The sequence below is a fragment of the Artemia sp. Qi Xiang Cuo genome, chromosome 5 (assembly GCF_049724085.1).
Source record: "Artemia sp. Qi Xiang Cuo chromosome 5, ASM4972408v1, whole genome shotgun sequence".
Lineage (NCBI taxonomy): Eukaryota > Metazoa > Arthropoda > Branchiopoda > Anostraca > Artemiidae > Artemia > Artemia sp. Qi Xiang Cuo.
In genome coordinates this window covers 65,921,614-65,993,702 of record NC_142798.1, presented here as the reverse complement: position 1 = coordinate 65,993,702, position 72,089 = coordinate 65,921,614, and the positions used below count along the sequence as shown (strand labels likewise).

Sequence of the window (72,089 nt, the reverse complement as noted above, 5' to 3'; positions counted from 1 at the left end):
CAAACACACACAAAAACATACACACACACAAAACATACACACACACACACAAAAAAACTTACACACACACACAAAAACATACATACACAAAAACAATTACACACACACACACACACAATAACACACACACACACAAACACAAACACACACAAAAACTTGCCCAAACAAAACAAATTGCACACACACAAAAACTTACACACACACAAAAACTTACACACAGAGTACCAGTGAGAAAGCCATGTCTTGTCTATGAACAAGCACAGAGTACGATTGGTAGAGCCATAAGCATATTTCATGTCATTTTAAGATACGTAAAAAAGTTAAAAAAAATGCCTTGTTAAAAAAATTCAAAAATTATTTTAAAAAAATGGTGGAAAGGGGGAGGGGGGCCGGATGGGAGCCCGGGGAACCTTGGGGGACCGGGGGGTTCCTTCGGGATTGGAGTATGGGGATCGGAACCCTTTGGATCGGGGTAGGGCAATCGGGGCCCTTTGGGGTTGGGGTAGAGGACCTCACGACACTGTTCAAATAGAACTTGTTTACTATAACCACTACACTCAAAACCTCTTCTAAAACCTTTTCTAAAATCATCTTTTAAAATGTCTCTAACTGTTTCGCCGAAATAATTCCCTAAAATGTCTAAGACTGTTTCACTCAAATAATCCCCGAAAATTAATCTCAGCGTGTTCCGTTTGTTTTTGGCATCTCTGTGCTTTCACATTTCAAATATCTAGGAAACCCTTTCCTACGTTAATCTCTTCATCTCATAAATGTTCCTAGCTACACTATTAAGGTTTCGTTAGAATATCAATTTATCTCTCCGACTTAAAGCTCAGTGAAGCCGTATTTAAAAATAGAATTTCTATCTCCTTAGCCTCCCGCATAATTCCAAAGATAACAAGTGATGTCATTTCTAATTCCTGACAGTAAAGATCAATGAAGCCCTATTTAAAAATAGAATATTAATTTTTCTCTCTGACCTAAAGAATGTTTATCCCTCAGACCTAAGATTAAAGAAAGCCATAATGTTTCTTCATATCCCCTTCGTGAATCAATATATTCCCCTAGCGATTATGTAAATCAATTTCTCAGGTTAGGTTAGCCTAAAGATCAAAGAAGCCATGTTTGTTTCTTAATTCCCCTTTCGTGAATCAATACATTCCCCTAGCGATTATGTAAATCAATTTCTCAGGTTAGGTTCACCTAAAGATCAAAGAAGCCATGTTTGTTTCTTAATTCCCCCTTCGTGAATCAATACATTCCCCCGCCGATTATGTAAATCAATTTCTCAGGTTAGGCTAGCCAAACAACAAAGAAGCCATGTTTGTTTCTTAATTCTGCTTCGTGAATCAATACATTCCCCTAGCGATTATGTAAATCACCCCTCATGTCATTACACGTGGCCAAACAACAACAGATCGATTGACCATCGACCTTGGAAAAAAGAGGTCATTGACCGATTACTCAATCTTTCTCCCTAGGGACTCTATGCCCATATATGGTGCCCCGTTCGGACCTTCTGAGGCCTTTCTACTAATTATGTCGCAATAATATATTTCTAGTTCATTTGTTGTTTAAAAATTGTTAATCCAGTTACTTTTGTGGTTTGATGAAGGTAGCTGCAAATTGTAAATTTAAGTAATTGTATATTATATATTTTATAATAGTTTATCTTAATTTTATATATATTTTTCAATTATATTTTCTAGTTTTAGTTACTAGTTTCTTTTTTTCCTTTGCTTACGCTGAAGACGCGAACTATTAATTGGATTTTTGTTGCTGCTCTTTGTTTTCATTTACTGGCCATAGACCCGTTTGTCGTCTTTATATTCATTTCTTTGTTTTTGTCATGGCAGGCCAGTTTGACTTTAGATCTTTTAGATGTAAGTAAAGAGCGACCAGGCTCAATAGTAACCGAAACTCTATAAAAATGGAATTTTGATACCAATACGTATATAAAAAGAATTGTCGTTTTATAATAATTGCAAATATATAAGTTTCAATAAGTTTAATCTTACCCATCGAAAGGTTAGAGCCTGAGAAAATTTATTGATTTTTGAAAAAAGAGAAAATATCCCCTAACTGTCATAGAATCTTAATAAAAATCACACCATCAGGTTCAGTGTATCAGAAAACCCTACTGTAGAGGTTTCAAGCGCCTGTTTGAAAAAATGTGGAATTTTGTATTTTTAACCAGAATAACGATCACTGATGCGTTTTTTTTATGGGGGGGGGGGTGTATCGACCAATTGGTCCTAGAATATCGTGAAAGGGCTCATTCAAACGCAAATTAAAAGTTCTAGTGACCTTTTTAAATGGCCCAAATAATCGGAGGTCAACTAGGCCCCCTCCCATGCTCTTCTTTTTATCATAATCGTCCGATCAAAATTTTGAGATTGTCATTTTGTTCAGCACAGATGAAAGGCTGAATAACTGTGCCTTTGGAGTTATCATGACCCTCTCAAAGCCCCTGGGGAAAGGTCTTTAAGTTACAAAGTTTGCCCATTGTTTGCGTATAGTATTTGTTATTGGGAAGTATGTATACATTTTTGGGGGAGGGGGATTTTCAGCTGGTGGGATTCTCCACCAGGATAATTTTCCATGGGGAGAAAAGAAAAGAAAGGCCCAATTACTATGCCTTTGGGTATAACATGACCCCCTCAAAGTCCCAGGAAAAAGGTCTTTAAGTTATAAAACTTGCCGTGGGGAGGGAGATTTCTCCGTGGAGGTGGGGCAATATTTCTTGGCATTATTTTAAAAACGTTCAGAAATTAATTTAAAAAAAGTTTTTTCAACCGAAAGTAAGGAGCAACATTAAAACTTAAAACATACAGACATTATTACGTATATGAAGAAGGTTTTTCCCTCCTCAACACCTCGCTCTTTACGCTAAAGTTTAAATTTTCTCCCAATTCTTTAAGAACAACACCTGAAACACAACGATCGTTTAATTAGAGCAACAAGACGGTTTTTTAAAAGTACTAAGAAACTTAAGCGTAAAGAGCGAGGTGCTGAGGAGGCGGCAACCTCCTTCATATACGTAACAATTTCTGTTGGTTTTGAGTTTTAATTTTGCTCCTTACTTTTAGTTGAAAAAACTTGTTTTTTTAAATTTATTTTTGTAAACAAGTTCAAAGTGAACCAATCTTGATTTCAATAGCGCTGCCTAAGTAAAGAGCTATGTTGGCATAATGTATTGTTATTTTTTTTTTACATTCTTAGACCACACTGGCTATACATGACAAACGAAACTCAGAGAGGAGAGAAAGTAACAAAATGAAAAATAAAATAAAAAAAGGGGGTCTGTTCTGTCTTTGTACAGTAAACTTCGAAAGGTTAGATTTTCGTTTTTTTTTGTCTTTTTTTTGTTTAGCACTGAGGACGACTTGGCGGAGGTCCTTGTCGAAATATTTGCTTATATTTTGTCATCTTCATGGTTTGCTGGCTGACAAAATCCTCGTTTTTTCACCCTTTTTTGATTTTATTTTTCATTTTGTTACTTTCTCTCCTCTCTGAGTTTCGTTTTTTTTTTTTTTTATATAACAGGGCACTTCGTATCGAAGGAATTGTCGAATAAACTTCGAAAAGGCCTCATTCGATTGGAAATTGGAATGGCTTGTGCCCTTTTTAATAGTCGAAAGTGATTGGGAGGCAACTAACACCCCTTCCATGCCCACTGTTTCCCCAAACACATCCAATCAAAATTTTGAGATAGCCATTTTGTTCAACGTAGCTGATTTCCTAATAGAAATTTTGTTTTTGAGGAGGAAACTCCCCCCACAGCCCTCAGGGCAAGGGTTGTAAGTTATGCCTTGGGGGCAATTAAGGTTTTTATAGAAAACTTTTTCGTAGAAATTTCAAAAAGGGCCCATTCGATTGGAAATTGAAATGGCTACTGCCCTTTTTAATAGTTTAAAGTCATTAGAGGGCAACTAATCCCCCTCTGTCACTCACCATTCCCCCAAACACATGCAATCAAAATTTTGAGATAGCTATTTTGTTCAAAGTATTTGAACGTTCTGGAAATTATGTCTTTGAGGATGACAAACACCCAAACCGCTCAGGGCAAGGGTTTTAAGTTATGCCCTGTGGCATATAAGATTTTTATAGAAAGCGCTTTCGTAGAAACTTCAAAAGGGCTCGTTTGATTGGAAATTGAAAGGGCTAGTGCCCTTTTTAATAGTCGAAAGTGATTGGAGGGCGACTAACCCTCTCTCATGCCCATTATTTCCTCCATAACATCCAACCAAATTTTGAGAAAGCCATTTTGTTCAACGTAGTTGCAACTTCTGGAAATTAGATCTTTAAGGAAGATACCCCCCGCCCCACAGCCTTCAAGGCAATGGTTTTAAGTTATGCCCTGGGGGCATATAAGTTTTTTTTTTTTATAGAAAATGTTGTCATAGGAACATCAAACAGAGCTCATTCAATTGGAAATTGAAAGGGCTAGTGCCCTTTTTAATAGGCTAGTCAAAACTGATTGGAGGGCAATTAACCCCCTTCTCATGCCCACCATTTCCCAAAACATCCTGTTGCTGTTGAACAGACGAGTTTCAAGTTCAGTGAATACTTGCTGGTCCTTTAAGCTCTATTTGATGGAGAGAATGCTGCACTTGAATGTTTCACATTCAGTTCCCAACATAGTTTGTTTTAGACTGTTTACAGTGTCCAATCACCAGTTTATTACATGGTAGAAATTTAACACAATAAAATAACAACAAGTTTTATCACCACTAGGTGTGGCTTCTTAATGCTCTTTCAGAGGCAACGGTATAGCGTTGCCCATAGTAAAGGCCATACGGCACCATTGTCTTATTTTTATTTTTCCAGGGGCACTTCATATGTAAGGGGTCGTCGCATAAACTTCGGAAGGGGCTCATTCGATTAAAAGTCGAGAGTTCTTGTGCCTTTTTTAAGAGTCAAAAGTGATCAGAGGGCAAATAGCCTCCCCACGCCCTTTTTTTTGTCAAATATATCAAATAAAAATTTTGAAATAGCCAGTCAAAGATCATATAACAAAAACTTCGGTGTCGACACAACCCGCCAGGGCCTGGGGGCAGGCGTTGTAAGTTATGCCCTGGGGGCCTATATGGTTTTTATGGAAGGAATGCTCGTGTAAACTTCAGAGAGGGCTCATTTTATTGGAAATTGAAAGTTCTAGGTACTATTTAATACTCAAAAGAGATTGGAGGGTAACCAGGCCCCCACACCCTTTTTTCCCAAATACATCCGATAAAAATTTTGAGATAGCCATTTTGCAAAAAAACGGTTCAAAGATCATACAACAAAAACTCTGGTGTCAACATAACCTCCCTAGGCCCGGGGGCAGGCATTGTAAGTGGTGCCCTGGGGGGCATATGTGTTTTTTATGGAAGGAATGCTCGCATAAACTTCCAAGTGGACTTAATTGATTGGAAATTGAAAGCTCTAGTTCATTTTTTAAGAGTCAAAACATATCGGAGGGCAACTACCCCCACCCCCTCCACACCCTTTTTTCCACAAACACATCCGATAAGAACTTTGAGATAGCCATTTTTTCAAAATAGTTCAAAGTTCATATAACAAAAACTCTGGGGTCAACACAACCCCCAAGGGCCCGAGGGCAGGCGTTGTAAGTTATGCCATGGGGAATATATGGTTCCTACGGAAGTGATGCTCGTAAAAACTTCAGAGAGGGCTCATTTGACTGGAAATTGAAAGTTCTAGTACAGTTTTTTTCTAGTAGAGTCTAGTTCTAGTAGAGTCGAAAGGGATTGTAGGGAAACTAGCTCCCCCCACGCCCCTTCTTCCCCAAATGCATCCGATGAAAGTTTTGAGACAGCCATTTTTTTAAAAATAGCTCAAAAATCAGATAACAAAACTCAAGTGTCGGCATAACCCCCCAGGCCCGGGGGTAGGCATTGTAAGTTATGGCCTGGGGGCATATATGGTTCTTATGAAACGAATACTCGCATAAACTTCAGAGAGGACTCATTTAATTGGAAATTGAAAGCTCGAGTTCGCTTTTTAAGAGTCAAAAGAGATCCGAGGGCAACCCCCCCCCCCGACTTTTTTCAAACCCAACCGATGAAAATTTGGAGATAGGCATTCTGTTAAAAATAATTCAAAGGTCGGATAAGAAAAACTCCAGTGTCAATGCAACCCCCATGGCCCGGGGTTAGGCGTTCTATATATGTGTGAACAGTCTTGGAAAGTATAAACAAAATCAAATTGAATATTTGATATATAATGATATTAATTGTTGAAATATCCATCAGTTCAAGACTATATTTCACTGTAATTTTATTTTCATTTTTAATGCTGTAAGAAGTGGAAAAAAAAATTTTGGCAATATAATTCGTTTTAGTGAAGCGCAAATGACGCAGTTGGCTTTAGGTTTTTACAATTAAGGAAGGGGGCAGTATCCAAACTTTTGTTTGTAGTGAAACTATATTCGTCTTGAACAATTTTCGAAAGAACTAATAAATTAAGCTGAATATTTGATGTATAATAACATTAATTAATGGAAGCTCACTAATTCTAAATTTTACTGTAATTTTAATGTTTATTTTCAATATTAAGTACAAAAGAAAATATTTGTAATCATAGGCAGCGCAATAGCGCTGATTAAGTAAAGAACAATGTGGGCACAATGTATTTTTTTTTTTTTGGTCTTAGACCAGGGCACTTTGTATTGAAGGAGTTGTCGTAGAAACTTCGAAAAGGGCTCACTGGATTGGAAATTGGAGTGCCTAGAGCCCCTTTTAATAGTCGAAAGTGATTGAAAGGCAACTAACACCCCTTCCACACCCACCATTTTCCCAAACACATCCAACCAAAATTTTGAGATAGCCATTTTGTTCAGCGTAGTTGATTTCTAGATAGAAATTATATTTTTGAGGAGGACACTCCCCCATAGCCCTCAGGGCAAAGGTTGTAAGTTATGCCCTGGGGGCATATTAGGTTTTTATAAAAAATGTTGTCGTAGACACTTCAAAAAAGGCTCGTTCAATTGGAAATTCAAAGGGCTAGTGCCCTTTTTAATAGTCGAAAGGAATTGGAGGGCAACTCACCCCCCTCTCACGCCCACCTTTTCCCCAAACACATACAATCGAAATTTTGAGATAGCCATTTTGTTTAACCTAGTTGATAGTTCTGGAAATTAGGTCTTTGAGGATGACAACCCCCCACTGCCCTCCGGGCAAGGGTTATAAGTTATGCCCTGGAGGCATATAAGTTTTTTTTTATAGAAAGCGTTGTCGTAGAAACTTCAAAAAGGGCTCATTTGACCGGAAATTGAAATGGCTAGTGCCCTTCTTAACAGTCGAAAGTGATTGGAAGGCAACTAACACCCTTTCACGCCCACCATTTATCCAAACACATCCAATCAAAGTTTTGAGATAGCCATTTCGTTCAAAGTAATTAAAAGGTTCGGAAATTATATCTAAGAGGATAACACTCCCCCCCACAGCCCTCAGGGTAAGCGTTGTAAGTTATGCCCTGGGGGCATATAAGGTTTTTATTGAAAGCTTTGACGTAGAAACTTGAAAAAGGGCTCATTTGATTGGAAATTCAAAGGAAATGAAGCTTCTTTTGATTGTTTTATACATTGCTGGGTAACACGGCACAGTCAATGGCAATAGTGATTTTCATTCCTATCAAATAAAAATAAAAAGAGTTTTTTCAACTGAAAGTAAGGAGCAACATTAAAACTTAAAGCTGACAGAAATTATTGCGCATATGAGGGGGGTTGTCCCCCCGTCGAAAACTCGCTCTTTACGCAAAATTTTGAACTTTTTCCTAATTCTTTAAGAATGACTCCTGGATCACAAAGGCCATTTAATTAGAACAAAAAGCAAAAAGCTCTTTTAAAAGTACAAACAAAAATTTTAGCGTAGCCTAATAAGCGAAGTATTGACGAGGAGACGACCCCCCTTATATCTGTGATAATTTCTGTTCATTTTAAGTTTTAATGTTGCTCCTTACTTTCAGTTGAAAAAGCTTTTTTGCTTCTTTTAATTTCTGATTAAATAATGCTTGAAAATCCGGCTCCCCCTCCATTGAAAATTCCCTTCCGTCATGAAAAATTCCTCTTTGGAAAGATCTCCCCACATAATTCACCCCTCCACAAGAAAAATCCCCCTGAAAACGTCTGTATACTTCCCAATAGCCAATACTATATGTAAACAATGGGTAAAGTTAATAACTTGCAGCCTTTCCCCTGGGGACTGTGGGGGTTGAGCCGTCCTCATAGACATAGTTATTATATTTTTCGTCTATGCTTGAAAAATGGCTAAAAAATGAGCATGGGAGGAGGACTAGCTGCCCTCCAATAGTTTTGGTCACTTAAAAAGGAGACTAAAAATTACAATTTCTGATCAAATGATCCCTCTCTCGATCTTCTACGATCACTGGTTTGATATGATCCCCCCCCAAAAAAAATAATAAACACACATCCGTTATCTTTCTTTGGCTAAAAATGCAAAATTCCACATTTTTGTACATAAGACTTTGAAACCTCAACAGTAGGGGTTCTCTGGTATGATGAATCTGATGGAGTGATTTTATTAAGGTCTCTTGATGTTTTGAGGGTGTTTCCCTCCTTTTTCAAAAATCGGGCAAATTGCTTCAGGGTCGTAACTTTTGATGGGTACCATTAAATTTGAAGAACCTTGCATATTTTGAATAGGTCATCAAAGTTCAATTCTTTTGATATATCTTTTGTTATCAAGGCTCTATTTCTTGGAGTTCGGTTGCTATTAAGCCGCATCACTCCTTACCTATTAAACAGTTCGTGACCACAAACTGTTTGATCCACGTAAAAGCGCTGAAGAGTCCTCTCTTATTATTTTTTTTTGTATTCTTTGGTTATAATCATTAAGCTTGGACAGCTAGAAGGGGGAGAGAGAGAAGCTCGTTTGAGGTTGGGAACCTCCTGTCTTACACTCCCTTCTATAGAAGATAGCTCTTCTATATTCCTCGTTTTTCCAAGGAGTTCATTTCTCAGTACCATATTGTGTAATAATTAACGAAAATACTTCCAATTATTATTGCATTTCTTTTATATAAATAGTTGCAAGCAGGGGGGGGGGTGATTTCCTGTAAAAACAATATCTAACATGCAAGCAAATCAATCAGAGAAGCTACGTAGGATTAGGAGGGAGCAACCATGAGTGATTTGTTTTTCAGTATTAGTACAAACAGATCGATAGAGATCGACCATACGTTAGGAAAACATTGACATCAGGAAAGTCAGACAACAAGTTCTAATGGAACTATTAGAACAAGTTCTAATAGTTCTAATAGACAACAAGCTAAACATGATTAATGAAATCAGTTTTCTTTCGGAGAGACCACCAGATTCAAAACCTGTAAATGGGTAAAATGGGTTCTGACTATAGCTGAAGTTTAAACTTCAGCTATTTTGAAATAGTTACAAATAAACTTATGTATACGAATATTTAGGCTATCAAACAGTTCGTGGTAACGAACTGTAAGTAAGCAGCGACCCGGCTCAATAGTAACCGAAACTCTAAAAACCGGAATTTTGATACCCATATATAAATCTATAGAATCATATTTTTATGCTGATTGCAAATATATAAGTTTCGTCAAGTTTAGTTTTCCCCATCAAAATTTACGCGCCTGAGAAAAGTTGCCTTATTTTCGAAAAAAGCGGGAAACACCCCCAAAAAGTCATAGAACATTAATGAAAATCACATTATCGGTTTCAGTGTATCAGAAAACCCTACTGCGGAAGTTTGAAGCTCGTATCTACAAAAAAGTTGAATTTTGTATTTTTTGTATAAGAAATATTACGGATGCGTGTTTATTTTTTTTTTTTTTTTTTCAACGGTTATCATATAAATCCATTTGTCTTATAATATCGTGAGAGGACTACTTCTAAGTGAAATTAAAACTTCTAGTGCCCTTTTTAAGTGACCAAAAAAATTCGAGGGCAACTTGGCCCCCTCCCACGCTCATTTTTTCCCAAAGTCATCCAATCAAAATTTTGAGATATCCATTTTGCTCAGCATAGTCAAAAATCCAATAAATATGTTTTTGAGGATGACTTAATCCCCCACATTTCCTGGGGGAAGGGCTGGAAGTTATGAAGTTTGCCCATTGTTTACATATAGTATTGGTTAATGGGAAGTATAAAGACGTTTCAGGAGGGATTTTTTTCCGGTGGGGGGGGGGGGGGGTTCAATACCTCGCTCTTTAGGCTAAAGTTTGAATCAATCATTTTTTTTTATTTAATATAACTAATAGTCGTCCTTAAAGTAATCGAAGAGAGCGGACCAAAACCATAGAAAAAATTACAATCAAAAACTCAAAAATAAGAATCAAATTAAAAGAGACTTTACGTCATGACTTCAATGGTAATTCAGTGAATCAATTTCTTATGACAACATTTTTCAGCTGCTGGCCTAGTACTTTTTCTAGATACAAGAAAGTTTTTATCTTTTATTGATGATTAATTAAAAAAAAAATTTCCACAAAATAAGTTTTTAAAAGAAAATTAAAGAACTCCATTAAACAAAAAAAAAGCAAAAATAAAATCAAATAATCTACCAAGCGTGGAACTACCACAAATCAGCATTGATAAAGAAATGAAACCCAAAACGAACAGAAATTACAATAAATAACCGGGTCAAACTCAAAACGAGCAGAAATTAACCTAAGTTGGGCGCAAAACCCCTATGCCTTCCCAAGGCCAGAAGAACATTTGCACTTTACTGAAAAAATATAAATGTTTTTACTTTTATAACTTTAATAAATCAAATAATATTAACATTTTGATTAATAGATATCAGTATATCAAACAGTTCGTGGTAACGAACTGTAAGTAAGGAGCGACCCGGCTCAATAGTGACCGAAACTCTAAAAAACGGAATTTTGATACCAATAGATACATCAGAAGAATCAGATTTTTATGCTGATTTCAAATATATAAGTTTTATCAGGTTTAGTCTTACCCATCAAAAGTTAATGGCCTGAGAAAATATGCCTTCTTTTTCGAAAAAAGGGGGAAACAACCCCTAAAAGTCATAGAACTTTAATGAAAATCACACCATCAGATTCAATGTATCAGAGAACCCTACTAGAGAGGTTTCAGGCTCCTATCTGCAATAATGTGGAATTTTGTACCGTTTGCCAGCAGAAAGATCACGGAGGCGTGTTTATTTTTTATTTATTTATTTTTTTTAATTTTCCCAGGGGAGATCGTATCGATCCAATGGTCCTAGAATATCGTGAGAGGGCTTATTCAAATGGATATTAAAAGTTCTAGTGCCCTTTTTAAGTGAACAAAAAATCAGAGGGCAACTTGGCCCCCTCCCACGCTCATTTTTTACCCGAAGTCACCCAATCAAAATTTTGAGATTGCCATTTTGTTCAGCATAGTCAAAAATCTAATTGATATGTCTTTGAAGATGACTTAATCCCCCACAGTTCCCGGGGGAAGGGCTGCAAGTTATAAACTTTGCCCATTGTTTACATATAGTATTGGTTATTGGGAAGTATACAGGTGTTTTCAGGAGGAATTTTTTTCTAGTGGGGGGCAGGGTCGCAGTAGGGGTTACGGGGGGTGATATTTCCATGGGGGATATTTCCAAGGGGAATGAACATTTCCATGAAGGGGGCGCCAGATTTCCCGCCATTATTTAAAAAAAAGATCAGAAATTAAATAAAAAAATAAGTTTTTTTCAACTGAAAATAAGGAGCAACATTAAAACTTAAAACGAACAGAAATTATTGCGTATATGAGAGGCTTCGCCCCCTAGTCAATACCTCGCTCTTTACGCTAAAGTTTTTTAGTACTTTCAAAAGAGCTATCTATTCTAATTAACCGGCATTTGTGATTCAGGGGTTTGTGATTCGAACAAAATTCGAACTTTAGCGTAAAGATCGCGGTATTGACTAGGGAGCGAACTCCCTAATACACGTAATAAAACATACGAATATAGATATTCGTTACGTAAGTTAATTCGTAAGTTACGTCAGAATGAAATTTCGAGAAAGCCAATTAGCCAAAAAAGGAAAATTAATATGCGAATTTCGTGTTAATTATTCATGTACGGTGAGCCAAAATCAAAGCTGTATTAATTCAAAAACGTTCAGAAATGAACTAAAAAAACAAGTTTTTTTTTAACTGAAAGTAAGGAGCGACATTAAAACTTAAAACGAACAGAAATCATTCCGTATATGAAAGGGGTTCTCCCCTCCTCAAAACCTCACTCTTTACACTAAAGTTTGACTCTGTCTCACAACTTTATTTTTTAAACAATAACAAATTTTGAGCAATGAGCGAGGCGTTGAGGAGGGGACAGCCCCTTTCATATACAGAATAATTTCTGTTCGTTTTAAGTTTTAATGTCACTCCTTACTTTCAGTTAAAATAAACTTTATTTTTTAGTTAATGTATATTAAACTGACAATGCACATTCATTTGTATTACTATAAAAATGTCAAGCCTTCCAGTCGCTTTCGACTATTAAAAATTGCACTAGGACTTTCGATTTCCAATCGAATGAACACTTTTGAAACGACAACGCTTTCTATAAACAGCTTATATACCCCAAGGGCATAAATTACAATCCTTGCCCTGAGGGCTGTGGGGGAGTTCCCTCCTCAAAAACATAATTTCTATCTGGAAATCAACTACGCTGAACAAAATGGCTATCTAAAATTTTTGATTGGATGTGTTTGGGGAGAAGCTGGGTGTTAGTTGCCCTCTAATCACTTTCGACTATTAAAAAAGGCACTAGACCTTTGAATTTACAATCCAATGAGCCCTTTTGAAGTTTCTACGACAAAGATTTCAATAAAAACTTATATGCCCCCAGGGCATAACTTATAACCCTTGCCTTGAAGACTGTGGGGGGACTGTCCTGCTCAAATGTATGATTTCCTGAACTTTAAACTGTGTGGAACAAAATGGCTATCTCAAAATTTTGATTGGATGTGTTTGGGAAATGGTGGGCGTGGAAGGGGTGTTAGTTGCCTTCCAATTACTTTCGACTATTAAAAAGGGTACTAGCCATTTCAATTTACAATCGAATGAGCCCTTTTTGAAGTTTCTACGATAACGCGTTCTATAGAAACCTTATATGCCCCCAGGGCATAACTTACAACCCTTGCCCTGAGGGTTGTGGGGGGGTTGTCATCCTCAAAGACCTAATTTCCAGAACTTAAAACTACGTTGAATAAAATGGCTATCTCAAAATTTTGATTGGATGTGTTTGGGGAAAAAGTGGGCGTGAGAGGGGGGTTAGTTGCCCTCCAGTCACTAGCCCTTTGCTAGTGCCCATTAAAATGGGCACTGGCCCTTTGAAATTTGAACCGAATAAGCCTTTTTTGAAGTTTCTACGACAACTCCTTCTATAAAAACCTTATATGCCCCCAGGGCATAACTTACAACCCTTGGCCTGAAGGCTTTGGGGGGAGTGTCCTCCTCAAAAAAATAATTTCTACGACAACTTCTTCGATAGGAAGTGCCTTGCTTTAAAAGGAAAAAATAATAAATAATACATTGTGCCAACATCGTTCTTATATGCCCTCAGGGCATAACTTAAAACCCTTGCCCCGAGGGTTGTAGGGGAGTGTCCTCCTCAAAAATATATTTTTATCTGGAAATCAACTACGCTGAACAAAATGGCTATCTCAAAATTTTGATTGGATGTGTTTGGGGGAATGATGGGCGTGGGGGGGGGGGGGGCTAGTTGCCCTCAAATCACTATCCACTATTAAAAAGGGCACTAGCCCTTTGAATTTCCAATCGAATGGGCCTCTTTTGAAGTTTTTACGACATCGCCTTCTATAAAAATCTTATATGCCCCCAAGACATAACTTACAACCCTTGCCCTGAAGGCTGTGGGGGAGTGTCCTCCTCAAAAACATAATTTTACCTTAAAATCAATATCTTGAAGAGCAAGGCTTTGAGGAGAAAGCAACCACCTCCCCCCAATATTCATAATAATTTCGGTTCGTTTTAAGTTTAATTGTTGCTCCTTACTTTCAGTTGAAAAACTTGTTTTTTTTATTTAACAATAATAGAACATTGAAATCTTATGGCCTTTACTTCTGGCAACGCTATAGCGTTGCCTATGAAAATTCTCAGAATCATCTCAGGATTCTTTTCATTTTATTGCTACCTTTTAAGTTTCAAAAAAGTCTTATGCTCGACAAATTTCTCTAAGAAAAATATGTAATCCATACGATAACCGCACGTCGTGGAAAGTCTAGGATTATATGGAATAAACTGCTCTGTCCTGGCGATACGGATATTCGTTGAAGTGTTTTAGATTTTCATGAGTAGTATGTGACCTTATACTTTGCTTGGCTTATGTTCCTTCCTGTGCTATTTGTTTGGTTTACGTTCCTTGGCACCTTTCCAGAGCATGTACTTATGGATTTGCTTGGTTTATGTTCCTTCCTATGCTATTCTAGGAGCTTATGTTCCTTGGCGTCTTTCCAGAGCATTTACTTATGGATTCTAGCCGACTATGCTCCTTCCTATGCTATTAAAAGGGCTTATGTTCCCTCCCTTGCTATTTTAAGGGCTTATGTTCCCTCCCATGCTATTATAGGAGCTGTTATTCATTCCTATGCTTTTTATCGGATTATGGTCCGCCCTGTGCTAGTACAAGGGATTATGTTCCATCATATTCTATTTTAAATGATTATGTACCATCACAAGATATTCTAAGGGATAATTTTCATTCCTATGCTATTAAAAGGCTAATGGTACCTCCCATGCTATTTTAAGGGCTTATGTTCCCTCCCATGCTATTCTATGAGCTTATGTTCCTTCCTATGCTATTACAAGGGCTTATGTTCCCTCCCATGCTATTTTAAGGGCTTATGTTCCCTCCCATGCTATTCTAGGAGCTTATGTTCCTCCCTATGCTATTACAAGGCTTATGTTCCCTACCATGCTATATTAAGGGCGGATGTTCACTTACATGATTTTCTATGTTCCCTCTCATGCTATTTTAAGGGCTTATGTTACCTCCCATGCTATTCTAGCAGCTTATGTTCCGTACACTGCTATTCCAGGTGCTTATGTTCCCTACTATGCTATTTTAAGGGCTTATGTTCCCTCCCATGCTATTCTAGGAGCTTGTGCAGTCAGAATTTGAAAAAGTATATAATTTTTTTTCTTTCCGTATTTTCAAAAATAAGGCAAATATTCTCAAGCGCGTAACTTTTGATGAGTAAAACTTAATTTTGTTTCTAAACTATTCTATAATAATCCTATTTCATTTTCTTTAATTAACATTACCCAAATTAACAGTATATAAAAGAGTAATTATAACACAGAAGTAACAAATATTTTATCTTAATTTTCTAGAGATTTATAAACCTTACTGATAATTTATCTTTTAATCAATATCTTTTCTAATAAACAGATTCATTATTTCATTAAACGAACCCTATATGAGCAAATCACTATTTCACACTTGATGTTTGAACAAAATTTCTTAAACTGGGATATGTTTTTGCACTTAGCGTTGTCTTTTATCAAAATAAGCCATCGGGAAAGTTGAATGTTAATCCGATAGGTAAAATTTGAGTGTTAGTCACTCGTTACAAAGTTTCAAATAACCGGATATTTTTATCTTGGATGAAGAGAGATATTAACACAGGAAAAAGGATTCTTAACAATCTAAAATGTGACAATACAATGTTATCCAAACATTATTTGGACGAAACCGTTTTGGACATTTCGGTGAAACAGTTAGAGACATTTTAAAAGATGATTTTAGAATGTGTTTTTTCGAAGTTCATTTTGAATTTCTGTCGTGAAATGCAAGAGTTGGAATATTTCAGTAGTGCTTTGTTGTGCTTTACCTTGTCACAGTTACATTCTGTTGATTTTCATAGTTCATTTTGAATTTCTTTCATTTAAATGCAATAGTTGGAATATTTCAGTAGTTTTTTGTTGTGCTTTACCTTGTCACAGTTACATTCTCTTGATTTTTAAAAGTTAATTTTTAATTTCTTTATTTAAATGCAAGAATTGGAATATTTCAGTAGTGTATTGTAGTGGTTTACCTTGTCACAGTTACATTCTCTTAATTTTTCAAAGTTCATTTTGAATTTCTTTCATTGAAATGCAAGAGTTGGAATATTTCAGTAGTGACTTGTTGTGCTTTACCTTGTCACAGTTATATTCTCTTGATTTTTCGAAGTTCATTTTGAATTTCTGTCGTGAAATGCAAGAGTTGTAAATTGGGGCCTTAGTCCACCAGCCTGACTCGTGGAAATCCACTAGCTCAGAATTGAGGTCTTAGTCCACCAGCCTGAATGGTGGAAATCCACTAGATCAGCATTTGGGTCTTAGTGCACCAGCCTGAGGGATGTAAATCCACTAGATAAGTATTGGGATCTTATCCAAACAGCCCGAATGGTGGAAATCCCCTTAATCAGTATTGGGGTCTTAGTCCACCAGCCTGAATGGTGGAAATCCACAGCTTTACCTTGTCACAGTTACATTCTCTTGATTTTTCGAAGTTCATTTTGAATTTTTTTCGTGAAATGCAAGAGTTGGAATATTTCAGTAGTGTTTTGTTGTGCTTTACCTTGTCACAGTTACATTCTGTTGATTTTCATGGTTCATTTTGAATTTCTTTCATTGAAATGCAAGAGTTGGAATATTTAAGTATTGTGTTGTTGTGCTTTACATTCTCACAGTTACATTCTCTTAATTTTTCTAATTTAATTTTTAATTTATGTATTTAAATACAAGAATTGGAATATTTCAATAGTGTCTTGTCGTGGTTTACCTTGTCACAGCTACATTCTCATGATTTTTCAAAGTTCATTTTGAATTTCTGTCGTGAAATGCAAGAGTTGGAATATTTCAGTAGTGACTTGTTGTGCTTTACCTTGTCACAGTTACATTCTCTTGATTTTTAGAAGTTCATTTTGAATTTCTGTCTTAAAATGCAAGAGTTGGAATATTTCAGTAGTGCTTTGTTGTGCATTACTTTGTCACAGTTACATTCTGTTGATTTTCATAGTTCATTTTGAATTTCTTTCATTGAAATGCAAGAGTTGGAATATTTCAGTAGTGTTTTGTTGTGCTTTACCTTGTCACAGTTACATTCTCTTAATTTTTCAAAGTTCATTTTAAATTTCTTTTGCGAAATGCAAGAATTGGAATATTTCGGTAGTGTCTTGTCGTGGTTTACCTTGTCAGAGCTACATTCTCATGATTTTTTAAAGTTCATTTTGGATTTCTTTCGTTGAAATGCAAGAGTTGGAATATTTCAGTAGTGACTTGTTGTGCTTTACCTTGTCACAGTTACATTCTCTTGATTTTTCGAAGTTCATTTTGAATTTCTTTCGTGAAATGCAAGAGTTGGAATATTTCAGTAGTGTTTTGTTGTGCTTTACCTTGTCACAGTTGCATTCTGTTGGTTTTCATAGTTCATTTTGAATTTCTTACATTGAAATGCAAGAGTTGGAATATTTCAGTAGTGTTTTGTTGTGCTTTACCTCGTCACAGTTACATTCTCTTAATTTTTCAAAGTTCATTTTGAATTTTTTTCGTGAAATGCAAGAATTGGAATATTTCAGTAGTGTCTTGTCGTGGTTTACCTTGTCACAGCTACATTCTCATGATTTTTCAAAGTATATTTTGAATTTCTGTCGTGAAATAGCATAGGAAGTTACATTCTCTTAATTTTTCAAAGTTCATTTTGAATTTCTTTCGTGAGATGCAAGAATTGGAATATTTCAGTAGTGTCTTGTCGTGGTTTACCTTGTCACAGCTACATTCTCATGATTTTTCAAAGTTCATATTGAATTTCTTTCGTGAAATGCAAGAGTTGGAATGTTTCAGTAGCGTTTTGTTGTGCTTTACCTTGTCACAGTTACATTCTGTTGATTTTCATAGTTCATTTTGAATTTCTTTCATTGAAATGCAAGAATTGGAATATTTCAGTAGTGTCTTGTCGTGGTTTACCTTGTCACAGCTACATTCTCATGATTTTTCAAAGGTCATTTTGGATTTCTTTCGTTGAAATGCAAAAGTTGGAATATTTCAGTAGTGACTTGTTGTGCTTTACCTTGTCACAGTTATATTTTCTTGATTTTTCGATGTTCATTTTGAATTTTTGTCGTGAAATGAAAGATTTGGAATATTTCAGTAGAGTGTTGTTGTGCTTTACCTTGTCACAGTTACATTCTGTTGATTTTCATATTTCATTTTGATTTTCTTTCATTGAAATGCAAGAGTTGTAATATTTCAGTATTGTTTTGTTGTGCTTTACCTTGTCACAGTTACATTCTCATCATTTATCAAAGTTCAGTTTGAATTTCATTCGTGAAATGCACGACTTGGACTATTTCAGTAGTGTCGAGTCGTGGTTTACAGTGTCACAGCTACATTTTCATGATTTTTCAAAGTTCATTTTGAATTTCTGTCGTGAAATGCAAGAGTTGGAATATTTCAGTAGTGACTTGTTGTGCTTTACCTTGTCACAGCTACATTCTAATGATTTTTCAAACTTCATTTTGAATTTCTGTCGTGAAATACATCAGTTGGAATATTTCAGTAGTGACTTGTTGTGCTTTACCTTGTCACAGTTACATTCTCTTGATTTTTCGAAGTTCATTTTGAATTTCTATCGTGAAATGCCAGAGTTGGAATATTTCAGTAGTTTTTTGTTGTGCTTTACCTTGTCACAGTTATAGTCTGTTGATTTTTATATTTAATTTTGAATTTCTTTTATTGAAATGCAAGAGTTGGAATATTTCAATAGTGTTTTGTTTTGCTTTACCTTGTCATAGTTACATTCTCTTAATTTTTCAAAGTTCATTTTGAATTTCTTTCGTGAAATGCAAGAATTGGAATATTTCAGTTAGTGTCTTGTCGTGGTTTACCTTGTCATAGCGACATTCTCATGATTTTTCAAAGTTCATTTTGAATTTCTGTCGTGAAATGCAAGAGTTGGAATATTCCAGTAGTGATTTGTTGTGCTTTACCTTACAACAGTTACATTATCTTGATTTTTTAAGTTCATTTTTAATTTATGTCGTGAAATACAAGAGTTAGAATATTTCAGTAGTGTTTTGTTGTGCTTTACCTTGTCACAGTTACATTCTGTTGATTTTTCATAGTTCATTTTGAATTTCTTTCATTAAAATGCAAGAGTTGGAATATTTCAGTAGTGTTTTGTTGTGCTACCTTGTCACAGTTACATTCTCTTGATTTTTCGAAGTTCATTTGGAATTTCTGTCGTGAAATGCAAGAGTTGGAATATTTCAGTAGTGTTTTGTTGTGCTTTACCTTGTCACAGTTACATTCTGTTGATTTTCATAGTTCATTTTGAATTTCTTTCGTTGAAATTCAAGAGTTGGCATATTTTTGTACTGTGTCGGTTTGCTTTACCGTGTCACAGTTACATTCTCTTAGTTTTCCTATGTTCATTTTGAATTTCTTTAGCGAAATGCAAGAATTGGAATATTTCAGTAGTGGCTTGTTGTGGTTTACAATGTCACAGCTACATTCTCTTGATTTTTCAAAATTCATTTTTAATTTCTGTCGTGAAATGTTAGAGTTGGAATATTTCAGTAGTGACTTGTAGTGCTTTACCTCGTCACAGTTACATTCTCTTGATTTTTCGAAGTTCATTTTGAATTTCTGTCTTAAAATGCAAGAGTTGGAATATTTCAGTAGTGATTTGTTGTGCTTTACCATGTCACAGTTACATTCTGTTGATTTTCAAAGTTAATTTTTAATTTCTTTCACTGAAAAGCAAGAGTTGGAATATTTCAGTAGTGTTTGGTTGTTCTTTACCTTGTCACAGTTACATTCTCTTAATTTTTCAAAGTTCATTTTGAATTTCTTTCGCATAATGTAAGACTGGGAATATTTCTGTAGTGTCTTGTCGTGGTTTACCTTGTCACAGTTACATTCTCTTGATTTTTCAAAGTTCATTTTGAATTTCTTTCATTGAAATGCAAGAGTTGGATTATTTCAGTAGTGTTTTGTTGTGATTTACCTTGTCACAGTTACATTCTCTTAATTTTTCAAAGTTCATTTTGAATTTCTTTCGTTGAAATGCAAGAATTGTAATATTTCAGTAGTGTCTTGTCGTGGTTTACCTTGTCAAAGTTACATTCTCTTGATATTTCTAAGTTCATTTAGAATTTCTGTCGTGAAATGCAAGAGTTGAAATATTTCAGTAGCGACTTGTTGTGCTTTACCTTGTCACAGTTACATTATCTTGATTTTTCGAAGTTCATTTTGAATTTCTGTCGTGAATTGCAAGAGTTGGAATATTTCACTAGTGTTTTTTTGTGCTTTACCTTGTCACAGTTACATTCTGTTGATTTTAATATTTCATTTTTAATTTCTTTAATTTAAATGCAAGAGTTGGAATATTTCAGTAGTGTTTTGTTGTGCTTTACCTTGTCACAGTTACATTCTCTTAATTTTTCATAGTTCATTTTGAATTTTTTTCGTGAAATGCAAGAATTGGAATTTTTCAGTAGTGTCGTGTCGTGGTTTACCTTGTCACAGCTACATTCTCAGGATTTTTCAAAGTTCATCTTGAATTTCTGTCGTGAAATGCAAGAGTTAGAATATTTCAGTAGTGTTTTGTTGTGCTTTACCTTGTCACAGTTACATTCTCTTGATTTTTCGAAGTTCATTTTGAATTTCTGTCGTGAAATGCAAGAGTTGGAATATTTCAGTAGTGTTTTGTTGTGCTTTACCTTGTCACAGTTACATTCTGTTGATTTTCATAGTTCATTTTGAATTTCTTTCATTGAAATGCAAGAGTTGGAATATTTCAATAGTTTTTGTTGTTCTTTACCTTGTCATATTTACATTATCTTAATTTGTCAAATTCCATTTTTAATTTATTTCGTGAAATGCAAGAACTGGAATATTTCAGTAATGTCTTGTCCTGGTTTACCTTGTCACAGCTACATTCTCAGGATTTTTCAAAGTCCATTTTGAATTTCTGTCGTGAAATGCAAGATTTGGAATATTTCAATAGTGACGTGTTGTGCTTTATCTTGTCACAGTTACATTCTCTTGACTTTTCGAAGTTCATTATGAATTTCTGTCGTGAAATGCAAGAGTTGGAATATTTCAGTGGAGTTTTGTTGGGCTTAACCTTGTCGCAGTTACATTCTGTTGATTTTCATAGTTCATTTTGAATTTCTTTCATTGAAATGCAAGAGTTTGAATATTTCACTAGTGTTTTGTTGTGCTTTACCTTGTCACAGTTACATTCTCTTAATTTTTCAAAGTTCATTTTGAATTTCTTTCGTTAAATGCATGAATTGGAATATCGTTTCTTCAACTGAAAGTAAGGAGAAACATCAAAACTTAAACCTTGGATACACAATACAGATATTTTATTCAAGAAATTATGAAAAAATCGCAATTAAGTAACAAACTCTTTCTTGAATTCCCCATTTGGATGCACAATACAGAAATTTAATTCAAGAAATTATGAAAAAAAAAATATAAGTAAGTAAGTAACAAACTCTATGCTTTTTCTGCATCAATTGTCGGATATGTTGAATAAAATATGCAAAGTTTTTTTTTTTTAAATATACAAAGCTTTATTTCATTTTTTAAGGTTAATTTAGACGAGGTTACGTGCGCGCACGTAGCCTCGTCTAAACTAACCTTAAAAAATGAAATAAAGCTATGTCGACTTTGCATATTTTATTCAACATATCCGACAATTGATTGGTTAAGTTAGCTTAGGCTAGGTTAGCCTACGTACGCGCGCGTCCGTAGGCTAACCTAGCCTAACCTAACTTAACCTAACCTAACTTAATCTAACCTAACCTAATCATACACCTAACTTTTTGCCTGTCTCTCACCTAACCTAAGCTAACCTAAGTGAAGCGTCCTTAGGCTAACCTAACTTAACCTAATCTCATCTAATCTAACTTAATCTATCCTAACCTAACCTAACCATACTCGACGGAAAAGGTTAGGTTAAATTATGATGAGAACTCATGATAAGATAACCTAACCTAACCTAACTTAAACATGTAGAAATGTTTCTATTTATTTATTAATATTTATTTATACTTAACCTAACCTATTGTTTTGGAGGTTAGATGAAGGAGTTTGAACGATTGTCTTTAATAATAGAACAAGTCACTCATTTTCTAATTTAAAAATTTGATGGGTAAATCCATAAGACAAAGGAGTCAAAATTTAATTTAAAATTAGAATTGAACTTGAAATTTTTTATCTCTTTTAGAAAAAAAACATAACTGAAGTGAAGCCTTTTTATTTTCTTGGAAAAATTAAGAATTAACTTGGATTTTTTTATATACCTCAAGACTTACGAAATATATTTGAGGCTTTTTCACTTTAATTTGTAAAATTAATGACTGATCTAACTTTTTTTTAATTCTCAAAGAAAACTCAAAAGGGAACTTGAACATTTTACACTTCTCTAAGAAAACTCAGAATTAAAGTGATGCTCTTTATCTTCATATCGAATATTCAAAATAATGTATAACTTTTTCTATCTTCTATTAAAAATTTGGAACAGAACTTTAAATTTTTAATCTCTTTGCAAAAAATCGGAAGTGAACTTAAGAAAATTAGAATTAAAGTGAAACTTTTTATCTTCACTGGAAAATAATCACAATCATAGTATAACTTTTCCTATCTTCAACAGAAAAATTTAGAACTGAACTTTAAATTTTTTATGTCCTTAAGAAATTAAGAAGTGAAGTGGAAGGTTTTTTAATTTTCATTGGTAAAATTCATAATTGAGTTAACTTTTTTCTGTTCTTTTAGAAAATACAGAAGAGAACTTGAACAATTTGCACTTCTTCTAGAAAACTCAAAATTAAAGTTGAGTTCCTTATCTTCATGTTGAATATTCACATTAAATGTATAACTTCTTCTATCTTCTATAAAAAATTTGGAATAGAACTTTAAATTTTTCATCTCTGAGAAAAATCAAAAATTATTTTAGTAAAAGTTATAAATAATTTTAAACTTTTGATCTTAATTGAAAACAATAGCTGTCATAATATTTCTTTTTCTATCTTAAATCTAAAAATTTAGAATGCAACTTTATATTTCTTTATTTCTTTGGGGAACTTCAAACTGAAGTGGAAGATTTTTATTTTCTCTGGAGAAATTAGAAATGAAGTGTGTTATTTGATAAGTTTCAGAAAGAGAACTTGAAACTTTCTCCACTTCATTTAGAACATTTTTAATTTGACTGGAGCAGTTAATAGTCTAGAAAAATATTCAAATGCAGCATAATGCTTTTTCTATCTTCCAACAGAAAATTTGGAATTGAACATTAACTTTATTTGTCTTTTGTGCAATAAATATATGAAATGGAATATTTTTATTTTCTGTGGTAAAATTAGAAATGAATTGTGTTCTTTAGTAAAATTCAGAAGAGAACTTGAACTTTTCTTCACTTCGTTGAGAAAATTTTAAGTTGAACTAGAACTTTTTATCTTCCGGGAAAATATTCACAAGTATGGTATTACTTTTTCTATCTTCCACCGAAAAATTTAGAATTTAACTTTAAATTTTATTATTTCTTTGTGAAATAAAGAACTTAAGTGGAAGATTTTTATTTTCTCTGTAGAAATTAGAATTGAATTGTGTTCTTTGGTAAAATTCAGTAAAGAACATGAACTTTTCTTCACTTCATTGAGAAAATTTAAAATTGAACTATAACTTTTTATCTTCAGTGAAAATAATCACAAGTATTGAATTAATTTTTCTATCTCCCACCCAAAAATTTAGAATTGAACTTTAAATTTCTCTATGTCATTGTGAAATAAAGAACTGAAGTGGAAGATTTTTGTTTTATCTTGATAAATTAGAATTGAAGTGTTTTATTTGGTAAAGTTCAGAAGAGAACTCGAACCTCCTTTAACATCGTTGGGAAAATTTTACAATGAACTAGAACTTTTTATCTTCCGTGAAAATTTTCACAAGTATGGTATTACGTTTTCTATCTTCCACCGAAAAATTAGAATTGAACTTTAAATTTCTTTGTCTTTGTGAAATAAAGAACTGAAGTGGAAGATTTTTTGTTTTCTCTGGAGAAATTAGAATTGAAGTGTGTTCTTTGGTACAATTCAGAAGAGAGCTTGAAATTTTCTTCACTTCTTTTAGAAAATTTTAAATTGAACTAGAACTTTTTATCTTCTAGGAAAATATTCACAAGTATGGTATTACTTTTTCTATCTTCCACCGAAAAATTTAGAATTGAACTTTAAATTTCTTTATGTCTTTGTGAAATAAAGAACTGAAGTGGAAGATTTTTATTTTCTCTGGAGAAATTAGAATTGAATTGTGTTCTTTGATAAAATTCCGAAGAGAACTTGAACTTTTTTATCTTCTGTGAAACATTTGGAACAGTATTTTAAATTTTTCATCTCTTCGAGACAGATCTGAACTAAAGTGGAAAATTTTTATATTATTTGGAAAAATAGAAATGATCAATGACTATTTTATTTTTCGTTGAGAAAATTCAAAAGAGAACTTCAACTTTCCTTGACTTCGTTGAAGAAATTTTAAATTGAACTAGAACTTTTTATCTTCTGTAAACAAATTCACATGTATGATATTACTTTTTTAACCTTCCACCAAAAAATCATACTTGAACTTTAAATTTCTTTATGTCTTTGTAAAATAATTAACTGAAGAGGAAGATTTTTGTTTTCTCTGGAGAAATTAGAATTTAAGTGCGTTCTTTGTTAAAGTTCAGAATAGGAACTTGAACTTTTCTTCACTTCGTTGAGAAAATTTGGAACAGTATTTTAAATTTTTCATCTCTTCGAGACAGATCTGAACTAAAGTGAAAAATTTTTATATTATTTGGAAAAAATAGAAATGATCAATGACTAATTTCTTTTTCATTGAGAAAATTCAGAATAGAACTTGAACTATTCTTGACTTCCTTGAGAAAATTGTAAATTGAACTAGAACTTTTTATCTTCCATGAAAATATTCACAAGTATGGTATTACTTTTTCCATATTCCACCGAAAAATTAGAATTGAACATTAAATTTCTTTATGTCCTTGCGAAATAAAGAACTGAATTGGAAGATTTTTATTTTCTCTGGAGAAATTAGAATTGAAGTTTTTTCTTTGGTAAATCTCAGAAGATAACTTGAACTATTCTTCAATTCGTTGAGAAAATTTTAAATTGAATTGGAACTTTTTATCTTCCATAAAAATATTCACAAGTATGGTATTACTTTTTCAATCTTCCAACCGAAAAATTAGAATTTAACTTTAAATTTCTTTATGTGTTTGTGAAATAAAGAACTAAATTGGAAGATTTTTGTTTTCTCGGGAGAAGTTGGAATTGAAGTGTGTTCTTTGGTAAAGTTCAGAAGAGAACTTTAACTTTTCTTCACTTCATTGAGAAATTTTAAAAATGAACTAGAACTTTTTATCTTTCGTAAAAATATTCACAAGCATTTTATTCCTTTTTTTATCGTCAAAAGAAAGATATATAATTGAACTTTACATTTTCTTATGTCATTGTGAAATAAAGAACTGATATGATATATTTTTGTTTTCTTTAGAAAAATTAGAATTCAATCATGTTGAATGATAAAATTCTGAAAAGAATTTGAGCCATTCTAACGTCTGTGAAAAATTTGTAATAGTATTTATAAATTTTTATCTCGTCAAGACAGATCTGTACTAAAGTCAGAATTGTTTATATTATTTATAATAATAGAAATGATCAATGACTAATTTGTCATTCGTTGAGAAAACTCAAAAAAGAACTTGAACCTTCCTTGGCTTCTTTGAGAAAATTTTAAATTGAACTAGAACTTTTTATCTTCCGTGAAAATATTCACAAGTATGGTATTACTTTTTCTATCTTCCACCGAAAAATTAGAATTGAACTTTAAATTTCTTTATGTCTTTGTGTAATAAATAGAATTGAATGAAAACTAATTTCTTTTTCATTGAGAAAATTCAGAAGAGGACTTGAATTTTTCTTCACTTAATTGAGAAAATTTTAAATTGAAATAGAACTGCCTATCTTCTGGGAAAATATTCACAGTCATCACATAAATTTTTGTATCTACTATGGAAACGTTTAGCATTTGTGAAATTAGTTTAAGAAGCCTATTAAGAAAAGAACTTGTTCAGACATGCCTTTGAAAAGTATTTCTTGGTGTTGGAGCATTCAAAAAGCTGTAAAGTATAGTTGTGGGTGAAAAAGATAAGTACTTTAAGTTGCAAAATGGGTTTAGGAGGGACATTAAGAAAGTAACTTGCTCTGAAATGGTCTTTGAAAAGTATTTCTTGGTGTTGAGGTATCCATAAAGCTGTAAAGTATAGTTGTGGGTGAAATAGATAAGTACTTTAAGTTGCAAAATGGGTTTAGGAGGTACATTAAGAAAGTAACTTGCTCTGAAATGGTCTTTGAAAGGTATTTCTTGGTGTTGAGGTGTCCAAAAAGCTGTAATGTCTTGTTTTTGAGGAAAAAGATAGTTACTTCAAGTTGAATAATTTTCGGTAGTGTTTCAGACATTAAGTAACATGATATTAAAGGCCTTTTTTTAGGATTTCCATTGTTTTTTTTCATCCAAAAAGCATCAATGAATATTGGTTGGATCATTAGATAAAAACATTCTTTTGCAATAGGTACTTCTGGGTAATGTAATTACACAGAACATCTATGAACTTGTCTTTGAAAAGCCGATCTTGTCTTAGTTTTGTCCAAAAAGATGTTCTGTGTACTTTTGAGTGAAAAAGATAAGTACTTCAAGTTGGAAAATGGGTTTAGGAGGGACATTAAGAAAGTAACTTGCTCTGAAATAGTATTTGAAAGGTATTTCTTGGTTTTGAGGTATCCAGAAAGCTCTAAATTATAGTTTTGAGTGAAAAAGATAAGTACATCATGCTGGTAAATGTGTTTACGAGGTACATTCTGAAAGTAAATTTCTGAGAAATTGTATTTGAAATGTATTTCTTGTTCTTGCGTTATACTAAAGGCTGTAAAGTATTGTTGTGGGTGAAAAAGATAAGTACTTCAAGTTCCAATAAGGGTTTATTATGCAAATTAATAAAGTAACTTTCTCTGAAATGGTCTTTGAAAAGTATTTCTTGTTGTTGGGACATTCAAAAAGCTGTAAAGTATAGTTGTGGGGGAAAAAGATAAGTACTTCAAGTTGCAAATGGGTTTAGGAGGGACATTAAGAAAGTAACTTGCTCTGAAATGGTCTTTGAAAAGTATTTCTTGGTGTTGAGGTATCCAAAGTCACTAAATTCTAGTTGTTGGTGAAAACGATAAGTACTTCAAATCGGAAAATGGGCTTAGGAGGGGCATTTAGAATTTAAGGTACTCTGAAATGGTCTTTGAAAAGTATTTATTAGTGTTGTGACCCTCAAAAAGCTGTAAAGTATAGTTGTGGGTGAAAAAGATAATTACGTCTAGGTTCAAACTCAACTTAGGATGAACAATAAGAAAGTAACTTGCTCTGAAATGGTTTTTAGACAGTATTTCATGGTGTCTATCTGTACAAAAACCTTTAAAGAATAGGATAGGGTTAAAAATAACAGTACTTTAATTTGGAAAAGGGTTGATATAAAAAAAATACCATGTTAAAAAAATTCAAAAATAGTTTTTAAAAAATGGGGGGGGGGAGGGGATGGGGTTCCGGTGGTCTTTGGGGGCTCGATTTGCATTAGGGGGACCGGGGGCCGTTGGGATTGGGGTAGGGGACCTCACGACACTGTTCAAATGGAACTTGTGTATTATAACGACCACAGAGTTTCACCCTCAAATCCTCTTCTAAAACATCTTCTAAAATCATCTTTTGAAATGTCTCTAACTGTTTCGCCGAAATAATTCCCTAAAATGCCTAAAACGGTTTCGCCCATTTCAACTTGTAAAATGGGTTTAGGATGGACATTAAGAAAATAACTTGTTCTGAAAAGATATAATAAAGCCTTAAAAAAGTATTAAAAAATATGGAGGGGACTCTTTGGGGGCCCGGGGAGGGCCTTTGGGGGTCTGGGGGGCCGGGTGGGAGCCCGGGGAACCTTTGGGGACCGGGGGGTTCCTTCGGGATTGGGGTATGGGGATTGGAACCCTTTGGATCGGGGTAGGGCGATCGGGGCCCTTTGGGGTTGGGGTAGAAGACCTCACGACACTGTTCAAATAGAACTTGTTTACTATAACGACCACACTCGAAACCTCTTCTAAAACCTTCTCTAAAATCATCTTTTAAAATGTCTCTAACTGTGTTACCGAAATAAGGCACTAAATGGCCGACAATGGTTTCCCTCAAACAACCCACTACAAGCTCACCCAGCACACAACTGTTGTCTTTAATATTTCTGTACATTCTAATTTTAACTTTCTAGAAAACCACGTCCTCCGTTAAAATCTCACTCTCGTTTAGGGTTCTCGCGTCACTATAATATATTTGTGAGAATATCAATTTGTCTCTCCTACTTAGAGCTCAGTGAAGCCGTATTTAAAAATAGAATTTCTATCTCTTTAGCCTCCCGCATAATGCCAAGATAACAAGTGATGTCATTTCTAATTCCTGACAGTAAAGATCAATGAAGCCCTATTTAAAATAGAATATTAATTTTTCTCTCTGGCCTAAAGAACTTTTATCCCTCAGACCTAAGATTAAAGAAAGCCATAATGTTTCTTAATTCCCCCTTCGTGAATCAATATATTCCCCTAGCTATTATGTAAATCAATTTCTCAGGTTAGGTTAGCCTAAAGATCAAAGTAGCCATGTTTGTTTCTTAATTCCCCTTCGTTAATCAATAATTTCCCCGCCGATTATGTAAATCAATTTCTCAGGTTAGGTTCGCCTAAAGACATAAAACAGACATAAATTGCTGTTGACATCCACAAATGTGAGAAAGTTCCTATTTTTTCATTCTCACTGACAAAAACCATAAAACAGACATAAATTGTTGTTGACATCCATTAATGTGAGAAAGTTCCTGTTTTTTCATTCTCACTGACAAAAACCCTAAAACATACATGAATTGCTGTTAACATCCATAAATGTGAGAAAGTTCCTATCTTTTCATTCTCACTGACAAAAACCCTAAAAAAGACATGAATTGCTGTTGACATCCATAAATGTGAGAAAGTTCCTGTTTTTCCATTCTCGCTGACAACGAACCATAAAAAATCCATAAATGTGAGAAATTTCCTGTTTTTTCATTCTCACTGACAACGAACCATAAAACAGACATAAATTGCTGTTGACATCCATAAATGTGAGAAAGTTTCTGTTTTTTCATTCTCACTGACAACGAACCATAAAACAGACATGAATTGCTGTTGACATCCATGAAAAACATCAAATAAATTTACCAACACCCATAACCGTCCAAGAAAACATCCATCAATGTGAGAAAATTCATGTTTCTTCAAGTGAGAAAATTCCTGTTTTTTCATTCTCACTGACAATGAACAGACATAAAAACATGCATAAATTATGTAAAAAAGTTGTAGGTGGCAGCAGGGGTGAATCGTGGGACCTCCTGAGGCCTTTCTACTTACGCTGAACAAAAATGGCTGTCTCAAAATTTTGATTGGATGTGTTTAGGGGAATGATGGGCGTAGGGAGGGGGTGGGGGGCTAGTTGCCCTCCAATCACTTTTGACTATTAAAAAGGGCACTATCCCTTTGAATTTCCCATCGAATGAGTCTTTTTTGAAGGTTCTACGACAACGCCTTCTATAAAAACCTTATATTCCCCCAGGGCATATCTTAAAACCCATGCCCTGAAGGTTGTGGGGGAGTGTCCTCCTCAATAACATATTGTCTATCGGAAATCAACTACGCTGAACAAAATGGCTCTCTCAAACTTGTGAGTGGCTGTGTGTGGGGGACTGCGGGGCGTGGGGGGGGGCCAGTTGCCCTCCAAACATTTTGGACTATGAAAAAGGGCACTAGCCCTTTCATTTCCAATCGAAGGAGCCTTTTTGAAGTTTCTACGACAACGCCTTCTATAAAAACCTTATATACCCCCGGGGCATAACTTAAAACCCTTGCCCTTGAGGGTTGTGGGGGAGTGTCCACCTCAAAAATGTATTTTCTATCTGGAAATCAACTACGCTGAACAAAATGGCTATCTGAAAATTTTGATTGGATTTGTTTGGGGAAATGATGGGCGTGGGGGGGAGGGGGGCTAGTTACACTCCAATCCCTTTGGACTATTAAAAAGGGCACTAGATTTTTTATTTCCAATTGAATGAGCCTGTTTTGAAGTTTCTTTGACAATGTCTTCTATAAAAACTTTATATGCCCCCAGGGCATAACTTAAAACCCTTGCCCTGAGGGTTTCGGGGGTTTATCCTCCTCAAAAATATATTTTCTATCTGGAAATCAACTACGCTGAACAAAATGACTATCTCAAAAGTTTGATTGGATGCGTTTGGGGAAATGATGGGCGTAGGGGGGGGGGGGGCTATTAGAAAGGGCCCTATCCCTTTGAATTTCCAATCGAATGAACCTTTTTTGAAGTTTCTACGACAGAGCCTTCTATAAAAACCTTATATGCCCCCAGGGCATATCTTAAGACCCTTGCCCTGATGGTTCCGGGGAAGTGTCCTCCTCAAAAACATATTTTCTCTCTGGAAATCAGCTCTACTGAAAAAATTGGCTATCTCAAAAGTTTTATTGGATGTGTTTGGGGAAATGATGGGCGTAGGGGGGGGGGGCTAGCTGCCCTCCAATCACTTTCGACTATTAAAAAGGGCACTAGCCCTTTAATTTCCAATCGAATGAGCCTGTTTTGAAGTTTCTACGACAACGCCTTTTATAAAAACCTTAAATGCTCCCAGGGCATAACTTAAAACCTTTGCCCTAAGGGTTGTGGGGGAGTGTCCTCCTGAAAAATATATTTTCAATCTGGAAATCAACTACGCTGAACAAAAATGGCTATCTCAAAATTTTGATTGGATGTGCTTAGGGGAATGATGGGCGTAGGGGGGGGGGGCTAGTTGCCCGCCAATCACTTTTGACTATTAAAAAGGGCACTATCCCTTTGAATTTCCAATCGAATGAACCTTTTTTGAAGTTTCTACGACAACGCCTTCTATAAAAACCTTATATGCCCCCAGGGCATATCTTAAAACCCTTGCCCTGAAGGTTCTGGGGGAGTGTCCTCCTCAAAAACATATTTTCTATCTGGAAATCAACTACGCTGAACCAAATAGCTATCTGAAAGTTTTGATTGGATGTGTTTGGGGAAATGATGGGTGTGGGGGGGGGGGGGGAGGGACTAGTTGCACTCCAATCACTTTCGACTGTTAAAAAGGGCACTAGCCCTTTAATTTCCACTCGATTGAGCCTGTTTTGAAGTTTCTACGACAACGCCTTCTATAAAAACCTTACATGTCCCCAGGGCATAACTTAAAACCCTTGCCCTGAGGGTTGTGGGGGAGTATCCTCCTCAAAAATACATTTTCTATCTGTGAATCAACTACGCTGAATAAAATAGCTATCTCAAAGTTTTGATTGGATGTTCGTGGGGGAATGATGGGCGTGGGGGGGGGGGGCGAGTTGCCCTCGAATCATTTTGGACTATTAAAAAGGGCAATAGCTCTTTAATTTCCAATCGAACGAGCTTGTTCTGAAGTTTCTACGACAACGCCTTCTATAAAAACCTTATATACCCCCAGGGCATAACTTAAAACCCTTGCCCTGAGGGTTGTGGGGGAGTGTCCTCCTCAAAAATGTATTTTTTATCTGGAAATCAACTGCGCTGAACAAAATGGCTATCTGAAAATTTCGATTGGATGTGTTTGGGGAAATGATGGGCGTGGGGGGGGGGGGGGCTGTTGCCCTCCAATCACTTTCGACTATTAAAAAGGGCACTAGCTTTTTTATTTCCAATTGAATGATCCTGTTTTGTAGTTTCTACGACAACGTCTTCTATAAAAACCTTATATGCCCCCAGGGCATAACTTAAAACCCTTGCCCTGAGGGTTGTGGGGGGTTATCTTCCTCAAAAATATATTTTCTATCTGGAAATCAACTGCGCTGAACAAAATGGCTATCTGTAAATTTTGATTGGATGTGTTTGGGGGAATGATGGGCATGGTGGGGGCTAGTTGCCCTCGAATCATTTTCGACTATTAAAAAGGGCACTAGAACTCTCGATTTCCTTTTGAATGAGCCCCCTTTGAAGCTTCTAAGACGACCCATTCCATATGAAGTCTCTCTGGAAAAAAATAAATAAATAATAACAAAACATTGGAGCCGTATGGCCTTTACTATAGGCAACGCTACAGCGTTGCCTCTGAAGGGTGGTTTTAGAACCTTAAAAGAGGCTCATTTGATCTTTATAGTTCTAGTTCCCTTTTAAGAATCAAACATGATGGAGAACAACTAGCCCCCCTCCCTGAGATCCTCTTTTCCCGAAACGCATTCAATTGTAATTGTGAGGCTGTTGAACTAATTCAAAACATGCTATGTATGCGGATTGTCAAAAGGGTGTAACACAGGAATAACTGAGTATTTTAATTTGGAAAATCCAGGAAATGTTAAGGGAGATGATCAAAAAGGCAATACTTGCATGCTACCAATATTACTATTTCTACCACCACTACTACTACCACACTAGACACTACTCTATTTACAGTTTTGAGGGGAAATTTGAACAAATCAGAAGATGCTATGTGCATATACATTGTCAAAATAGCGTATCTCAAGAATTGATTTGGGTATGAAGTTGGAACTTTCGGAGAATACTTAAAGGGAAAGATCTTTCCACCAAAAGGCAATATGTGCACATTACTGCTAATTCTGCTACACTTAATACTACTACTACTTCTACTGCAGCTACTTGTAAAGTTAAGAGCATTGAGAGGAAAACTTTCAGAAGTATATGAACATACAGTCTATCAAAAGGACATATCAGCAAAGTCATAGCAACGGCTAATTGCATTAAGTTGAAACTTCCAGGACTTACTGAGAGGGATTTTTTACTGACCAAAAGGCAATATGTTAATACTACTCCTGCTGGTAGTAGTACCGCTAATCAATACTATTACTAGTAACATCAGTACTGCTACTGTGACTACTATTACAACTATGCCTAAGGATATTAAGGCAAAAATTATAAACTAAGGATATTAAGGCGAAAAATTTGGGATGTATAGATACTGTATGGACCAGATTCGAAACACCCTATATCCACACAGGTCGTCAAGGGGACGCATCAAAAATTCTTCTGGAACGGTTAATGGTAGCCTATTAAGCTGAAACTTTCAGCGTGTGTTGAAGGGGATGTTGAAGAAACCAAAAATGCTATGCACATACTGCTATTAATACTGCTACAACTATTGCTACTGCGCAAAAGGGTATTAAGGTGAAGCTTTTAAACAATATTTTGGCGGATATCTAACTAAACCAAAATAAACTATGAGTATGTTATCTTTCAAAAAGGGTAAATTGTGTGGGATTTTGAACTAGCCAGAAGGCACTATGTGAATGCTTTTAATACTACCATTTCAGTTACTATAACTAATGACACTAGGGGTAATAGGGTGAAACTTTTAGGGAACGTTTAGGAGGAGTCTCAATTAAACGAGAAAACTGTATGCATGCAGGTTTTCAAAAAGGCATATGAGTAATATCATAGGCAACACCACACTATAAATGTCATTAAAACTTTTAAAGGAGCTAGTTCAATTTAAAATTAAAAGTTATGGTACCCTTTTTAAGATTAAAAAGAGATCAGAGGGCAAGTAGCCCTTCTCTCAAGGCTATTTATTTTCCAAACGCATCCAGTCAAAAGTTTGATGCAGCCATTGTGTTCAGCATAGTAGAACGGTCCAGCCACTATGTCTTTACGGATATTGGGCATGTCCACCCTCCACAATCATGCAATTAGACCACTTTGCTTTAGAACTAAATGGCTTTAAACTAAATAAAAAGGCATTGTGTTTAGGGTTGCCAATAAGGCACCTCAGTAATATATCGAGAACGACTGGGGGTATTAAGTTAAAAATTTTGGGGCCACTAATGTTACTACTTCTACTAAAAAAAAACTAAGAGCATGTTGGCTTTCAAAAAGGTGACAAAGCAATATCAAAAGAACAACTTATATTATTAAGTTAGATCTTTAAGGGTAAGTTGCGGGATATTTTGAACTAGCCAGAAGGCACTATGCGTATACTTTTATTACTACCCCTACAGTTACTATAACTATAATAAGGTGAAACTTTTAGGGAAAGTTTAGGAGGAGTTTCAATTAAACGAAAAAACTGTATGTATGCAGGTTTTCAAAAGGGCATATAAGCAATATCATAGGCAACACCACTCTATAATAGCCATAAATAACATTGAAACTTTTAAAGAAGCTAATTCGACTCAAAATTAAAATTTCTGGTGCCAATTCATATTGGAAGGCAAGCAGCCCTTCTCTCAACCCCATTCATGTTCCAATCACATCCATTCAAAATTTTGATACAGCCATTTGGTTCAGCATAGTAGAACGGTCCAGTAACTATGTCTTTAGGGATATTGGACATGTCGACCCCCACAATTATGCAATTGGCCCATTATGCTTTAAAACTAAATGTTGCTTTAAACTAAATCAAAAGCATTGTGTTTTTGGTTGCCAATAAGACACTTCAGCAATACGTCGAGAATGACTGGGGGTATTAAGTTGAAACTTTTGGAGCTAGTACTATTAATGCTTCTGCTCTTAAAATTCAAATAAATAAAATGAACGTAAGTGTATCCAGGTTGTCAAAGAGCATAGATAGAATCTTTTGGGAATGATATTAAGTTTTATTTTTCAGGTCCACTTCAGGAGTTATAAAATTAAATTAAAAAATACTGTTTGTGTCAGGATTAAAAACTGTTGAAAAATATTGTCCAACATACTATAAGCAAGCCAAACTACGGATTTTTATAGAAAAAAAACCGAAAAGATGTAAAAAATTAAAATTACGGCAAAGACTATGTCAACAAAAAACGAACAGAAATTAACTAAAAAATATTTTCTACAAAACAAGTTTTTCAAAGAAAAGTAAAGAACTCCATTACTGAAAACAAAATTCGTTTCAAATGTTTTCACGTTTTTACTTTTATAAATAAAAAATTATCGAAACTTTAAGGGATTAATAGCAGTATATGTCAATTAAACTGACAATCCAAGGTCATTTGTTTTTCTGTTGTTTTTTTTTCTTCGGGAAAGCGCAAGTTATGTTCTGGCCTTGAGAAGGCATGGGGGTTATCAGCCTTACTCATGTTAATTTTTGCTCGTTTTGAGTTTGTATCGGCTAATTATTGTAAATTCTGTTTGTTTCGAGTTTCATGTACTTATTGATAGTGATTTAGGGTAGTTGTACGCTTGGAAGATTACTTGACTCTCTTTCTTGGTCATGAAAAACTTTGCTTTGAAAAACTTGTTTTGTGGAAAAAGTTTTTAAATTAATTTATAAAATATGGACATGGGTACCACTTCAGAATGCTCTTGTTGTGATTATAAACTTGATTAAGGGTTTTTTATTACTCTTGAGAGGTTTCCAGGATAAGGTAGGCTTATAGTAGACTTCATTAACGGCGCTCAATAATGGAGTGTTAAATATGAGGTTTTTTCATACGTGGAAAGAAGGGCATGCTGGCCAATTTTTCTGCTCTTCAAAAATATAAAGATTATTAAAGTTTCTCCTAGAATCTCTCATACTTCCATATAATCCGACACTCTTTACATTTATTTTAGAAGTTTGACCCCCCCCCTCCAAACTTGCCAAAATTTTCGCTCCCAGAAAAAAGTAAGCCATATAACCTAGTCAAACTCTTTTCTCATCCTAAGCAAAGTAAAACCTCGTCTTGAAACAAGGTCGTATCCGAGGGGAGGGGGGCATCGGTTTTGAACCCCCCGAAATTTTTGTCCAACTCGTGTAAGCTTAACAAAAATACATAGAAAAGATGTTAAATTGTCTTTTAAAGTGTTTTTTGTAATCCCCCCCACCAAAAATAATACCCCCCTCCAAGAAAAAATCCTGGACATGTCTTGAAATCCCTTGTCTTGAAAGTATTTATGAAAATTTAATGACGATGGCAAGTGAACACAGTCATCTATTTAGTTAGAGAACCGAAAAAAGGAGTAATAAAAACCAAACAAGTGCATTTTATTAGTTCCAATAGTACAGTTATAACGGCCGAAATATTTCCCGAGTGTTCCCAGTCAGGGTAATAGCAACGATTAAAATAAGAAGTATAATTCTCATAAAAAGCTGAATTACGTTTCTGTTCTATTTCAGTTAGCTTTTAATTTTTTTAACCGCAAATAATCAGCCTCCATGCAACTCTGTGCAATCCAATTTGTTATAATTATCTTTGATAATTGTAAATAATTATTTTTCTGCCTATTTATTTTTCATGTTTTTTCCGAGCAGCCGCTTTTGATAAATACATACCATACTTCGTCGTAATCTTTGACGCGTGACAATATGCCCAGAGGTGGCTACACACGCGCGGCGTCGCGTGGCATAGTCCACGCGTATACCCCAATCGTCTGAGGCGTATACAAGAAGGTTCTGCCTACCAGAGTGTATCGCAGTTACGCACGCAGCGTCTAAGAGTAGAGTTGTTATCAGTGATAAAGAAGAAGCTATGGCAACAACTGTAGGATATTCAATTTCTCACCTACAGTCTCAGCAGAGTTATTCGTCAGTTCAGTCACCTCGGAGTAGTCCAGAAAAACCGAGTGTCATGAATCAGTTGCCAGATTCCGGTTCAAACTGTAAGCGTAGAATTCAATTTTCTTCACTAGGGTATGTTTTACCCTCAGGACCCGGCGCTTCTGTTGTACGAAGAAACGCCAGGGAAAGGAACAGGGTGAAGCAAGTTAACCAAGGTTTTGCTATATTAAGGCAACAGATCCCCGCATCAATAGCAAATAGCCGTTGTGAAAATGGATCTAAAAGACCTGGCCGCTCTAGAAAAATCAGTAAAGTGGAAACACTACGATGTGCAGTCGAATATATTCGGGCCCTCGAGCAAATTTTGAGAGACGATGGGGACTTAGAAACCAAATCAACAGAAAGCCAAAGCTCTTACAATCTTTCACCGGATTATACCTGTGACCCGTCATCACCGGCACCATCCTACTCAAGTGATGCCTCTTCACAAAGAACTGGATCGCTTTGGGAGATACACTCTAACGAAGAAAAAATGAAAACGGAAATCTATAATCCTTCCGATGATGAACTCCTAGATGCAATTACTTGGTGGCAGCAAAGTCAATAAAGGTATTTATTTTTAATGTAGTTCAAAGTAGTTCAAAATTCAGATATTATTTGATTTTTTCCTGTAATTCTATTGTGTGGTTATTCTGGTGCATTTTATGCTTTAAGCTACTGCTATGTCGGTGTTAAAAATTTACTATTTTCTCATTCAGTACTTACTCTTTCAAGAAAAGAAAAGTTAAGCTCAAATACTTTGAGATAAACCGTTTTTCCCACTGGCCGGTGTTTATTGTTGATGGGATGGATTTAATAAATTAAATCTATTCGCCTTCTCTGATTTCTCTCTAAACTCTCCCCAAAAATATGGTTTCTGAATTTGTTCCTAGTAATTTTTGGATGTAATAATTTTTAGTTTACAGTCTAACTAAGCTTAGTTCCCTCTTTCCCTGTTTTTCTTTACATGCGCAGCTTAATATAAAAAGTCAAGCAAACTTTAAAAAAGACTTGAAAGCCGTCAAAGCAAAAGGAAACATTGAACGAAAACCTTTCGAAGGTGTTCTTATTTTTGCAGAAAAAGCCAATTGAAGCCACTTAGCTTTTAAATTTTTCGGGGATTAGTTACAAACCTGGGTGTATTTGAATTTTACGCATCCGAGCTCTTGTGAAAAAAATCTGACGTGGGCAAACTTATTTTCCAGTAAACAGCCTAAAGTGGGGGAAAACTAGCCAATAGAGGGCAAAATTAACCCAAAGTGGTAGTATGTAGTATCTGTTGTGTGGATAACACGATACATACCATAAAATGACATGATCATAATTACAAATATAATCATGAATAATTCTTGAAACGGTTGAAGAGGACAAACGGAAATCTGTGGAAAAGTTAGGTCTAGAAGGGGCATCTTCCTCCTGCCACACGGGAATTTACGCCCCCTGAAATCTACAAGGGGGTTGGAAGAATTATCAGAAAGAGGAAAAAAACTTTTTTTTTTTTCTTTTTTGGTAAAGTGTCTTTTTAGTCAAAATACCTTGATTTTCAAAAATGTAATATGTTTTATGGGGACTTCTTTTTTTACTATCATACATATTCTCGAAGTTATCTTAAAGGAATTATCCTACATTTCTCTCTGTGCATGAAAACTAAGCGGACACTTGTAAGGCAGGGACGTAATTTGCTGTGGGGCAGGAGGAAACTGCCCATCCAGACCTCGGTTTCTCCCCCCCCCCAGACCTGACATTGCCCCCAGCTGAAACTTATTTTCTTCAAATATCTTGTCAAAAATAACATAAGCCTGCATAATTCAAACATCAACAACAACGGATCAGTTTTCTTTAGTATATATTTACCTTCGTAGTACTATAAAGTATCTTTACAGTACTATATAGTACTTCCATGCTAATAAATTGTTCATTTTTCAGTTTTTACTGTAATTTTCACTTGATCTGGAAAAATTGGCTCCAATTTGCCCCCCCCCCCCGAGGATTTTGACGAAATTACGCCACTGTTGCATGGTAGTTAGTGGTAAAAAATTGTAAATAAGGAACAACTCGTACTAATAGCAATCAGAACTTTAAAAAAAGTTTTGATAGCAATATTTACATACAAAGATCAGATTTTTATGGTGATTCTAAGTATTTATTATTCACTAAGTTTAAAGTTACTGACCAAATTTTCGAGGAAGCGGAGAAACATCACCAAAAAGAAGAGTGATTTTGATGTTAACTATGCCATCAAATTCAGCATATTTGAGAGCTGAATTGCATTGGTTTCAAGCCACTGTCTACAAAAATGCGAAATTTTGTGTTTTTTTCGAAAAGGATGACGGATGCATGTTAATTTGGTGCTTTTCTTTTACCGGCGTAATCGCATCAATCCAATGATCGTACAATATCAGGAGAGTGTTCAGTCGAATAAAAATTACAAGTTTTAGTACCCTTTTAAGTAGCAAAAGAGATTACGTCGCAGCCAGATGTGGCTTTCTGCAATTTAGTGGTATTAAACGCTAATGTCAGCCTAAAATGCTATCGAGTGAAACTTCTGAGATAACCAATAAATTTAAAATTATCAAAAACTATCCATTAGGGTAAGTGGCTTCAGAGGTCATAATGCCGCAAGGCATTCGTCCCTAAATATACACCTAGGGCATACAAAACAAAAGGTTAATATAGGCAATTATTTTAAAGCTTCATTTAACTAGGTAATTCATTTAGGGCTTCATATAAGGATGCACAGAGGTGATTATTGCGCTTTAGCTATTGAGGTCGGGGGTCAGTGGATTTTTTTGTGTGTATGTGGGGGGGGGGGCTGAAGCCACTAAAGACACATTTTTACACCCGAATTTTCAGCTTTCAGTGAGCCTTCAGATAAATATTAAAAGATGGGCTGAGGGAGGGATATAATAATTAATTTTCCTTCATTCTGAAGAATATTTTTTTTTTTTTTATTAAGCCTATAGTATAGACACTGCAGGGTGATAACTCCCCTTTTTAGTGCCGAAATATCTTAAGCGCAACATAAGAGATTGCACTCATATGCTTACCTACGCAAAAGGCGCAGAGGTTGGGAGCATCATATTTGGGAGCATCGTAAAATTTCCCTGGGATCATGAAAATTCATGGAGCATCATGAAATCATCATCATGAAAGCATGAAATTTCATGGAATTTCATCCTGGAGCATGGGAGCACCATGAAATTTCTCATGATTTCTGTCTGAAAATTTCTCGGGAGGGGGGCATGCACTACTAGGAACTTTGTTTTCACTAGAATTAAAATAGGAATGATCTTCAGTTTCTTATTCTTATATATTTGTGATGTCTTCTTCTTTCCCAGGGAAAGCACTGTCTCCTGGCGCCCTTGTCAGCGTCCATGGTAGAAACCCCTATGGAAAACAAATGTATCAGAAAATCTTCTTAATAACTGTGGCACTGAGGCCCCTAAAATTATTTTTATATTTGAGACCCTCTTCTGAAAAATATTTGAAGGGGCGCACTTTTAAGGAAGTTTTGATTGTAATGCGAGTCACAAATAAATTTAGTATTCATGCTGATTCAGAATATACAAAATTTGTTCTTTAATAGTTGTTTGTCAAAGGCTATTATCAAATGAAAAATTGCATAATTTTAGAAAAAAGGGGCTATACCTCCAAAAAGGGGTACGATCTTGATAAAAAAAAACTTACGCAATGAAATTCTGTATTTCACAGAGGGGAACCGACCAGGTGAAAAATAACTTTTTGTTCATTTTCTTGGTATTATTTCTTACAGGCTATAGGTCCTAAAACAGGTGGGATTCTTAGGCTTTCCAGAAACTAAAGAATCGTGTGGTTGGCTTACGAAAACATGTTACAGACATAAACTTATAAAATTGAAGCAAACTTATTATAATGGAATAAGAGGAAAATAATTTTTTTTTTGCTTCATAAATGATTTCCTCGGGCACCTCTCTATCAGTTGCGGTACTTGTATAATAAACGCCCTACCGCTGAAATTGTTCATTCATTGACGCATTATAGAACCAGTTTTTTTTTTCATTTGTTTCTTTCAGCTTAGCGTGAAACATGATAAAGAGAAGTGACAGAATAGATGGAAAATATATATTTAGGGCTATATATTTGCACATTATAGGGGGGGGGGGTAAATTATTTGAATAGTGTGAAGTTACAAATCAATTCTTACTATATAATAAGCAGAATCATTGTACCTAACATATTAGGCATACAGACCAGCTATATTTTACCCCCCTCGCCCCCTAATGTGCAAATATATAGCCCAAATTTGTTTCTAAAGTAGCCTATTACATTTTTATCTTACTTTGGTATATTTCATTAGGATTGAGCTTCAGAGAAACATATTAGAAGAAAATTAGGTAGAGCGTATATCATACAAGTACCTCTGTGGCGACCGTTAAGTCAGTAAACTAGTACATTCCGCTTTCATCCAAATGTTCATTCAATAGATGTCCTATTAACCATCCGTTCAGGTTTTCACTCATCGTCCGGTATCAGGAGATAAAAAGAGGAAATAGCGTCGGAGACATCGTAATTTTTTTCTTCCCTACTTCCGTATCCTGAATAGTAACCATCAACTTTATTATATTGTGTGACAGCTCTTTTACTTCATATCTTTTAAAATTTCCCATGCTTCACCCATTTCCTTTTTGGGGTAGCTATTACCCGTCTCTTACCTGTCGGCTTAGGTATTGTATAGCTGTAATTACCTTGTTATATCATCGAAGGGTTATAATTGCCTTCCAAAATGAAAAACAGAAGCATTAAGTTGATAGACCTGAAAAATATTTTTGAAGCTGGTGCCCCCCTGCAGCGAAGACTTTGGACAAGAGATTAATTCGAAATTAGCGACCTGAATCCTATAGTTTAAAAGGCACAGAAAGATAATATAAAAGTTACAAACCCCCCTCCGCAATGTCGCCTACACTTTATTTTCATAGAGATCTCATTTCAAAGTTGAGAGGCATGAACCTCACTCGGACTGTAAAAGCAAGTGTCGAGCGATATTAACTGATACTGATTAATATAATCAGGATCAGTTGAATAAATTCTCTTATTTACATCGTACCGTAGTTCACACCTAAAACGAAATTCAAGCAAGGCCCTTAAGCCTGGAAACATTGGAGCTCTTTATAGTTACGTCTTGGAAGGCCCCTTTCCGGAAATTATCATTTCTTTATGTATATGATGGTAAGGGGGTGTGGCTTTAGACAGTATGAAGCATTAAAACGTTTTTGAACATAATGTGTTTTAATTCGGATGACCAATTTTTCAGTGTCAAAATGATCTGTGTTTTTTTCCCAGGCGGTTTGCTTCATTTGCGAAAGCTTGTATTAACAAAAACAATCTAGAAAACAAATGCTATTATTAAAAGATTGTGTTAGGAGGAAACGGGAAGGATATCCTGAAATTCCTCCCCTCCCCCTCAAGAGTGTGTAGAGAAACGTGTTACAAAACACCAAATTTAGAAATGCGGACTTTAAAATGGTCTATTTTCGAAGTATCAGACTCTAGGGAAAGGGAGTATGGGGGGGGGCGGGGCAAACAGCTATAAGAAGGTCTGTGTATAGCTATTAAATAATAAAAAAACATATTTAATTTATTTTTCATATTTTGAAGGGCTTGATCCCGTTGAATGCGAAGACCGTTGCCTGTATTAGTGCCACTCAGTAGCCCGCAAGGGGGCAAGAAAAAAACTGAACGCCCTACATTAAAAGAATATCGTTAAAATTGACTAAATATTTGGGGGTTTCTCGCTACTCCCCGTAGGAAGTTTCGTTTAATGATCTCCTTGGCTCTGGCACTTTTCACTGTCCTATCTATACAAAACAGTAAGTAATCAATTAAACTACCCGTATGTATGTAATCTATAACTAACATAACGAGGATGGATGATACTCACTGGTGTTTGTATAGCACCCGCAGCTTGAAGTGATTAATAAGGCTATTTATTGTCCAACAAAACTCGTAAAATTAAAGTATTAAAAAAACTAGAGTCATACATAGGAAAGGTTATTTTCTTCTTTTTGACATAATTGGTTGAAGTGAAATGTTTGTTTCCAAGAAGTATTATAAATTAGTGGATTTTTACAATGAAAAATGCAGGGTCACCAATTGAAGGTGGGGGAGGGGACATTTGTTCCTCCTTTTTTGTCTTCTTATATTTTAGAAATACATTTTTCTTTTCCTGTTTTCGTTGAAACATGTCCCTTTTTGGTATTTCCGTTGAAAAAGTAAAAAAAAACTGCTCAATCTCCATGACTTTGAAAAAAAATTGCCCCTCCCCTCCTTCATTTTCACGAATTGGTGTCACTATCCTGTTGTGCCACAATCAATTTATCTCTGTTTGACAATACGGTCCCTGGTTTGGTCCCATCTTCTACAGGGCTGACGGGAAGGGGACCCGTCGGATTAGATATATTCCACGAAAACACCTAAGAAAACTGGTCGTGGGATCCGAGTTTTGTCCCACTTTGTTTCTTCTAATACTACAAAAATCAACCATACAAAGGCAAACAATTAAAAGATAAGGTTTAAGGACCTTTAGAAAGACTTGTAGCAGAATCTTTTTTTTTAATATCTCTAACAAACCTTTTGGAACGCAGTGAAGATGAATCTTATAAATGTTAAAATAACAAATGAGCGTTAGACATTTTACACAAGATTTTTTTCGGGGGTGGGGGGATTACTCAAAAACACTAAAAAAACGCATAAGAAATATCGTTTATATCCATTTTTGTCACGTTTTTACGAGTCAGAAAAAATTTCGGGGGGAGAGGGTTACGCTCCCTGGGTACGGCCTTAGTATGTTGATAAAATATCTTAAGAATAACTGATCATAGCGGCCCTTGATCGTAGAGACTATTTGTATGAGAAATAGTTTTAAGTATCTAGCTTTTTTTGTTTGTTTCCCCCCTCCCCTTTCTTCTCTAGATTCACCTTTAAAAAGTTCAAAGGAGACGTCCTTCGTCATATAAAATCCGCACAAAATTTAAATACACAGTTTACATATACATGTTTTATTCCATACACATACTTTATTCCTTTAGTGGAAATAAAATACACAATATCTTAGAAGAAAATTTTTGGATTCAAGTCATGACACATACATATCGAAATACAAAATATTAAAATATATCATGTTTTTAATGCTATTATTGATAATGTCATACAAGGGCGGATCCAGGATTTTTTTTCGGGGGGGGGGGTTACTAATTTTTGACTCAGTTTTCGACTAATTTTACTGATTTTTACCTAGGTTTTACCAATTTTCGACTTATTTTCAACTCGGTAAAAAATTTCGGGGGGGGGGGTCAAACCGGGTACCCCCCCCCCCCCTGGATACGGCCTTGATGTCATATGCTGATATTTAAGGTATTAAAATGCTAAACATATAATACCCAAATACTGAAACTACTTTTAATTTATAGACAATAGCCTACTAGTTGCAATGTCCCTCTCCCCCAGAATAAATTTTCTTTTTTCATTTCGTATATTCTTTATCAACCTTCAATCAACATCCATAGCCTATAGATAACTATTATGTGTTCGTGAATACTAGTTAGATTATTGGTAATTTTGTTGTCCAAGAGACATAAAAGAGAGAGAGAAGAATAAAATCCAGAACATTTTGTAACTAAAAGAACTCGTGAGATTTTTTCTTCTGAGGAAGACCAGTAATGGCTTCAGTACGAGATTAAAATTGCTCTCCTTGGTAAATGCGATTTGTCTGTTATAACAAAAATAACAGTTTTGTTTCACTTCCTTGAAACCCATCAGATTCACAAAAGCATATCGGTCACTGTTTTCTGTCGCGGATAGCTGAACACCTTAATATCATTGCTTGAAGGCAAAACTCTTGCAATAATTACTACTGCTGTCAACGTTGGCATGCCTGCTTCCGCTTGCCGCTTCGATAAGCAGCCAAACAGCCAGTACATTTCTGCTACTTTAGATTTCCCGTCTCCGCAAATATTGACTTGGATAGGAAAATTGTACTTGAGCAAAATTTTTGGATTGTTGTGTTTACTTTGTGTTTCCGGATTATTCTAAAAGTCCCCCTGCTTTTGGCGTTGTAAGAGCGGGGTTAATTTAATGGCTGTATTGAAAGACGGAAGACATAACTTGAAAATAGCGCTTTTAAATGAATAACAGTCATTGCACTTAATACACCATTTTAGTTTTTCTCTCGCAGGCTGGGAGGGGGGGGGGGGATTTCCACATGAGAAACTATAAATTCAATAAACATTTTGTTATATAGCTTGTAAGTAATTTCCTTCTTATGACGCGTTTTTTGCTACACTCTAAGCTCTAGGGAAGGTAAAATCACTCGTCTGTCTTGGGGACGGTCGCGTCATATGAGCACATGATCCCAAGTACATAGGCGGAGGAAATGGGACTGTTGAGGCCATGTTTGCCCCCTGAAATGCCGAGCTCTATGACTTTTCCGATGATTTCTTATTCTTCCACATAAGTTGTCTGTTTTTCTCTGTTTTTGAAGTTGTATTCCCCCCCCCCACCCAAAAAAAAACATTTGGGTACCGCCAACTCGCATGTGTGCCTGTTATCTGCCATCCAATAGTTGAGGATTATGTTTCCTGTGCAAATTTTGGCATTGCGCATTATTTCTCTGTAGTATTACGGTTTGATGTTTCAACGCAAGACGAAAATTTTGCCGTTATTTGATAGCTGATCCAGCTTTACCCATCTATCGAACGAGATTTTCTTGCGTTTTTCTAGATTAAAAATACATTGTAATTACGTCAGGAACGTGTGAAAATAGGAAAGTTTTCCTATTTTTAAAATATTTAAGATCATTTTCTAAGAAAAAGTCTCATCAATATCATAATCGAGGGGTCACTGACTTCAAGAACACGTACACCAGGTGTGCGCGTGACAAGTGTGCCAAAAGAATACCAAGTGTGGTGAAGCTCTGCCCATTGTTTTGAGGACTATACCACGGGTGGTGGAGCTGATCAGCACACGCGGTGCTCCAATAAGTGCATCAAATGGCGTGAAGTGGTTGCCCCCTCGATAATGATTCTGATAGTAAATGGATAGATCTGAAACTAATGGATCCAATGATAAAGGTATCTTGTCCATTTAGCGCAAGTTATAGCTGAATGTTTGTTGTAAATCGTGTCTTTTACAGGGAACGCAACCCTTCACAAAATTTTACAAATGAAAATATAATGAAAACGGATTCCACTCTTTAAACATTATTCCCGTTTCCACTATATTTTCATTTGTTAAATTATGTATATGGAAAGGAAGAAATTATTTACATAAACCTTCACGGAGGCACACACGCAGGGGGGGGGGGGTGCTCCGCCCCCCCGAAATCTCACGATTTTTTCACCATAATTTTCTGATACTTCTCATAGAATACTTCTCATAGGATTTGAGGATTTGGCCCCCCTCCCCCCAAAAAAATAAATTAATTCCCGCGTACGTGTCTAGGCATGCACTGTGAGTTTCTTTTTTAATCTGAAAATGTAACGTGTATATTTGGCATTCAATTTATATTTAAAGATCAGACATGGTATGATACAAACCATATAGATTTTCCATAGAAAACAGGATATATAGAATATCAAGATTATAAAAAATAGATAAACAAAGAAAAAAAAAAATCAAATCCTCACTTGGGGACACATTTATAAAATAAAATATAAAATAAAATAATAAATCTTATTTCTTACTTAAACTTGAGATAATTACAGGCCATTCCGTTGAATTGGGCTCTGAATGGAATTACGGGAGTTTTTTTTTTTTTTTTTTTTTTTTTTTTTTTTTCCGAGAATTCCCCAAGTTGAATTCCCAAGACGAGGGTTCTTTTGATTCTACACACAAACCGGGCAAACAAAACTTAATTCCTACGCTATATTTGTAATAAGGCAGTTTGGTGTCAATAACAAAAACTTTTATTAGATTTTTTTCTTAATTAATGTTTTGCCTTGAGTTGAACCTATTATAAAATAAGTTAGGTTCTACAATGTTTACTTGGATGTGTTTACAAGGACAGAGAAAATCCTTCTATATCTCCCTTGTTTTGTTACTAGAAATTATACAACCCCGTGTTCAATCATAACCCCATCCGGCGGAAATTCTTTTAATAAAAATCTAAAATTGTCGCACGACTACCTGTTTGATATGAGACAAACTTTTTCCCTTCTTTTCATTCGAAAATCCTTTTCATAAAACGCCAAGGGGGGAAGATTAAGCCTATTCAGAACCAGACAGACCCCATACTTGAACCAGTACCTGTACATAGTCAGTTAGAACTTGAATAGGGCCTATTGTGCCGTAACGTTGGACGCGTAACTGATCAAAAAGAAAGCGCTCAAGACCCCTATTCAAAGCCAGCAATGCATTCACTATGTTCATCTACCTGAATATTTTCAGGATCAAGAATATGAAATGTGGGACGTGATCTTAGCACTAAAGTTTTCGTCGATTTTACGCTTCACGCGGTGACTATTTGCACGATTAACTATTCATTTAGCCTGTCTCATTAGTGTCTTCACAAATCTTATCGAGGTTTCTCACACAAGAATTATCATTGGATTTCTGTGTCTATTAAATAGCTACCAAAAGCTTTTGATGCAGAAAATAAAATCCAGTTTTTGCATTCACTTCTTCATTAGTTCTTCGAAACAGGCAAATACAAAAACAAATTTTGAGGGGTCCATGTTTCCATAGCGCCCAAATTTGTCGAAACATGAAAATCACAATTTTTATGAAACACGAAGAAAATTATGGAATCTTAAGGACCAGAGAACTTCGAGGGCTGCGACGGGAGGAGTTTTGTACCCAACTTGATATACACACACTAAATTTCCCCTAAACCAGTGCTTAGAACAAATTTTGATTCAATGTTGTCATAAACCTTATCTATTCTTGAGGGACAATGTTTATAGTAACATAATTATATATTTTTGCTCCCAAAATTTTTCCCCCCCCCCCACTACCACGAGGTGGTGTACTTGCAATATGAGCCCACAAAGCCAGTTTGGCAAGTAAAATTACAGTATAGTGACAAAAGTGACATATCTTTATCATTCTACTCCCGTTTCATCTTCTATATTTTGATTCTTGGGATCCACTGACCCTGTCAGACCTTTTCATATAAAGATTTCCTCCAAGGGCTGACTTGTGAATGTTTTCACATTGTCGCTTTGATGTCTGCCAAGAAGTTGACTGCTTCGTTGGGTGTATCTTTCTATGCTTCTCCAGTCAAGTCGAGTTTTCAAGAAGATACTTGATCAGGCTTGAGCTTGTGTTTTCTAAGGCTGCTGATTATATGGCTTTGTTTGAGTCCTCATGGTATATAGATAGGACAAATAACGTCGGAGTTATTCATTCCACGATTGGCAAAATCCTTACAAAAGGGAAGAAGTAGTGGTCGTTGTGGTTGTTGTTTGGTTGTTGTGGAGTGGTGGCTACATTCTTTTGGGCTATTTAATTGGCTACTTTATTACCAAAACGAAAAAATGAAGGATAGCAAGAACAAAGAGGTTATTCACAGCCCGTGAACAAAGAAGAAAAATAGAAATATTTCAGTTGAGACCCCCAATCTTCCTTAGTGAAAAAAGAAGTATAAAGCATAAATACAAGTCCGAGGGGTAATGTAAAAATAAAAACTTAAAAAACAATAAATAAAATAAAGGGAACCAGGGACACCCGCAGGGGAGTGGACCCCCCTCCTCCAGAACCCCTAAAATCTAAATAATTTCTGTTCACTTGTTAGGCAAATTGGGAAATAACTTTTTTATTATCCCCCCCTTCACCCACAGACACAAAATTATGAGCTGACATTTTCATAGAAATCTCTATATTTAAATGTAGTTAGTAGGAACAATGTAAAGAAGACTGTTGGCATAATGGTTGTCGAAATCACTGTTGTCAATAATAAGGGCGCTATCCGGGAGGGGGGAGAAGGATACGGCCTCCTCTTTAGTCTGGGCCGTATCTAGGATTTTTTTCGGGGGGGGAGGGATACACAAAAAAAACTCGAAAACGCATAAAAAATTTGTTTATATCCTTTACTGTTACGTTTTTACGAGTCACATAAACATTTAGGGGGTGAAGGGTTTGAACCCCCTAACCACCTCCTCTCCCTGGATACGGCCTTGTCCTTAGTATAAAATTCATTTCCTAGATGGACTTTGGGTTTGTTTATAAGGAAAACTGATGATCACAAATATACAATATAAAAGATATTTATTGTGCAGGGTCAATCTATGCATTGGTTCTAAGATCTGCTTTCTACAAAGTATTGGTTTTTTATGCTCATCAATAAAATTATGAAGTATTGGCCGATTTTTCCTGTAATCTTTCAATCATGCTTACTTTTACAGTAAGCAAAATTAATTATATAAAAAAGAAAAACAAACTTTAAAAAGGGCTTAGTTTGAATAATATAAATAAAAAAAAATATGGTTATATTTATGTCATTATTTCGTTTACGTAGAAAACTATTTATTGATCGGTTGACTTTTTAACTAAATGCTTATTTATTTCCAGTTATCTTAATAACGACTTGGATGCTCCTGAGTTAATATTCAACCATCTGAACTGTGATAAAACTACCATTTTTGAAAAATACTGGCAGAAGTAGGAGAGAAGCAGAAATCGCACTTGTTCCAAAAAACATTTCATGCCAATCGCTGTGCCTTTTAGTGACGTCATTATACCTGTGATTCTATGTTATGGTGCATATCGGTGCATATGTTATGGTGCATATCGAAGTTGTGTGTAATTAAATTTGTTTATAGTTGTATATCCTATTACTTTTTTGAACGTTTGTAAATAAAGCGATGAAAATCATATCTGCTTTTCTTTATCTGTTTGAATGAAAAGGATATTTTTGATTAAAAAAATATAACAAACTTAACAAATCAATTCTGTCCTCAAGGGCTTATCAGTTTGGGTTAAACACAAATGACAGTGAAAAATATATAAGAAGGGTACAACTTTTAGTAAAGGCAGTTAAATATACATAAATATATTGTATATATATATATATATATATATATATATATATATATATATATATATATATATATATATATATATATATATATATATATATATATATATATATATATATATATATATATATATATATATATATATATATATATATATATATATATATATATATATATATATATATAGGCTACATATATTTATATATATATATTTATGTGCATATTATATATACATTATATAATATACACATAAAAAAAAACAAATATTACATTTCTCCTCATCCGAAAATCCTTCCAGTGGCAAAGGAAAAAAAAAAAAAAAAAACAATCCCTACTCAATAAAACTTCTATAGTACGATGTGCTACAAAGTAGCTATTTCATATAAGATATTACTTAAACTAGGAAAAACACAATATATAAAATATACAAATTGATTAACCCATGTCAATCCTTAGTCATCAAGGAGTCAGTCTTTGCAGACTTGAGGCGGAAAGGCCTATGTGGGAAAGAAGAGATCGCCGGTTTAGAATTGACTCTTTTTTTCAGTTGGGGGGGGGGGGGGTGCTAGATAAACAGTCCATGTTTTTTCATTTGTAATTTCTGATACATCTCTTGCCACCCCAATGTGAAGCAAACTAGTGTTCTAGTACTACTACTGCATCAGCTACTACTACTATTACTACTACTACTATGACTACTACTAACAACCCACTCCAGCACCAAGCTGCCAGAGGCCAACACGCCTACGCACGCTCCTCCTCCATCCCAATCTATTCGTCTCTCTTTGCACCCTCCCAAGAAGTTCATATATCCCTTAAATCTTTCCTTGTGACATTTTCCCGCTCCATTCGTGGACGACCCGCTTTTGTTTAACCCTGAACGGTTGGCTGACAAGGACTATCTTTGGCAATCTGTCATCTTTTATACGCAGAACGTGTCCTAGCCATCTCATCCTTTCTCTAATTATAGTCCTAAAAGCGGAATTGAAGCACACTTTTCGCACAGCTTACGGGTTGAGATGCGGTCTGTCAGTCGGGTACTCAAAGCAATCTGTAGGCAATTTCTCTGGAAAACATCTAGCAAATCCTCCTCCGGTTTGTCTGAGCACCCACGCTTCAGAACCTTACTTGACACCTGTCATCACTTCTATTGCCTGGCTGAAATTATTTGAAGCCATTCCTGAAGGTAAGCTGCAAATCAGAATTACCTATACTACAATAGTTAAATTGTCTTTACTTAATCAGGGAAGTCAGTCCATTCTTTGCCACATTCACTATGACTTAAACATCTACAAAGGCTTTGAGATAGCTTTTATCTTTGCCTGAGCATTTTGGCTGGTAATTCCCTCTGCCAAATGGGAGAGAATGGATTTGCTCTTTGGTGATGGCATTTGTCAATTGTCCAATCGCCAAATTTCGGCATGGCTGATTGATTTTAACTGATTATTGAGATAAAACAATCTTTGGTTTTATCATCAAGGCCCGTTTTTTAGTAATTTCTTGCTTCAAAATAGTGTATAATTCGTGCTCAAATACTTTCTAACATTATTTGGACAAATGACGAAAACATAGAAGATGTGTAAAAATCAAATAAATATAATTAGAAAAATCACTCTGGTGACCTTTTAGAAGGTGAAACGAGCGGGAAAGTTTACCTCAGGAACTAGTTTTCCTCTCCACTGACAGGGCAGCAGGCATTTTTGTGAGAGGGCCTCTTTATGTTTGAAGACCAAGCCAGGGGTGTTCTTCGGGGGGGGGGGGGGGTCAATGCCCAAAGTTGGTTTTCACATACCCCCTAGAATTTTCCATCCCTCTATTAATTGAAAAAGAACAAATTTACTCCCCTTTGATTTTGAAAAATATACCCCCCCCCCAAATTTGCAAATCGGCGACACGAGACTCAGTCATATGTTTATGGGTGCCTCTTTTTGATGAGGTATACCTCTTAACTTCTTCCCCTCCCCTGAGATACATTTGAATCTAATAATTCTGTAGATTAACTCGAAATCATCACGTTGACTATAAAAGGCAAAACGCACACTCCTTCTAAGAATAAGTAAATGCCAGCTTCTGTAACGCAACCAATAAAATCCTTGGTGCGAAAAAAATTTTTGAAGGGTATATATTTCCATTCAGTGTAGAATAAAAAAAAACATTACTATTCATCGCATCACAAAGCCACCCAAGGTCATAACAGCAAAAGCTGTGTCAGTTTCTTGAGTATATTTACCTTTGACTGTTTTTACTCCTTGAGACAGGCAGGTTAGAAGGACAGTTCCTGAAGCTTCCATCTTGCTTCATATGTTAGTAAAAATTTAATAAAAATATAGTGAACATTTTAGTTTAAAGGATTCATTGTAGATCACTGAAAATATGCATCTGAGGGTATTTATCTGTCTATTAATTTAAAAAAATATAATTTTTCTGATAAAAGTAAAGAGCAAATTGAAACTTAAAATGAACAAAAATTAGTGCTTCGAGGCTTATGCAGTGTGTTTAAAAAAAAAAAAAAAAAACATTTCAAGCAAAATAGCTCGTGATATTTTCTATGTTTGTAGAATTTTGAAAAACTAGCGCTTTGCTGAAACACGAATACGACGCAACCAAACAGGAAAAGAAATAGCAAAATAGTTAAGTGACCTACAAAAATTAAAAGAATAATTCACAAAGCTCTCAAAGAAAAGGTCTATCCAAGATTCAAACTTATGTTACCATAGTCACATGGTATAGCTTTTACCAATCAAACAGTTCGTGGTAACGAACTGTAACTAAGGAGCGACCCGGCTCAATAGTAACCAAAACTCTAAAAAACGGAATTTTGATACAAACAGATACATCAAAAGAATCGGATTTTATGCTGTTTTCAAATATCCAGTACCTCGAATTTGCTTTTTGATTAAAACCAATAATTTGTTTAAAAATTCAAGAAAAATACTGTTTCCCTACAAGAATAGTTTGTACACTCTCCCTTTCCCTAACTGTAGAAATCTAAAGCCTACTGCGTCATCGACGCTTCATTGAAAATGAAGTTTCATTAAGTTTAGTCTTACCCATCAAAGGTTACAAGCCTAAGAAAAATTGTCTTAATTTCGAAAAAAGTAGAAAACACCCCCTAAAAGTCATAGATTCTTCATCAAAATCATACCATCAGATTCAGCGTTTCAGAGGACCCTACTATAGTGGTTTTAAGCTCCTATCTGCAAAAATGTAGGATTTTGTATTTGTTGCCAGAAGAAATATCACTGTTGCGTTTTTTTTTTTTTTTTTTTTTTTCGTTTTTTTTTTGTCCCCGGGGTGAACGTATTGACCCACTGGTTCTAGAAAATCGGAAGACGGCTCATTCAAACGGAAACTAAAAGTTCTAGTGCCCTTTGTAAGTGACTAATAAGACTGGAGGGCAACTAGTCCCCCTCCCCCGCCCTTTTTTCTCAAAATCGTCGGATCAAAATTTTGAGATAGCCATTTTGTTCAACATAGTTGAAAGGCCAAATAACTTTGCCTTTGGAGATATCATGATCACCCACAGCTCCTGTGGAAAGGCCTTTAAGTTACAAAATTTGTCTACTGTTTATGCATAGTATTCGTTATTGGGAAATATTCATACATTTTGCAGGTGGGTAGGGCAAATTTTCTGCTGGTGGATTTTTCCACGGGGATAATTTTCCATCGAGAAGGAAGTTGCCAGGTAGTGAATTTTCCAGGGGAAATTATACACTGGGGGAATTTTCCAGAATTCCTATACAAAATTCCTTATATATTTCTTGCTTTCTCTTTGGTAAATTTTCACTGGGATTGAACTGTTTAGAGGATATACCCGTGGGGAGGGTATTTCTTCGTAGAGGTGGGACCAGATTTCCTAGGATTATTTAAGAAACTATCAGAAATTAAATAAAAAAACAAGTTTTTTTTTCAACTGAAAGTATGGAGCAACATCAAAACTCAACACATCGCTCTTTGCGCTACAGTTTGAATTTTTTCCCTATTCTTTCAGAACGACTTCTGAAACTCTATGTTCGTTTATTTGGAAAAATAAAAAACTTTTTTCAAAAGTACTAAAAAACTGTAGCGTAAAGACCGATGTGTTGAAGAGGAGACGACCCCCATCATGTACGTAATAATTTCTATTCGTCTTAAGTTTTCATGTTGCTCCTTACTTTCAGTTTAAAAAACCTATTTTTTTTATTTAATAATCTAAAGCATCTTGTCCTTTACAGTCTATTCTATACAGTCTATGTTCCAAATCGAGCGTTTACTACAAGCTGGAAATTTAAGTCAATCCCCTAAAGCTCAAAGTTTATTACCACTCGATGCGGCTTTTTAAAGCTCTTCTCAACTATAAATCTGCAAAATCCACGCTTAAATGACAAATAGCTTTGAATTGAGCCTTTAAATATCTCTCTAAAATGCTGTCTGAGTGCTAGTTCTGTTTGTGGAAATTGAGGGGGGAAGGAGCCCTTGCCCCCTTATTTTCTCGTCCCTTCCTAGATTTTGAAAAATACTTTTTTCGATGTATTTTCATTGGAAAATGCTTTTTTTTTTCGCTATTTCAATTTAAAAAATGAAACTGGGACATCATATGGGACTTTATAATGACGTTATCAAGTCAACTTTATTAAAAGCGAGTAGATTTAAACACGAGTTACCAAATGAGGCCTTAAGCAGATCTCTATGAAGTTCCAGTGCTCATCCCAACCACTCTATTCTGGAAATGGCACCCGCATTGTGCTTTTGGTGTGCCATATGGCCCTTCATCATGGAGTTGTGAATTCGAACGCATAAAAATCCATTCGAAATAAAAATTAGCTTTTAAATTGAGTCATTAAACAGATCTCTATGATATTCCAGTGTCCATCAAGCGGCAAAGAAAATAAGAGAATCGGAGATTTAATGGGTAGTGACAAATTTGGTGAATTGATAAGTTAAAATTTTAGTAAGCGTTTGAAGTTTATTTTGAAAAAAAAAACGAGTTTTTGAGTTGTCCAGATTCGATTTCTAGTTCAAAAAATGTTTTTAGGCTCAAGTGAAATGTTAAAGTAAATTTGAAAACCAAAAGAAGGAACAAGATATATGATAGCCGACCAGGCATGAAACCGTGGGTTTATTTAGGGGGAGGGGGGCACAAAAACTGTCAAAATATTCAGCTAACAGAGAATTTCATGAACAATCGTGATATCTCGAGATCTTGGAATGGTATTGATGTTTGCTCAGAAAATTCAAATGGAACATATATATTATGGTTGCAGCAGTAGCTACAACCTAGTAAAGACTGAATAAGTGAGTAAAGAGGGTAAAAAATGTGAAAAAAACTGTCTATTGAGCAGAATTTCTGATTTAAAGGCTATTCAGGTATGATAGCGATAGAATAGGCTGAACTTAAAAGTTTATCGCGAAAACGAACTTTAAGGATTTTGAAAAATAAGTTTGAAACCCCTCAGACATTAATGGTGGATTGAAATGGTGGGGGTTGTAGTGGTGCTGAGGATCAAAATATATGTTATTGAAATTCCCAGACTGACTTACAGGCCCCCATATTGAATAACAAGGAAAATCCCCTTTTTCCATGCTTAGCACTAATATGTGTCCTCCCCCCTCCTTTATCTTCAGGTGCGTTGGTATTGAACCAATGCTTATAGAATATTAGAAGAGGGTTTATTTTAACGGAAAACGCAGCATCTAGTGTCCTTTCCAAGTAACAAAAGAGATCGCACCACATTAAACTGGCGTTGTCTGCAATTTGGCGCCGGGAAACATCAGTTTTTGCTCAAAAAGGGCCAAAGGACAAAGAAATCAAATTTTAAGATAGTCAGTCAATTCACAGTGAAAATTTTATTAATTTACGTCTGGATTCATGAAAATAGTTGAATATTTAGGGGCAAATTCTGAAATATGTTGTCGGACTCCTTTTCTGTTTGACAATGTTAAATATCTCATGAGACAGTTTAAGGAGGTAAAAACTACTTTTTGAGGCTTTAACACCATCCCCCACACAAAAAAAAATGCCAGTCTCCTCAAGTTAATATATGGTGTGTGACTATGTAGTATCACACATAAATTAATGAAATTCTTAACTAATTAATTCGACTAAAAATGAATTAATGAAGTTCAAAAAATAGATGTCTACTGTAATAAGCATAAACTGGTAATACGTTTATTGATAGTTGCACTGCCCCACATTGTCTAAAATGGCACATAGAATGGCACAAATCCATTTTTTCGCTGTCGCGAGACCTCCTTTTTAACTTAAGAAGAGGACTGAACTTTTCGATTTTGATTCAAATGAGCTCTTATTACCAAACCTAACCAAATGATCGAAAAGATCTACGACCTCTGATCGAATTAAATAAAAAAAAATAAGTTTTTTAAACTGAAAGTAAGGAGCGGCATTAAAACTTAAAACGAACAGAAATTATTCCGTATATGAGAGGGGCTGTCACCTCCTCAACGCCTCGCTCTTTACGCTAAAGTTTGACTTTCCCACACCTTTATTTTTTTAAAAAATAAAAAACTTTATCGTAAATCGCGCGGCGTTGAGGAGGGGTCATCCCCTTTCATATACGGAATAATTTCTGTTCGTTTTAAGTTTTAATGTCGCTCCTTACTTTCAGTTTAAAAAACTTGTTTTTTTATTTAATTTCTGATCGTTTTTTAGTTAATGCACCTTTATTTTGGCTCACCGTCATTGAATGAGTAAAACAAAATTTGCATATTAATTTTACTTTTCTTTTGCTAAATGGCTTTCTCTAAATTTGGTTCTGGCGTAATTTACAAATTAACTTACGTAACGAATTTCTATATTCGTATATTTTTATTACGTATATTATGGGGTTCGCCCCCTAGTCCTTACCTCGCTCTTTACGTTAAATTCAAATTATGTTCCAATTCTTTAAGGATGACTCCTTAATCACACAGGCCGTTATTTATAACAAATGTATCTGGTGAAAGTACAAAAACAATTTGTTCCCTTGTGACTCACATGAAATCGGGTAGAATAGGGCGTGGGAGGGGGCCAAGCTACCCTCCAGCATTTTGGGCTCTGAAAAGGGCACTATAACTTTTAATTTTCGTTCGAATGAGCTCTCTCTTGATGTTGTAGGACCACGGGGTCGGTACGATTACCCCTTAAAAAAAAAAAATAATAAACACGCATCCGTGGTCTCATCTGGCAAAAAATACAAAGTTGCACATATTTGCAGATATGAGCTTGAAACCAATGTAATAGGATTTTCTGATACCCTGAATCTGACGGTGTGATTTTCATTAAAATTCTTTCACTTGTAGGGGAGCCTTTGATGAGTAATACTAAACTTAATAAAATTTATATATTTAGAATCAGCAATATAAGCCCATTCTTTTCGTACATTTATTGACGAGAAAATTCCTTTTTTTTGAAATTTCGATTACTATTGAGCCGTATCGCTTTTTTTATGTTTTTTTTTTATTACGTATATGTTTTTACGTATATGAGAGGGTTCTCCCCTTGTTCAATACCACGCTCTTTACGCTAAAGTTAAAGTTTTGTTTAAATCACAAACCCCTGAATCACAAAGGCCGTGTAACTAGAATAGATAGTTCTTTTCAAATCACTAAAAAAAAACTGTAGCGTAAAGAGCGAGGTATTGACTTGGGGGCAAACCCCCTCAAATGCGTAATATTTTCTCTTCATTTTAAGTTCTGATGTTGCTCTTTACTTTCAGTTAAAAAAACTTGTTTTTTTAAAATTTAATTTCTGATGGTTTTTTAAATAATGCTGAGAAATCTGGCGCCCCCTCGATTGAACTGTCCCTTACTCCAAGGAAATATCCTCCACGGAAAGATTCTCCCAAGTCACCCCCTCCTCCAGCCCCCCCCCCACCAGAAAAAAATCCTTCCTAAAAATGTCTGTATAGTTCCCAATAACCAATACTATATATAAACAATGGGCAAAATTCATAACTTGCAGCCCTTCCCCTGTGAACTGTGGGGGATTAAATCATCATAAAAGAGCTAGGATTTTCAACTATGCTGAACAAAATAGCTATCTCAAAATTTTGATCAGGTGACTTTGGGAAAAAAATGAGCCTGGGAGGGGGCCTAGTTGCCCTCCATTTTTTTGGTTACTTAAAAAGGGCACTAGAACTTTTAATTTCCGTTCCGAAGAGCCCTCCTAAGATATTCTAGGACCACTGGGTCAACACGATTACCCCTGGGAAAAAGAAGAAGAAAAAAACAAAACAAATAAACACGCATCCGTGATCTTTCTTCTGGCAAAAAAGGGAAAATTCCACATTTTTGTAGATAGGAGATTGAAACCTCTACAGTAGGGTTCTCTGATACGCTGAATATGATGGTGTGATTTTCATTAAGGTTCTATAACTTTTAAGGGGTCTTTCCTCCTTTTTTCGAAAATCAGACAAATTTTCTCAGGCGCGTAACTTTTGATGAGTAAGATTAAACTTGATAAAACTTATATATTTGAATTCAAAATTAAAATCTGATTCTTTTGATGTATCTATTGGTATCAAAATTACGTTTTTTAGAGTTTCGGTTACCATTAAGCCGGGTCGCTCCTTACTTACAGTTCGTTACCCCAAACTGTTTGAAAGAAGAGGAAGAAGAAGAAGAAGAAGAAGGAAACAAATATAACACAAATCTGTCATAATTCTTATCGGGAAAATACGAATAGGCCTATATTCCTTTTTAGGAGGGTGGAAACTGGTTCGACCTTCGAGGAAAAGAAGAAGAAGAAGAAAACAAAACTAACAGAAATCTGTCATTATTCATTTCCGGGAAAAATATGAATATATATATTCCTTGATAGGGGTTGAAAACGGGTTCAAGCTCTGAGGAAAATAATAATAAGAAGAAAACAAAACTAACCCAAATCCATCATTATTCTTCCTGAAAAAAACAAAAACAATATATATTCCTTTGTAGAGGATGGAAACTGGTTCGACCTCTGAGGAAAAGAAGAAGAAGAAGAAAACTAAACTAACACAAATCCGGTGTTATTCTTCTTGTGAAAGATACCAATGTATATATATTCCTCTGTAGGGGATGGAAACCTCCACTTCAGGATTCTCAAACTTGTTGAAGATCAAAGATCCCAACAACAATTTTCGTTAAGAATGCGCCCATTTTTAGGGTTTGTTCTCCCTTTTTTTCTAAGATTACGCAAAAATCCTAATGCTTTTTACTGGCGTGCTAAAATGGAATAATTTTAAGCATTTGGTATGAGTATAAAAAGCAGATAGTTTTGATGCAATTATTGATATAAAAATTCTTTTAATAGAATATTGGTTGCTGTTAGCATTCTTTATTACAACGATTTTACAAAATCATTCTTTATTACAGTTCTTTATCAATGACCTGTTTGATTATTGCTGATGCCGCCAATCATAGGCAGCACAATCGCGCTGCCTAAGTAAAGATCGATGTTGGCACAATGTATTATTTTTTTTCCTTTAGACCAGGGCACTTCCTATCGAAGGACTTGTTGTAGAAACTTCGAAAAGGGCTCATTCGATTGGAAATTGGAGTGGCTTGTGCCCTTTTTAATAGTCGAAATTGATTTGAAGGCAACTAACACCCCTTACACGCCCACCGTTTCCCCAAACACATCCAATAAAAATTTAGAGATGGCCATTTTGTTCAGCGTAGTTGCTTTCCAGATAGAAATTACGTTTTTGAGGAGGACACTCCCTTACAACCATCAGGGCAAGGGTTGTAAGTTATACCCTGGGAACATATAAGGTTTTTATACAAAGTGTTGTCGTAGAAACTTCAAAAAGGGCTCATTTGATTGGAAATTAGAAGGGCTTGTGCCCTTTTTAATAGTCGAAAGTAATTGGAGGATAACTAACACCCCTCTCACACCCACCATTTCCCCAAACACATCCAATCAAAGTTTTGAGATAGCCATTTTGTTCAAAGGGCTATTGCCCTTTTTAATAGTCGAAAGTGATTTGAGGCCAACTAACCCCCCTCTCATGCCCACCTTTTCCCCAAACACATGCGATCAAAATTTTTAGATAGCCATTTTGTTCAACGTATTTAAAAGTTTTCGAAATTAGGTCTTTGAGGATGACACTCCCCCCACAGTCTTCAGGGCATGGGTTGTAAGTAATGCCCTGGGGGCATTTAAGAATTTTATAAATAGTGATGTTGCAGAAACTTCAAAAAGGGCTCGTTAGATTGGAAATAAGAAGGGCTTGTGCCCTTTTTAATAGTCAAAAGTGATTGGAGGGCAAGTAACCCCCCTCTCACGCCAGTAGAAAGGCCTCATGAGGTCCCGGACGACACCCCTGCTGCCATCTACAATTTAGTCTAACTCTGTACGAACACCAAATATGGGCATAGAGTCCCTAGGGAGAACACGTGGTGATGTCAGTCCCACGAGTACACCAAATATGGGCATGGAATCCCCAGGGAGAATGATTGCATAATCGAAGTGGGTCAATGACCTCAATTCCCCTTTCGTGAATCAATAATTCCCCTTACAAACAACAAATTAATTCCCCTATCTTGACAAATCAAACAATCATGACATCATCTATCAGAATTTAATAAACTTCACCCAGAAACAATTCTCCAGATTGAACTCCATAGATACTAATAAACTTTGCCCCAGAAACAAATCTCCAAGAGACTCGGGCGAATGTTTTGAACTTAGAGATGAAGAAATTTACGCGGGAAAGGGTTTCCCATAATTTCAAATGTGACAGCGTAGGGATGTCAAAAACAAAAGGAACAAGCAGAAATTACGTTTAGGGGTTATTTGGGTGAAACCGTTTTAGACATTTTAGGGAATTATTTTGGCAAAACAGTTAGAGACATTTTAAAAGATGATTTTAGAAGATGTTTTAGAAGAGGATTTGAGTGTGGTCGTTATAATACACAAGTTCCATTTGAACAGTGTCGTTAGGTCCTCTACCCCAACCCCAAAGGGCTCCGATCCCCCTACCCCAACCCCGAAGGGAGCCCCCGGCCCCCAAAGGTTCCCCTGGGCTCCCAAAGGGTCCCCCCGGCCCCCCAAAGGTCCTCCCGGGTCCCCAAAGGACCACCCGGCCCTCAAGGGCCCCTGGACCCCCAAAGGTCCCCCCCCGCCCCCCCAAGAGTCCCCTCCCCATTTTTTTATACTTTTTTAAGGCTTTATTATATCTTTTCAGATCAAGTTATTTTCTTAATGTCCATCCTAAACCCATTTTTACAAGTTGAAGCATCCATCCTTTCACCACAACTTTACTTTACAGCTTTTTGGATACCTCAAGACCAAAAAATACTTTTCAAAAGACATTTCAGAGCAAGTTCCTTTCTTAATGTCCCTTCTAAACCCATTTTCCAAGTTGAAGCATCAATCGTTTTCACCCCCAACTTTACTTTACAGCTTTTTGAATGCCTCAACACCATGAAATACCTTTCAAAAGGCATTTCAGAGCAATTTTTTCTTAAAGTCCCTTCTAAACCCTTTTTACAAGTTGAAGTACCCATCCGTTTCACCCACAACTTTACATTACAGCTTTTTGGATACCTCAACACCAAGAAATACTTTTCAAAAGGTAAATCAGAACAACTTCTTTTCTTAATGTCCCTTCTAAACCCATTTTACAAGTTGAAGCATCCATCCTTTTCACCCCCAACTTTACTTTACAGCTTTTTGGATACCTCAACACCAAGAAATACTTTTCAAAAGGCATTTCAGAGCAAGTTCCTTTCTTAATGTCCCTTCTAAACTCATTTTACAAGTTGAAGCATACATCCTTTTCACTCCCCAACTTTACTTTACAGCTTTTTGGATACCTCAACACCAAGAAATACTTTTCAAAAGGCATTTCAGAGCAAGTTCCTTTCTTAATGTCCCTTCTAAACCCATTTTCCAACTTGAAGTACCCATCCTTTTCACCCATAACTTTACATTACAGCTTTTTTGGATACCTCAACACCAAGCAATACTTTACAAAGGTATGGCAGATAAATCGTTTTTATTTGTGTCCTTACTAAAACAGTTGCGCAAGTTGAAGTACTTATGCTTTTCAACACAACGTTTCATTACATGTTTTTGGATACGTCATTAGCAAGCAATTCAATTCAAAAGGCATTTGAGATCACGTTCCTTTCTTATGGTCCCTTCAAAACCAATTTTACAAGTTAAAGAATTAATTCTTATCACACACAACTTTACTTTACAGCATTTTGGATACCTCAACACCAAGAAATACTTTTCAAAAGGCATTTCAGAGCAAGTTCCCTTCTAAATATCCCTTCTAAACCCATTTTACAACTTGAAGTACCTATCCGTTTCACCCAAAGGTTTACTTTACTGCTTTTTGGATACCTCATCACCAAGAAATACCTTTCAAAAGGCATTTCAGAGGAAGTTCCTTTCTTATTATCCCTTCTAAACCCATTTTACAAGTTGAAGCATCCATTCTTTTCACGCGAAACTTAACTTAATAGCTTTTTGGATACATCAACACCAAGAAATACTTTTCAAAAGGTATTTCAGAGCACTTTACTTTCTTCATGTCCCTTCTAAACCCATTTTCCAACTTGAAGTACCCATCCGTTTCACCCACAACTTTACTTTACAGCTTTTTGGATACCCCATCACCAAGCAATACTTTTCAAAAGACATTTCAGAGCAGTTATGCTAGGTTAGCCTACGTACGCGCGCGTACGTAGGCTAACCTAGCCTAACCTAACTTAACCTAACCTAACTTAATCTAGTCTAACCTAACCTAACCATTCACCTAACTTTTTGCCTGTCTCTCACCTAACCTAACCTAAGTGAAGCGTACGTAGGATAACCTAACCTAACTTAACCTAACCTAATCTAACCTAATTTAATCTAACCTAACCATACCTAACCATACTCGCCGGAAAAGGCTAGGTTAACTTATCATGAGCGCTCATGATAAGTTAGCCTAACCTAACTTAAACAAGGAGAAATGTTTCTATTTATTTATTAATATTTATTTATACCTAACCTATTGTTTTGGAGGTTAGATGAACGAGTTTGAATGATTTTCTTTAATAGTAGTACGAGTCACTCATTTTCTAATTTAAAAATTTGAATGGTAAATCTATAAGAATAAAGTGGTAAAATTTAAAATTAGAACAGAACTTTAAATTTTTCATCTCTTTGAGAAAAAAACTGAACTGAAGTGGAACCTTTTTATTTTCCTTGAAAAATTAGAATAGAACTTGAACATTTTGTGCTTCATTGAGTAAATGTGTGTGTTTGTTTTTGTTTTTGTTTATGTTTTTTTGTTTGTGAGTATGTTTTTGTTTGCTTTAAATATTTTGTTTTCTTGAGTAGGTTTTTTTGTGTTTGGGTCTTTATTTTTATACGTGAGTAGGTGTTTGTGTGTGCGTATAAGTTTTTATGTGAGTGTCTGAGTTTTTATGAGTGCCCATTTTGAAGTTGGAAAATATTTATATTATTTGGAAAAATAGAAATGATCAATAACTAATTTCTTTTTCATTGAGAAAATTCAGAATAGAACTTGAACTTTTCTTCACTTCGTTGAGAAAATTAAACATTGAACTAGAACTTTTTATCTTCCGGGAAAATATTCACAAGAATGCTATAGCTTTTTATATCTACTAAGAAAAAATTTTGAATTTGTAAGATTGGTTTAAGACGGATATTAAGAAAGGAACTTGTTCTGAAAAGATATAATTAAGCCTTTTGAAAAGTATTGCTTGATCTTGGGGTGTGCAAAAAGTCGTAAAGTAAAGTTGTGGTGAAGAAGATAACTACTTCAACTTGTAAAATGGTTTTAGAAGGACATTAAGAAAAAAATTTGTTCTGAAAAGATATAATAAAGCCTTTTGGAAAGTATTGCTTGATGTTTGGGTGTGCAAAAAAGTCATAAAGTCAAGTTGTGGGGAAAAAGATAAGTACTTCAACTTGTAAATGGGTTTACGAAGAAAATTACGTGAAGAACTTGTTCTGAAAAGATATAATAAAGCCTTTTGAAAAGTATTGCTTGATGTTGGGTTATTCGAAAAGCCTTATAGTAAAGTTTTGGGGGAAAAGATGAGTACTTCAACTTGTATAATTGGTTTAGGAAGGACATTACTTAAAGAACTTGTTCTGAAAGGGCATAATAAAGCCTTTTGAAAAGTTTTTCTTGATGTTGGGGTATGCAAAAAGTCGCAAAGTAAAGTTGTGGTGAAAAAGATAAGTACTTCAACTTGTAAAATTGGTTTATGAGGGACATTAAGAAAAGAACTTGCTCTGAAATGCCTTTTGAAAGGTATTTCTTGGTGTTGAGGTATCCAAAAAGCTGTAAAGTAAAGTTGTGGTGAAAAAAATAAGTACTTCAACTTGTAAAATTGGTTTAGGAAGGACATTAAGAAAGTAACCCGCTCTGAAATGTCTTTTGAAAAGTATTGCTTGGTGATGAGGTATCCAAAAAGCTGTAAAGTAAAGTTGTGGGTGAAATGGATGGGTACTTCAAGTTGGAAAATGGGTTTAGAAGGGACATTAAGAAAGGAACTTGCTCTGAAAAAAAGTTTTTGTGCGTGTGAGTAGGTTTTTGCGTGTGTGAGTTTTTGTGTGCGTGAGGTTTTTGTGTGTGTGTAAGTTTTTGTGTGTGTGTGTGTAAGTTTTTTTGTGTGTGTTTAATTTTTTTTGTGTGCACATTTTTAATTTGGAAAATATTTATATCATTTGGAAAAAATAGAAATAACTAATTTAATTTTCACAGTGAAAATTCAGAATAGAACTTGAACTTTTCTTCACTTCGTGGAGAAAATTAAACATTGAAATAGAACTTTTTATCTTCCGGGAAAATATTCACAAGTATGCTATAGCTTTTTCTATCTACTAAGAAAAAATTTAGAAATTGTAAAATTGGTTTAAGAAGAATATTAAGAAAGAAACTTGTTCTGAAAAGATATAATAAAGCCTTTTGAAAAGTATTGCTTGATCTTGGGGTGTGCAAAAAGTCGTAATGTAAAGTTGTGGTGAAGAAGATAACTACTTCAACTTTTAAAAATGGTTTAAGAAGGACATTAAGAAAAAAAACTTGTTATGAGAAGATATAGTAAAGCCTTTTTAAAATTATTTCTTGATGTTTGTTTTGTCACAAAAGTTGTAAAGTAATGTTTTGAGTAAAATGATAAGCAATTCAACTTTTAAATTTATTTAGGAAGAAAATAAAATTACGAAATTGCTATGAAAAGAAATAATAAAGCAGTTTGAAAAGTATTACTTTATGTTGGGTTATTCGAAAAGCCTTATAGTAAAGTTGTGGGGAAAAAGATTAGTACTTCAACTTGTAAAATTGGCTTAGGAAGGACATTACGTTAAGAAATTGTTCTGAAAGTGCATAATAAAGCCTTTTAAAAAGTATTGCTTGATGTTTGGGTATGCAAAAAGTTGTACAATAAGGTTGTGATGAAAAAGACTAATAATTCAACTTGTAAAGTTAGTTTAGAAAGGACAATATGAAAAGAGCTTGTTCGGAAAAGCCTTTGAAAAGTATTGCTTGGAGTTGAGGTATCCAAAAAATCTGCAAAGGAAAGGTGTGGGTGAAACGGATGGGTACTTCAAGTTGGAAAATGGGTTTATGAGAGACATTAAGAAAGTAAATTGCTCTGAAATTCCTTTTGAAAGGTTTTCTTTTTTTTTGAGCTAACCAAAAAGCTCTAAAGTAAATGTGTGGTGAAAAAGATAAGTACTTCAAGTTTAAGAATGGGGTAAGAAGGGACATTTAGGAAGCAACCTTTTCTGAAATGTCTTTTGAAAAGTATTGCTTGGTGTTGAGGTATCCAAAAATCTGTAAAGTAAAGTTGTGGGTGAAAAGGATGGGTACTTCAAGTTGGGAAATGGGTTTAGAAGGGACTTTAAGAAAGGAACTTGCTCTGAAATGCCTTTTGAAAAGTATTTCTTGGTGTTGAGGTATCCAGAAAGCTGTAAAGTAAAGTTGTGGGTGAAAAGGATGGATGCTTCAACTTGTAAAATGAGTTTAGAAGGGACATTAAGAAAGGAAATTGCTCTGAAATACTTTTTGAAAGGTATTTCTTGGTGTTGAGGTATCCAAAAAGCTGTAAAGTAAAGTTGTGGGTGAAAAGGATGGGTACTTCAAGTTGGAAAATGGGTTTAGAAGGTACATTTAGAAAGGAACTTGCTCTGAAATGCCTTTTGAAAAATATTTCTTGGTGTTGAGGTATCCAACAAGCTGTAAAGTAAAGTTGTGGGTGAAAAGGATGAATGATTCAACTTGTAAAATGGGTTTAGAAGGGACATTAAGAAAGGAATTTTCTCTGAAATGCCTTTTGAAAAGTATTGCTTGATGATGACGTATCCAAAAAGCTGTAATGTAAAGTTGTGTTTAAAAGCATAAGTAACTTGCGAAATTGTTTTAGAAGGGACATTAAGAAAATAGATTGCTCTGAAATGCCTTTGAAAAGTATTGCTATGTATTGAGTTATCCAAAAAAGCTGTAATGTAAAGATGTGGTTGAAAAGGATGGGTACTTCAAGTTGGAAAATGGGTTTAGAAGGGACATTAAGAAAGGAACTTGCTCTGAAATGCCTTTTGAAAAGTATTTTTTGGTGTTGAGGTATCCAAAAAGTTGTAAAGTAAAGTTGGGGGGTGAAAAGGATGGATGCTTCAACTTGTAAAATGGGTTTAGGAGGGACATTAAGAAAGGAACTTGCTCTGAAATGCCTTTTGAAAAGTATTTCTTGGTGTTGAGGTATCCAAAAAGCTGTAATGTAAAGTTGTGGGTGAAAAGGATGGATGCTTCAACTTGTAAAATGAGTTTAGAAGGGACATTAAGAAAAGAAGTTGCTCTGAAATGTCTTTTGAAAAGTATTTCTTTGTGTTGAGGTATCCAAAAAGCTGTAATGTAAAGTTGTGGGTGAAAAGGATGGGTACTTCAACTTGGAAAATAGGTTTAGAAGGGACATTAAGAAAAAAATTGCTCTGAAATGCCTTTTGAAAGGTATTTCATGGTGTTGAGGCATCCAAAAAGGTGTAATGTAAAGTTGGGGGGTGAAAAGGATTGATACTTCAACTTGTAAAATGGGTTTAGAAGGGTCATAAAGAAAGGAACTTGCTCTGAAATGTCTTTTGAAAAGTATTGTTTGGTGTTGAGGTATCCAAAAAGCTGTAAAGTAAAGTTGTGGGGAAAGGATGGATGCTTCAACTTGTAAAAATGGGTTTAGGATGGACATTAAGAAAATACCTTGTTCTGAAAAGATATAATAAAGCCTTAAAAAAGTATTAAAAAATGGGGAGGGGACTCTTTGGGGGCCCGGGGGGGACCTTTGGGGATCCGGGGGCCCTTGAGGGCTGGGTGGTCCTTTGGGGACCCGGGTGGGCCTTTGGGGGGCCCGGGTAACCCTTTGGGAGCCCGGGGGAACCTTTTGGGGCCAAGGGCTTCCTTCGGGGTTGGGGTAGGGGAATCGGAGCCCTTTGGGGTTGGGGTAGGGGACCTCACGACACTGTTCAAATGGAACTTGTGTATTATGACGACCACACTCAAAACCTCTTCTAAAACATCTTCTAAAATCATCTTTTAAAATGTCTCTAACTGTTTCGCCGAAATAATTCTCTAAAATGTCTAAAACGGTTTCGCCCAAATAACCCCTAAAAGTAATTTCTGCGTCTTCCTTTCGTTTTTGGTATCCCTGCGCTGTCACATTTGAAATTACTGGGAAACCCTTTCCCGCGTTAATCTCTTCATCTCTAAGATCAAAACATTAGCCGGAGTTTCTTGGAGAATTGTTTCCGGGGCGAAGTTTATTAATATCTTTGGAGTTCAATCAGGAGAATTGTTTCCGGGGCGAAGTTTTTTAATTTCTGACAGATGATGTCATGGTTGATTGATTTGTCAAGAAAGGGGAATTAATTTGTTGTTTCTAAGGGGAATTATTGATTCACGAAAGGGGAATTGAGGTCATTGACCCACTTCGATTATGCAATCATTCTCCCTGGGGATTCCATGCCCATATTTGGTGTACTCGTGGGACTGACATCACCACGTGTTCTCCCTAGGGACTCTATGCCCATATTTGGTGTTCGTACAGAGTTAGACTAAATTGTAGATGGCAGCAGGGGTGTCGTCTGGGACCTCATGAGGCCTTTCTACTCACGCCAACCATTTCCCAAAACACATCCAATCAAAATTTTTAGATAGCCATATTGTTCAACGTCGTTGAAAGTTCTGGAAATTATGTCTTTGAGGATGACGACCCCCTCGTGGCCCTCAGGGCAAAGGTTGTAATTTATGAGGATAACTAACATACTTCTCACACTCACCATTTTCCCAAACACATCCAATCAAAATTTTGAGATATCCATTTTGCTCGACGTAGTTAAAAAGTCGGGAAATTATGTTTTTGAGGATGACACTCCTCCAACAGCCCTCAGGGCAAGGGGTTTAAGTTATGCCCTTGGGGCATATAAGGTTTTTTCATAGAAAGCTTTGTCGTAGAAACTTCAAAAAGGAATCATTCAATTGGAAATTGAAACGGCTAGTGCCCTTTTTAATAGTCGAAAGTGATTGGAGGGCAAGTAACCCCCTCTCACGCTCAGCCTGTCCTCACACACATACAATCAAAATTTTCAGATAACAATTTTTTTCAACATAGTTTACAGGTATGAAAATTAGGTCTTTGAGGATTACAACCCCCTCACAGCCCTCAGGGCAAGGGTTTTAATTTATGCCGTGAGGGCATATAGCGTGTTTATAGAAAGCGTTGTCGCAGAAACTCAAAAAGGGCTCAATCTATTGGAAATTGAAAGGGCTAGTGCCCTTTTTAATACTCGAAAGTGTTTGGAAGGCTTCCAAGGCATTGTACTCAAAACGAGCAGAAATTAACATGAGTAGGGCTTAAAACCTCTATGCCTTCCCAAGACGAGAACATAATTTGCACTTTACTGAAAAAAATACAAATTAATGTTCATTGTCAGTTTAATATACATATACTGATATTTAGTAATCAAAATGTTAATATTATTTGATTTATTAAAGTTATAAAAGTAAAGACATTTATGTTTTTCAGTAAAGTGCAAATTATGTTCTAACCTTGGAAAAGTAAAGGGGTTTTGAGCCCTACTCATGTTAATTTCTTCTCGTTTTGAGTTTGACTCGGTTATTTATTGTAATTTCTGTCCGTTTTCGGTTTCATTTATTTATCGATGCTGATTTGTGGTAGTTTCACGCTTGGTAGATTATTTGATTTTATTTTTGCTCATTTTTGGTTTAATGGAGTTCTTTAAATTTCTTTGAAAAACTTATTTTGTGGAAATAGTTTTTTTTAGTTAATCTTATTACAACAATGCAAAAATCAGATTTTCTTCATTTCTGGTTGACTTGTAACCTAGTTTACCTCGTCTATTAGCAGTAGAAAATTGGGTGCTGGTGTATTATACCTAACAGAGCGCTATAGACTGTCCAAGGAATGTAGACATGGAGACCCGTAAAACGGGCATTTGCTATCTAAATTGGTCGCAAAGCGTGGTTTCTCATTGAATTTACAATATTTAAACTGTTGTTGTTTTGGGGCTTAGGGAGAGAAAGGTACCTAGGTTAGGTTACGTATTTAATATATGCTATTCTTTACCCCACCCCCCTAATGTGCAAATATATAGCCCAAATTTCTTTCTAAACTATTATATATTCATCCTTTTTTTGTTTTATTTCATTAGCATTAACCAAACTTGGCTTCTTTCGTGTGTTGGGTATAATGCACCAGTACCGAGAATTGTTACGCGATTTATATTTGTTTCATTAAAACTCTAAAAACTCTCTCCAAAACAATTTTGGCACGGGCGTAACACCCAACAGAGCTCCTTTACTATAATTTATGCAGAGGTACCTTCTGGTCTTTTTATCTACAATTGATAGAGCTGTCTTGATTAACACTATGTCATCCTTTTATCTAGGATCTATCAGGGCCCATCATGATTGTCTAAACGAGCATCCCTGTCATACCCAACCTAAAGCCCCTTGTCAAATTCATGTTGTTATAATGCTAACCATCTTTTATTTTAACGCATTACTTGACTAAAGCACAAAACAGTTCTTTGTGTTTTGAACACATTGGACTAATTAATTTTCTACTTCAGAACATAGCTGTGATAGTAATTTGAAGTTATACTCTCTTAAATGGAAATAGTATGTTGTATCCAATTAGGAGTGCTATAATCAAAATGAAGAGCCCATGAAAAACAGTAAATGGAGTTATATACATTTTCTGGGTGATTTTCACATTGAACTTATTGAGGAATATGGTTGGTCTGTGTATCTTCGGTTACCGAATCGAGCCTTTCGTGGTGTGAACTCTAAGTAAGGAGCGACTCGGGCCGATAGTTGCTGAAACTCTTGAAAACGAAATTTTGAAAGCAATAGATATATCAAAAGAATTGGCGGTACTTATATGTTATAGCGCCTATGTTAAGGTCTATATTCATTGACGCACTGTAGAACCGGTTTCTCCATTAGTTTCTTTTAGCTTAGCGTGAGACAAACAAAGACAAGTGACAGAATAGATGGGAAATACATAATTTGAGCTATATATTTGCACATTAGGCGGGTGGGGGAAAGTGTTTGGAGAGTGTGAAGTTAGAAAACAATTCCTACTTCATAATATGCAGAATAATTGTACCTAAAGTATTTTGCATGCAGAACCGCCATACTTTAACCCCCCCCCCCCCTAATGGGGCAAATATATTGCCCCAATTTGTGTCTAGAGTATTATCGTTTCATCTTTTTTTTGTGATATTTCATTTGGATTAGTCAGAGAAACATGTTCTACTTAGATGAAGAATTTAACATAGGCGCTATAATATATAAGTACTGAATTGGCTTTTTTATGCTTGTCCCAAGTATATCAAATTCAATAAGTTTAATGTTACCCCTGAAAAGCTATTAGCCTAAGAAAATTTGCTTGATTTTCAAAAAAGGGAAGAAATTATCCCAAAAGGACAAGAAAACTTAATGAAAATTCCACGATTGGAATTTTGAGACCCCCTACCAGGGACACCTACCAGAGACTCCATTTCAGAGACCAACTACTTTAGAGGCTTCAACAACTTTTCTACAAAAATTTGGGATTTTGTATTTTTGCCAGAAAAAAGATCATGGATAAGTGTTTGTTTTTTTTCCAGTGGTAATCGTGTCGAACTAATGGTCATAGAAGATCAGAAAATGGTCTATTCGAACGAAAATCAAAAGTTCTAGTGCCTTTTTGAGTGACCAAAAACATTGGAAAGCAACTAGACATCCTTTTCTGCCCCTTTTCCCCCAAAGGCATCTGATCAAAATTTTTAGATAGCAATTTGATTCAGCATAGTTGAAACGTCCAGTATCTCTACCTTTGGGGATGACAGGTCGATTTGTTATTAAGAAACATACGACAACTTTTTGGAGAGAATTTTCTGAAGGGAGAGGGCTCCCCCTGGTGGAAGAAAGTTTCCGGGGGGAATTTGGCAGGGGAAACATATACTCGTATATATATATATAAAGTTTTTTTTCCAGTGAAAGTAAGGAGTAACATTATAACTTAAAATAAATAGAAGTTATTCCGTATATGAGAGGGGCTGCCCCTTCCTTAATCTTCGTTCTTTATGCTAAAGTTTGACTTTTTGCCAGAATTCTTTAAGAAAGTATGCTGAAATACAAGGGCTGTTGAGTTTGAATTTAGAAGTAATTTTAACGAACCCTAAGACTTAGCGTAAATGGAGAAGGTAGAGAAAGGCACAGCCCCCCTCCCCCCACATACAGAACAATTTTTGTTCGCCCTTATGTTTTAATGTTGCATCTTTTTCAGTTGAAAAAACTTCTTTTTTGATTAGTTTCAAAATAGAATAAACACAAAATTGATCGAAATAACAAAATTATATAACAAGAGATGTGTACAGAGTTGTTTGGGGGGGGGACGTCTGAAATTTTCAATGACAAATAAAGCATGCAAATTAACGCAAAAACAAGAAAATATTGGAGAAATGTCTAAATCTTGATATTTCTTGGAGGGTGGGGGGGACCGTATCTCTGTGTGTGCCATAAGGTAAGTATTTGTCAATGCTCGTAATTCTATAGCGTTGCCTAAACTACAGGCCATAAGGCTTCAACTTTTTATTTTTTGAGAGGAGCACTTCATATGGAAGAGGTGGTCGTATATACTTCGGAGGGTTTCATTCGATTGGAAATCGGAAGTTCTACTGCCCTTTTTAAAAGTCAAAATTGATCGGTGGGCAACTCCCCCCCCCCAAGCAGTCTTTTCCCCAAATGCATCTGATCAAAATTTTTAGATGGCCATTTTATTCAAAATGGTTCAAAATACCGATAACAAAAACTCTGGGGTCAACGCAACCACCCATAGACCGGGGGCAAGTCTTATAAGCTGTACCCCGGTGGCATTTAAGATTTTTTTGGAAAAGGCGGTTGTATATATTTTAGAGGGGGTTCATTTGAATGGAAAT

The 72,089-nt window shown here is 35.4% G+C and overlaps 1 protein-coding gene across 1 annotated transcript; it reads left to right on the top strand.

Annotated features, from left to right (window-relative positions):
- Positions 1-36,563: 36,563 nt before the first annotated feature.
- Positions 36,564-49,499, top strand: LOC148952405 (achaete-scute homolog 1b-like). The gene is made up of 2 exons (XM_089088952.1): positions 36,564-37,232; positions 49,203-49,499. The coding sequence occupies exon 1, from the start codon at positions 36,595-36,597 to the stop codon at positions 37,228-37,230; it is 636 nt and encodes a 211-aa protein (XP_088945078.1). The 5' UTR covers positions 36,564-36,594; the 3' UTR covers positions 37,231-37,232; positions 49,203-49,499.
- The last annotated feature ends 22,590 nt before the right edge of the window (positions 49,500-72,089 follow it).

Excerpts from the sequence above, each read along its gene's own strand:
- LOC148952405 (XM_089088952.1), top strand. The coding sequence starts at position 36,595 with ATGGCAACAACTGTAGGATATTCAATTTCTCACCTACAGTCTCAGCAG.